Source organism: Cynocephalus volans, chromosome 7, assembly GCF_027409185.1.
Source record: "Cynocephalus volans isolate mCynVol1 chromosome 7, mCynVol1.pri, whole genome shotgun sequence".
Taxonomy (NCBI): domain Eukaryota; kingdom Metazoa; phylum Chordata; class Mammalia; order Dermoptera; family Cynocephalidae; genus Cynocephalus; species Cynocephalus volans.
In genome coordinates, this window is record NC_084466.1 from 125,605,889 (window position 1) to 125,677,977 (window position 72,089).

Sequence of the window (72,089 nt, forward strand, 5' to 3'; positions counted from 1 at the left end):
TGGATGTAGACAATATGTTTTGATTTCACAGGATCATAGATGAGACTGCAGTCTTGCACATTGGAGTTGGTGCTGGAACAAGTTACAGCTCTTGGGCTAAAGGATGGAATGATTATATTTGTATGTCAGAAGAATGTGATCATTGAGAGGCCAGAAACAGAATGATGTGAATTGAATGTGCCCCGAAGATCATCTTGGAACTTCACCCCCAAAATGATGTGGAAAGTCGGGCCATTAAGAGATGGTTGGATAATGAGGACTATGCCCTAAGGCAGGCAAGGGAAAAGGCCAGCCATGCAAGAAGACCCACACCCCAACCATGCAAAAGGCAGGACCCTGTGCCATGCTGCTACTGATGGGGGATCACTCAGACAGGTAAGAGAACAGACTAGTCACCTACCCACATCCTTGCCCAGCCTGCAAAGGGCAGGAACCCACACACTGTGCCACCTTGAGAAGGCTTCACAGACCTTCTGTGGAGGTCATCCACAAGAGCCACAACCACAGATAATACCATTGCAAGGATGGCTCACTGCCTTAGTAACATCCATGACCACCACACAGGTGGCCTACCACATATTTGACTTCATTGAGAAGGAGAGTCACTGGAGGAACCTGAGAAAAGAGGAAGAAGTCTTTCTCCTCAAGGTCCACTACTGAGTAATAGAAGAAGCAACTGATCTGTCAGATGACCAGAAATCAAAATACAGATACAAAAAATATGAAAAAATCAGAAAATATGACCTGGCCAAAGAAATTCAATAACTCTCAAGTACCAGACCCTGCACAACAGGAAACCCTTGAAATGACTGAAAAGGAATTGCAAGTAATTATCTTAAGGAAGCTCAATGAAATAAGAAAGGACTCTGTAAGACAACACAATGAAATGAGAAAAAATGTCCAGGATATGAGGGCTAAAATTTACAAAGAGAAAAAATACCTTAGTGAATGTAGCAGAACTTCTGGAATGGGAAAACACATTCGATGAAATAAAAAACAGAACCTAGAAATTAAGCAGCAGATTAGAATAAGCAGAGAAAAGAATTCCCAAACTCAAAGATGGTCTTTATGAAATAACCCAGGAAGATAGAAAAAAAAAAAAAAGGAAAAGGAATTTTAAAAATGAAGAATCACTCATTTGGTGGTTCTCTGCTAAGAGACCTAGCAGACAACCTTAATTGCACAAACTTCTGAATCATGGCTGTTCCAGAATGGGAGGAGAAGGAAAGGGTATTGAAAATCTGTTCAAGGAAATAAGAATAGAAAACTTCCCAGGCATAGGGAGAGACCAGACCTTCAGATCCAGGAAGATCAAAGATCCCCAAACTGTTTCAAACAAAAAGATTTTTTTAGAGACACATTATAGTCAAATTGGCAAATCTCAAAGACAAAGACAGAATACTAATAGCAGCAAGAGAAAAGAATCAAGTCACTCCACTGTAAGGGAGCCCTTATCAGACAAACAGCAGTCTTCTCAACTGAAACTCTACAGGCATGAAGAAAATGGGATGACATATTCAAAATATTAAAATAAAAAATCTTCCAGCCAAGAATACTGTACCCATCAAAGCTACCCTTCAGAAACCAGGGACAGATTGTATATTTCCCCGACAAATAAAACTTGTAAGAGTTCATCACACATGACCAGTCCTGAAAGAAATTGTCAAGGAGTCCTGCATCTAGAATCCAAAAAACAATAATCACTACCAAAAATACACAAGTAAGAACAAAACCCACTAATAAAACAGAAATGCAAATTAGAAAGATGAAAGAAACTAAATCTTAGCAGCTCAAAAGAATCCCACAAACATTGAAGACCAATGATCAAAGGAGAAGAAAGGAAAAAGTGATTCTCAAACACCTGAACAAAAAGCCATAAAATGCCTGGAATAAGACAGTACTTCTCAATGACAACCCTCAGTGAAAATGGATTAAAATCCCCACCAAAAGACACAGACTGATAGATTACATCAAAAAGCAAGATTAAGCATATGCTGTCTTCAAGAGACTCATCTCACCAGTAAAGGTGCACACAGAATAATATTGATACCATGGAAAAGATATACCACACAAATGGAAACCAATAATGAGTAGGAGTAGCTATTCTTACATTGAATAAAATAGACTTTAAAACAAAAACCATAAAATCAGACAAAGAAGGTCACTATATAATCATAAAAGGATGTATCCAACAAGAAGACATAACAATCATAAATATATACATACCCAACACTGGAGCACTCAGATATATAAAGCAAACAATATTAGACCTAAAGAAAGAGATAGACCCCAATAGGATAATAGTGGCTTACCTGAATACCCCCATATCATCATTAGATATATTATTCAGGCAGCAAATCAACAGAGAAATGCAAGAATTAAACCACACTTAAAACCAATTGGACCTGGCAGATATCTACAGAACATATCATCCCACAACTACAGAATATAAATTATTCCCATCACCACATGGAATATTCTCCAAGATAGAGGACATGCTGGGTCGCAAATCAAGCCTCAACAAATTTTAAGAAATTGAAATCATTTCAAGTACCTATCTTAAACCACAATGGATTAAAACTAGAAATCAGTAACAAGCAAAAAATCATGAAACTATAGAAACACATGGAAATTAAACAACATACTCCTGAATGACATATGGTTCCAAGAACAAATTAAACAGGGAATCAAAACATTTCCCCAAACTAATGAAAGTAATGAAATATCATCCCAAAGCACAGAGGATACTGCAAAAGCAATTCTATGAGGCAAAAATATTGCATTAAATGCTTACATGAAAAGAATAGAAAGCTTTCAAAGAATTAGAAAGAATTAGAAAAACAAGAACAATCCAATCCCAAGTGTAGTAGATGGAAAGGAATATTTAAGATCAGAGCAGAACTTAGAAATAGAAACCTCAAAAAAAAAAAAATACAAAAGACCAATCAAACAAAAAGTTAATTTTTGGGGATGATAAATAAAATCGATAAACCATTAGCTAGTTTAACTGAAAAAGGGAGAGAGAAGACCCAAATAACAAAAATTATGGATGAAAAAGGAGACATACCAAGCAATACCAAAGAAACACAAAGAATCAATACAGACTATAAAAAACAACTATATGTCAAGTCTCAATATCTGTTAAAAAATTAAAATCATCTCAAGTATCTTCTCAGACTACAAAGGATTATAACTATAAATTAATAACAAGTGAAACTCAGGACTCTGTAGAAATATATGTAAATTAAACAACATGCTCCTGAATGACCTATGGGTTCAAGAAAAATTTTAACAAGAAATCAAAACATTCCTAGAAAGCAATGAAAATAAAGACACATCAAATCAAAACATGTGGGATATTCCAAAGGAATACTGAAAGGTAACTTCATGCCAATAAACACATAAAAAAGAGAAAGATTTCAAATAAACAACCTAAATCTACACATAAAGAACGAGAAAACAAGAACAATCTAATCCCAAAGTGAGTAGACAAAAAGAAATAATTAAGATTAGAGCAGAACTAAGCAACATAGAGATCCAAAAAACAATACAAAAGATCAATAAAAAAAAAAAAAAGTTGTTTTTTGGAAACAAAAACAGAGTAGACAAACCGGTAGCTAGGTTAACAAAAAACAAGAAGAGAGAAGAATCAATTTACAAAAATGAGAAATGAATAAAGAAGATATTACAACTGATTCCACAGGAATACAAGAAATCATTATAGACCATTATAAACTATTATGAACCAATAAATTGAAAACCTGGAGAAAATGGATAAATTCCTGGACACATACAAGCAACCATGACTGAACCAAGAAGAAATAAAAAACAAGAACAAACCAATAACAAGGAAAGAGACTGAAGCTTCATCAGCAGTCTCCCAACGAAGAAAAGTTGCTGAATTCTGCCAAACCTATAAAGATGAATTAATACCAATTCTCTTCAAACCATTCCAAAAAATTTAAACAGAGGCCCGTCTCCCAAACTCACTCTATGTGGCCAGAATCACCTTCATACCAAAAGGAGACAAAGATACAATAAAAAAGAAAACTACAGGCCAATATCTCTGATTAACATAGATACAAAAATCCTCAATAAAACTCTATCAACCAAAATACAGCAAAACATCAAAAAATTATATGCCATTATCAAGCAGGATTCATCCTGGAAATGCAAGCATGGTTAAACATATGTGTCAATAAATGTGATATGCCACATCAAAAAAATTAAGAACAACATCCATATGGTTATCTCAAAAGACACATAAAAAGCAATCAACAAAATTCAACATTGCTTCATGACAAAGACTCTCAGTGAATTAAGTATGGAAGGAAAGTATCTCAACACAATAAAAGCCATCTATGACAAGCACACTGCCAATACCATCCTCAGTGGGGGAAAACTGAAGGATTTTCTCCTGAAAACAGGAACAAGACAAGAATGCCCACTTTCACCATTACTATTTAACATAGTCCTGGAGGTACTAGCCACAGCAATCAGGCAAGAGAAAATAATAAATGGCATCCAGATTGAAAAAAACAAATTCAAATTGTCCCAATTTGGAAATGACATGATCCTATACATAGGAAAAACTAAAGACTCTATCAAAAAATTGTCACAGCTGATTAATAATTTAACTAATGTTGCAAGACAAATATCAACACCCCCAAATCAGCTGTGTTTATATTCTCCAAGAATGAACTAACAGAAAGAGAAATCAAGAAAGGAAGCCCATTTACAATAGTCCCCTAAAAAATAAAATACCTTGGAATCAATTCATCCAAGGAGGTGAAAGATCTCTACAATGAGTACTACAAACCGCTATTGAAAGAAATTAAAGAAGTCACAAAAAAATGGAAAGCCACCCATGCTCTTGGATTGGAAGAATTAACATTGTGAAAATGTACATACTACCCAAACTGATGTACAGATTTAATGCAATCCCCATCAAAATACCAATGACTTTCCTCACAGAAATAGAAAAAACAATCCTAGCTTTCATATGGAACAACAAAAGACCCAGAATAGCCAAAGCAATCCTGAACAACAACAACAAAAGAATAACAAATCATAGCACTACCTGACTTCAAATTATACTACATAGCTATAATAAACAAAATAAGGTACTGACATAAAAATAGACAGTCAGGCCAGTGGAACAGAATTGAGAATCCAGAAATCAACCCACAGATTTACAACCAATAATATTTGATAAAGGCAACAAAAACCTGCATTGGGGAAAAGCCTTCCTCTTCAATAACTGTTGTTGGGAAAATTGGATATCAGCATGAAGAAGAAAGAAACTAGACTGGCACCTCTCACCATATATCAAAATCAACTCAAAATGGACTAAAGACTTAAGTATAAGACCTGAAAATGTAATGCTACTAAGGGAAAGTAAAGGGGAAACACTTCAGGAACTAGGACTGGGCAGTGACTTTATGAGCAAGAGCCCCAAATGAAAAGCAACAAAAGAAAAAATTAATAAATGGGATTATATCAAATGAAAAATCTCTGCACAGCAAAGGAAACAATCAAGAGAGTGGAAAGACAATCTACAGAGGGGGAGAAAATATTTGCCCACTATGCATCCCACAGGGGATTCATATCCAGATTGTATAAAGAACTCAAGCAACCACATATAAAAAAATCAAACAAAACAATTAAAAATGGTCAAATGAATAGACATTTTTCTTAGGAAGACATACAAGTAGCCAACAGGCATTTTCAAAAATGCCCAACATCACCAATCAGCAGGGAAATCCATATTAAAACCACATTGTGATATCACCTCTCCCCAGTTAGACTGGCTATAATCGAAAAGACAGAGAATAACAAATGCTGATGAGGATATGGAAAGAAGGGAACATTCCTACACTGCTGGAGGGATTGTAAATTAGTACAACTACTATGGGAAACAGTATGGACATTTCTCACCATATGATCCGTCAATCCCACTTCTAGGTAAATATACAAAGGAATGGAAATCATCATGTCAAAGGGATACTTGCACTCCGATGTTCATTGCATCTCTATTTACAATAGCCAAGATATGGAACCGACCTGAGTATGCATCAGTGAACCACTGGATAAGGAAAATGTGGTATACATACACCATGGAATACTACTCTGGCACAAAAAAGAATGAAATTCTGCCATTGGAAGCAACATGGATGAGCTTGGGCAAAATTATGTTGAGTAAAGTAAGGTAGGCACAGGGAAAAATACTACGTCTTCCCTCTTAATGGGTGCTAAGAGAGAAAGAAGAAAGGAAAGAAAGACCATAATAGTGCATTGGTTTTGCATAGGGAGAGAATATATTGAGGACTGCAGAGTGGGGTAGGGAATGGGGGCAGGGCGGGGAGGGTGGTTGGGGATTAGTTGGGTGGGAACGTGGGGAATAAAAGTGATTTTTTGTAATGGGCATTCTGATAGCTTTGATCTAGCCATCACATATTGGACACAAGTGGTGATATTCAGCTTTGTACCCCATGAATATGCAAAATCATTAAACAAAACAAAAGAAACTTCACACTGTGTGCATTAAATATGTGCAATTATTATGTATCAATTAAAATTTTTACAAATGGTAAAAATGGCAAATTGTACGTTATGTTTATTTTACTGCAATAAGTAATTGGGAAAAGAGAATTAATAGAAAACTAGACAGCAACCTCTTCAGCAAGATTGTGCAGTTCAACTCATGCCTCTGACACTTAAAAGCCATGTGACCTTGAACAGATATATAACAAAACATAACCTCAGTCATTTGGTGGCATATATGGCTATAATAATAGATTGGTAGACTGAATAATGACCTCATCCTCGGCTAGAGATGTCCACGTCCTAATCCTTGGAATAGTGAACCTATAAATATGTTACTTTACATGGTAAAAGAAATATTGCAAATGTGATTGTGCTAAGGATCATGACATGAGTCGAATATAGCGGATTTTCCAAGTGGGCTCAGTGTAATCACAATGATCCTTGTAAGAGGGAAAGAAGAGGACTAGAGTCAATAGAAGAAGATGTGATACCCCAAGCAAGAGATTGGAATGATGCAAAGAAGCCATGAGCCAAGGAATGTTGAGAGACTCTTGAAGCAGAAAAAGTCAGGGAAAGGATTCCCATCTAGAGCCTCCAGAAGGAACCAGACCTATCAACACCTTGATCTCAGTCCAATGGAACTGATATTAGACCTTTGATCTAAAACACTGTAAAAGAATCATATGTATTATTTTAAACCAATAAGTGTGTGATAATTTATTAAAATATCACTGGAAACTAATATAAAAGGATTTTGTATTAGTATCCTATCTACCTCATAGGTTTATGAGAAATGGTAAGTAATATAAAACATGCAAAATCTCAAAAACGGTATAAAATTCAGAAGTTGATTGATTGGGGAATGTGCTGTTGGACAGGAAATTACAAGTTTCAGTAAGATGTTCAGGATAGTCCTCATGGAGAGGTTGGCTTTATGTCAGTGTACAGAACAGCCTCTTTGCCCACATCTTTGCCAATACTTTCATTGATACATTTTCATTTTCCAATCAAGAAGGCTTATAAGGTACGTATACACTTTTAATTTCCACTTCTAGTTTTTAAGGTATTTTCATGTTTAATAACAATTTTTACATCCTCTTCTGTTTTGTCTGTTGGATCATTTGCCCATGTTCAAGTTATCTTGGGGTTTTCCTGGCATATTGTTTAGTGGAAAAACAGCAAGTTGCAGAAAATGAATGTAGTATAAGCCCAATCTTTAAAGAACTACATTTAATCCCATGTGTATGTCTATGTATATAATAAGCATATTTTCTGAATGTATACTGTATTAGTCAGCATTCTCCAGAGAGACAGAATCCATAGGATATGTTATAAATATATGAGGTGGGCTTACCGGGGGAATTAGCTCACACGATATGAGAAAATTCCCACGACAGGCCCTCTACCAACTGAATTCTGGTAGCATGGCTCAGTCCAACTCTGAAGGCCCCAACACCAGGGAAGCTGATGGCGTCCTTCGGTGTTAGTCCTGGGACCTGAAAGCTGAAGATTCTCAAGCTCTGATGTCCACAGACAGGAGAGAAGAGGGTATCCCAGCTCCAACAGATAGAGGGAGAGATTCACCTTTTTTTCTCAGTCTTTCATTCTCTCTGGGATCCCCAGCTGATTAGATGGTTCCTGCCCACATTGAGGGTGGGTCTTATCCACCCAATCCCCTCAGGCTGTCATATGAATTTCACTGGAAACACCCTCATGGACACACCTTAAAAAATAGCTTTACCAGGTTTCTTGGCATTCCTAAATTTAATCCAGTTCACACCTAGAATTGGTCTTCACATATACTTATGCACTCAGATAGGTACAGACACATAAATATATCTAAACACTTACATATTATCTTAAAATGCATGAGGAAGTGACTTCCTCTAGGAGATAAGCTCAGGCTAATGAGTGATGTCATTTCTCAAATCACACATTTAATTACTGAAGGAAGGAAAAAATATGACTAGAATTTGATGTGTGTTAGATGTTCAGCCATGTATATTTGGGAGATGAAATGAAGCCGTAGCATCAAAATACCATCCCATTAATGATATGTACAAAATAATGTGGTTTAAAATGGAAAAATAATAGAAACTGATAAGGCTTTCAGGAGTTTTTATTATTGTTTGGAAGAGAGGAAAAACACCCAGAACACATGACTAGCGATGTGAAAGCATATACTCACAATTGACTCTAAGTTGTAAAGAAGTACAGAGAATATTTGAAATTATTATTTAGTGTTCTTAGTAACACCAAAGCAGGGGCATGAATTCAAACACTTAATGTTCATTTCTCCCTATGACTAACTCTCTTAGTTTCCCTACAGGTTAGAGCTGCTCCTGGACATAGTTTCTCTCTTTTAAATCCAAACCTTGAGTACCTCTAAGTGATACTCAGCCAAGAGAACTTCTCTACATTTGTCCCCTTTGTCTCTCTCTGTGCTTATCATTATGAGGACCAGCATGGCTTCTTGAGACTCTATTTTCTTTCCTTTCTTACCAACATTATACACAAAAGAGGGAAAGGCTGAGAACTAACCCAGCAATTAATAATACTTCTTATTTAGAATACACAGAAGAGAAATGGCTTTGAAGTATGACATACAAATCATTTTACTTTGTTTTATGTGACACCATATTAATAACTTCACAGTAGGTATCAGCTTATTTGGTGGGAAATACAAGTATTAGCATGTATGAAATAGCAGGCATATGTGTGCAGTGAAACTCAGGAAATCTTCTCATTGGTGTTTGGATGTTCACTAGATCTCGAGGGAATGGGAGATGTGCAAAGTCAGAAAGGCATCCTTGAGATTGCGAAGGAGGTTCACAATGCCTCAGAGGAGAGGGAGCTGCAGAAAACAGCACAGCAGCAGCAGGCAGTCTGCCCTTCTTCACACAGGAATGAAGCAGATCCGGTATGAGGGTGGCAAAGAAAGTGATCTACTGTTAGGTGGGGTGGTATCAAGGTCCTTTGGGTCAACCACAGATTTCAGCTTAAAGTTCTGTAAAATGGTGGTCAGGAATAAAAACAGCTCCATGCGGGCCAGGCCCTCTCCCACACAGATCCGTTTGCCTGAAAAAAACAAGCACAGAGGGTAGTTACTTTCTGTGTGTAACTGTGATTGCAACAAATACTGTGTTTGTGGCAGGCACAAAAGGAATATGTAGTAAATGTTTGATGAATGATTGGATAGATGGATGGGTGGATGGATGCATACGTAGATAGACGGCAGAATGGCGGGAAGAATGGTTGAAGAGACAAATGGACAAAGGACGTACACAGTTATTATCCACTTCCTATCTGTTTTTATCAGGCACCCTTCATTCAACAAATATTTATTAAGAGCTCGATCCCAAGCACTTTATTATGTATACCCACTTTATAACTGATTTTTTGATACTTTGAATTTCCATCTATATATTTCTAGAAACACAACCACACTGTGTATTCTGTTCCCAGACTGAAATTCCCTGATCCTTCCTTCCACTCTTCACACCCTCTATTCTCAGCTGTAGCCGTGCACAGTATTAATCTCTAACATGCCATGCAGTTTCACCTTTTATATCATGCTGGTCCTTCTTGCCAAGACATTCTTTTCTTATACTATGTTCAGCTTCTGGATCAAATTTCATTTCCTCTTTACACTCTTCACGATCCCCTCAAGCTATAAATTCTTGCCCTTTCATGGTTATCTCAACATAAATTCATGCTTCTGTTGAAACATAAATAACCGGGAGTCATAATTCTCTATTTATTTTTATCTCTATTGTGCTAAAATGTAAATTCTTGAAGGGAGTGGAGGTCTCTGTCCTAATCAATGGGTATCCACAGTACTAGATATAAAGCAGACATCAAAGGTCACAGAATAAAGGAAGCAGATTTCACGGCCAGAGACTTAGCACACATATCGCAGGGGTGGAGACCCAATATCCAAGATATATGATCAAGACTGGAGGAACAGCAGGGTGCTCTGGAAGCTTTGCAGGGTATCCTGTGACATTCCCCGTGTTCCTCTGACCCCCTGGGTTATTTGGAAGAGGTTCTGATGTTTTTGATTTAGAGCAAATATTCTACTCTTGTCATTCATTATCTCCTTCAAAATATCCTGCCTTTTCTACTTCCCATTCCTTCTGCCCCCTTTGAGGCAACTCAAATGTCATTTCTGCTATTAGAATGTTGCTACTCCATGTTATGCCTCTCTGTGGGGTACGAAAGAGCAAACAGCAGGTCCCTTCTACCCTACCACTATCTGACCAGCAGCCGGTGCTTTCCTGTCTCGTAGCTTTAGTTCCAATGGATTAAATGATCTCTTTACTCATCTGCTTCCCTAATTTGTGTGAAGCCCTTTGGTACCTATTCCATGCCTGTGGATACTTGTATCCTCAAAGCTCAGCATGGGATGGGGGGGGTGGGCTACATCCCTCAGACAACACTCCAAGATGTAGAGTCAGGAACCTTTCTCATGGCAGGTGAGGAAAGTGTAAATGAGTTTCACCTTCTAAGAGGAGCTCTTGGGTAGCTCAGCGATGCATCTACATTCAGAATTCAATCAGCCTATACTCTAACTTTCTCAATTTGAAAGGATTCGGTCAACCCCCCATTAATATTGACCAAGGATGAGGATGTATCATGAGCAGGGAAAGAGTTTGGGTATTGGGAAAGGTGCTTCTGATCAAGTACAAAGAACAATTCTACCAGCCCAGAGGAGGCACCCTGTGAGTTCCAAGTCATCTCAAAAAGTGATCTTGTCTCCTGATGTACAAATGATAATGAATTTCTATTACCTGTGGAGAAAGGCATAAAGTAGTCACTTTTCTTAAAGTTGCCACTCTCATCCAGAAAGTGTCCAGGATCAAACATCTCTGGGTTGGGGAATTCTTTGTTATCATGTAGCACCGAGGTCAGTGATGGAAATATGGTTGTGCCCTGGAATGAACAGACACAATTAAACTGAGTTATTTTTTAAAAAGTCATGGATGTGAAAGGAATGATGGAAATTACTTGGTCCATTCTCTTTGGTCTACAGATGAGAAAACCCATGTCCAAAGAAGAGCAGTGACATTTCCAGACAGACAGACCACATCATAAACAGGGATGAGTTTAAGGCCAGTGGCAGTGATCTTGCTCATGTGGCCTCCAATAGCATTTGAAGTACTGAATACATGGGCATTTGGTGCCAAAACTTCTAAATCTGTTCTCCTTATCATCAAGCTGTGACATTGTTGTCTGTCCTTTGTAAGAACCCAAATGCCCCAAGGGATCACACCCTGATCACATAAGTCCTTCTCGGCCACACCCCATCATGGCGCTGATTGACCTTCTCTTCCATATTCTCCTTCCCGCCAGTGCGAACCGCAAACCAATCAGCTCACCCCAAGCCCCATGCGGTATGCTAAGTAGGGATTGTATTTTAAGCCAATCAGCCTTCCCTAAAAGCCCTATATATATGTGTGTGTGCCGCCTAATAAACGAGCTCTCTCCGGTGGATCGTCAACTGGTGTCAACTCGTCCTTTCATCCTTACTTGCTGCTCTATTTCATCACTTCACTTTTCACATACATCATATGTAGATTACGGTTTAAAATGGAAGTCTCTGTTGGCACTTGAAATATATCTGTTTATAGAGATTTGGTAAATAAACTTCTGATCTAGTTACAAATGTCTTGTTCCAGAATGATAATACCAAGTACAGAAACAAGTCAGAAACTATTGACTGTTTATCATTGTCACACAGTTTGTCTCAATTTAAAAACTCAGTACCAAGTCTGAAACTACTGAGTGTTTATCATTGTCATGCAGTTTGTTTGTCTTAATTTCAAAATAGTCTTCATTACTGACTAATCCTAACTTAGAAACACAGAACGGATGATAATGTTAGAACCATCATCAATTTGGGATAATTTAGTTTAGAATCATCAGTTCAGGAAAGGATCATCAGATAAAACCTGAACAGTTGTGAGGGTGGAGTTGTGGAGTCAGGAACCTTTCTCCTGGCAGGTGAGGAAAGTCTAAATGAGTTTCACCTTCTAAGAGGAGCTCTTGGATAGCTCTCGATATTCTCACCAGGATTTGTTATTCTCTGTCATTTTGATGATAGCCAGTATAACGGGGGCGAGGTGATACCCCAATGCGGTCTATCCAGCAAGAAGACACTGTGGTCTGAATAGATAATTGAAATGATTTTGAATTTTTTTAAAGTTATTGACACCAACTTTGTGACCTAACGTGGTCTATCTTGGAGAACGTTTCATGTGCTTATGAGAAGAATGTGTATTCTGTAGTTGTTGGATGAAATGTTCTGTAGATATCAGCCAGGTACAATAGGTGTGAAGTGTTGTTTAAATCCTGTGTTTCTCTGTTGATTTGTCACCTGGATAATCTGTGCATGATGAAAGGGATGTGTACAGGTACCCCACTATTATTGCATTGGGGTAGACCTCTTTCTGTAGATCTAATACTGTCTTCTTTATGTATCTGGGTGCTCCAGTGTTGGGTGAATGTATATTTATGATTGTTGTGTCTTCTTGTTGGATAGATCTTTTTATAATTACATAATGGCCTTCTTTGTCTTCTTATGGTTTTTGGTTTAAAGTCTATTCTATCTGATATACGAATAGCTACTTCTGCTCATTTTTGTTTTCTATGTGTGTGGTATATCTTTTCTCATCCCTTCACTATTAGTATGTGTGCATCTTTATTGATGAGATGAGTCGCTTGAAGACAGCATAAATTTGGGTCTTTGTCTTTGGAGTGTGGAGTTTAAACCATTTTCATTTAGGGTTGTTATTGGAGGTACTGTCTTATTTCTAGCATTTTATGGCATTTTGTGTAGATGTTTTAAAATTTGTTCCTTTCTTCTCCTTTGATTATTGGTCCACTGTTTGTGGATTTTTTGAGGTGATAAGATTTAGTTTCTTTCAACTTTCACATTTGCATTTCTGTTTTATTAGTGTGTTTTGTTCTTACTTGTGTATTTGTGGTAGTGATTATTGTTTTTTGGATTCCAGATGCAGGACTCCCTTGAGAATTTCTTGCAGGATTGGTCATGTGGTGATGCACTCTCACAGGTTTTGATTGTCTGGGAAACACACCATCTCTCCTGACTTCTAAATGATAGCCTTGCTGGGTATAGTATTCTTGGCTGACAGTTTTTTTTCTTTTAGTATTGTGAATATGTCATCCCATTTTCTTTTCACCTATAGAGTTCCAGTTGAGAAGTCTGCTATTTGCCTGATGCGGACTCTTGTTAGTAACTTGATGCTTTTCTCTTGCTGCTTTTAGGATTCTGTCCTTGTCTTTGAGATTTATCAGTTTGACTATAATGTGTCTCTAAGAGGATCTTTTTGGATTGAAACTGTTTGGAAATCTTTGAGCTTTCTGGATTTGAATGTCTGGTCTCTCCCTATATCTGGGATGTTTCCCATGATTATTTCATTGAATAGATCTTCAATGCCTTTTTCTTTCTCCTCCCCATCAGGATCACCCAAGATTCATGTATTTGTGCACTTAAGACTGTCTACTAGTTCTCTTAAAGGTTCTTCATTTTAAAATCTTTTTAATCATTCCTGTAGTTCTTGGTTAAATTTTTTTATTTCATTGAATGTGCCTTTCAGTTCCAGAAGTTCTGATAAGTTCTTTTTTAAGGTATTAATTTCTTTGTAATTTTCATCCTTCGTATCCTGGATATTTTTGTTTATTTCATTGTGTTGTCTTACAGAGTCCTCTCCTATCTCATTGAGTTTTCCTAAGATAGTTTCTCAGAATTCCTTTTCAGTCATTTCAAGGGTTCCCTGTAGTATATGGTCTGGTACTTGAGAGTTATTGAATTCCTTTGGCCATGTCATATTTTCTGATTTTTTCATATTTCTTGTATCTTTATGTTGATTTCTGGTCATCTGACAGATCAATTGCTTCTTCTAATACTCAGGAGTGGACTATGAGGGGAAGACTTCTTCTTATTTTCCCAGGTTCCTTCAGTGACTGTCCTTCTCAATGAAGTCAAATATGTGGTGAGCCACTTGCACGGTGGTCATGGATGTTACTAAGGATGTGGACTGAGACAGTGGCGCACTCGGGAGAGTGCGGTGCTGGGAGCGTGGCGACGCTCCTACTGTGGGTTCAGATCCTATATAGGAATGGCCGGTGCACTCACTGGCTGAGTGCCGGTCGTGAAAAAGACAAAAAAAAAAAAAGGCTGTGAGCCATCCTTGCAATCATAGTAGCTATGATAGTGGCTGTTCTGGATCACCTCCATGGAAACTGTGTGAAGTCTCATGGTAATGGTGTGATGCAAGATCCTGGGTTCTACATGGGTGGGGCAGGATTGTGGGTGGGTGGCTGGCCTGTTCTCCTGCCTTCCTGGGTGCCTCCCCCATTAAGTGTCACTGAGGCACATGCTGAGAAACATTTTAAATGACAAGTGACCTGGACTCTCCAGAAAGGTCAGCTTACTGATATAAAACAAGCAAACAAGGGAAATGTAAGTGTTTTTGATTTGAGAGAAAAATAGGAACAAGATAACCAAATTCGATGTTTATTCATTGACTGGATACTATTTTTTTTTTTTTTAAAAAAAGCTATAAAGAATGTTCTAGAAAAATGTTACAGACTATGAATTAGAAAATACTACTGTATGAATAATACTTCCTGAGTGTTCATGGAATTATTATTATGTAGGAGAAAAATCCTTGATCCTGGAACATACAGGATGGGTATTGAGGTAGATAGAAAGACAGATATTAAGTAAATATATACACACTTTTATATATACACCTATATGTGCATATCCATATGTTTTTTATTTTATTTAGATTTAAATGTTTATAAAATACAAATGTGGGGGAAAATTTCATCCTCTACTTTTCTCATGTTAAAGGCATAGAACTCTGTTTTAAAAATTATTCCTTTCAATTTTTTAAAACAAGCAATAATTATTTTATATCAGGAAGATGTCAAGTAGATGTTTAAAACTCCTAGTAAACATTTTCCAATTTTGGAGAAATCTCACAATTTTCATTCTAGAGGACACAATGTGAAAATCAACCTCACATCATTGTAGAAAGTTCTACTGGACAGGAATGCCTTATACCAGGCATCCACAAACCACATAGGCAAATCCAGCCTGCTGTCTGTTTCTGTATAGGCTATAGGCTAAGAATGTTCACGTTGAAAAATTGCAAAAGAAGAATAATATTTTTGACACATGAAAATTATATGAAATTTAAATTTCAGTTTTTATAAAAATCGAAACATAGACATCCTAAATTCTTTACACACTCTCTATGACTGCTTCCATGCTACAATGACAGAATTCAGTAGGGCAACAGAAACCCCATGGCCTGCAAAATCCAAAATATTTACAATGTGGCCCATAACTGAAAAAGTTTGCTAAGTCCTCTCTTAGACCATTATTTCTACCTAGATAATTGGCTCCAGCCACTGGTAGAAGAAATCATTTATCTTATTCCTAAGATGGTAGATTAAGCCATGTAGAGTTGCATATTTCTATACTGGGCTATCAGGTGCAGAATGCACAGGTCATTCCCTTGGGGTTCTAGGATTCTGGCTCAAAAGACACCAGACACTGTGGGAGCCTCTATGCAGAGGGTTAATGGGTGAGCTCAGCAGGTATAATGTTCCCCAAATCTGATGAGGTGGATGGGGGAGAAGCGCAATCTTTTCCTGATTCCTCAGCCTGATTCCCATTTAGTTAGTAATAGGAGGAGTAACAATCTTCATCAGCATTACCCTCAGACCCCAATACTATGGAAGAAAAGTCTTCTCCTGGTTTTGTCTTTTGGTGAAAACAGAGGGATCTGAAGTCCTAACCCTTGTACCAAATCTGTGATCATCAGGACAAGTCCCATTACCTCTTGGACAACTGATAATTCCATCTTCCCCACAGGATGACATTAGTAATTGCAACCTTACTAGATTCGCTGCCTTTTTTCCCCCATGAAAATACAATGTTTAGTTTATGTTTCATTTTAATAATTATATATCCTGGCTTCAAGTGGAATAGAGAAGCTTATAGCATAACAACTAGAACATCTGGATAAACACAGAAACCATGTGTTGGAAGGTAGTGTAAAGTTGCTAATACAAAAATTTGTCTCAAGATTCCAGAGATGGCAGACCCTCCAAAAGTTAACCTAACACCTACAGTCTATTTTTTTTCCCTTTTTTCCTACTGCGTTCATATCATGTCCAGTGCTAAATAAGGGCGGGAAGTGTTACATCATTATCACAGCATATGTGAAAGGGATGAATTCTCTTTGGAAGAAGATAAGTATCATCTGAAACTCTGCATTTTTTCATACTTAATATCTGTACTTAACCAAAAGTCATTATGCATTCAAAGATACAAGTAAGTGTCCACTAACAGAAGACTGGGGGAAGGTGAAGGTAATAAAAACAGGCCCTCGCTAGGGAACATTTCTCACCCAATTTTATGAGGATAGCATTATCTTGTTATCAAAAATCTGACAAGAAATTTTGAGGGAAAAAGTCATCGACCAAGTCTTTTATGAATATAAATATAGAAGTCCTGAATAACAAGTATGTAGCAAATCAAATCCTGCCATGTGTGTATACTTATAATATGTATACTTATTGAGAAAATTGAGCCCGATATATGCAACCATACCAATAGAGGCAGATAATCAATTTGATAAGGTTGTACACAATTTTATGACAAAAATTCACATAAATATAACAGAAGATGGCAAAATTCCTTATTCTGATAATCAATATCTACCAAAATCTACTTAAGATACCATTTTCAATAGTGAGATATTAGACCTCCAAACTTTCTGCAGATCAGAAAGAAAACAGAGATGCCCAATATTACTAGTTCTGTTCAAAGCTATCCTTGAAATCCTACCCAGTACAATAATGAAATAAGAAAATAAGGTCCATGAATTGGAAAAATAAGAAAAAGAACAAATTATACCTCAAACAGCAGGATAATATACATAGAAATTCCAAGTGAATCTACAGTGAAATCATTGCCAACGATTAGAAAATTTAGCAAAGTTGGTGGATATAAAGTCATCAGGATGATAAAATCAATTATATTTCCATATACCAGGTACAAAGAAATGAAAGGGGCATTCTTGGTACACATGCATCGAAATAGCACGATGAAACTCAGAAATATGTTTCAATTAAAGTAATAATAAAACAATTAAAAGTTATAAGGACAACAAAAGTAGTAATTACCTAGGAAAAATCTAACAAAGATTTGCAGACCTCTTTACTGAAAACACAAAATTACTGGGAAAATAAATGAAATGCAAATAAATTGGGAGCATAAACACAATCAGGACTTGGAAGATTCAATGTGTCAAGATGTCAAATCTTTTCAAATTGATTTGTAGATTTAATGTCACCCTGACAAAACCCCCAGCACCAAGTTTTATAAAATTGACTGTCACCTTTAACATTTATTTGGAAATGTAAACACATAAGAGTGGCCAAAACATCATTAAACAGTAAGAACAAATTTGAAAGACACATACTACCAGATACCAAGACCTGTTATGAAGCTTAAGAACTCCAAATTCTAAACAGCACAAAGTCCATTAAGCTACCACACATATGAGTTTTGCCCTTCACTTATCTCATGTTAGTAGAGAATTGGAATAATACTGTGAATCTGGGAACTTCAAGAGCATTGAGTTGTGGTGTAGGAGAAACAAACTTACCTTAGGGATGAGGTAGTTTCTGAATTTAATGTCACGGGTCACGGCATGTGGTGCACTGTTGGGGACGAGGTCAATGTATCTCTGGACCTCATGCACCACAGCATCTGTGTAGGGCATGAAGCTTCTGTCCTGCATGCAGGGGATCCGGTGTCTGCCAACCACACGGTCAATCTCTTCTTGGACTTTAGCTGATGGGACACAAGTAAGAACTAATGGAAAACGAGAAAAATGGCACATTTGCCATAGCAAATCACAGCTACATGAAGCATGATAAAGGTGTCCCAACAGCAATATAAACATGAGTTATATGCCCAGAAGTACATCTAGACATGTAAAGAGTTTCCATCATATAGATGCATATCACTGTCCTACCAAATAGGTATTATGATACATTGGTACGTACCTGTAAATTAGCATAAATGATAATTAATATAAAAAGAATAAAATGTTCCCCAAAATAAGGGGAAAATTATTAATTAAAAAATCTTGGTATTGCAGAAAGTAAAACAAGAGTCAAATATTAATATTAAATTAATGTCAAAATGATATATGGGGTTTAAAATTAAATTGTAATGATCTATAAAGGTATGTGTTTTTGTGCGTTTGCATCTGTCTGCATGTTTGTAAAATTTGCAATGGTACTCTTTTCATCTTCCTACCTCTCAAATGTAGACACTTTGAGCATTCTTCTGAAATTCATATTCATATTTCTAAATAACAACTCTGTATTATTCGCTTAACCATTTTAGACAAGATTTAACTGTTTACTGCTATGTGAGTTGAGAATTCAACTTCATCACCACCCCATATATTCACACCCACACCCACAGATATTCACACATACACAGACATACACACAGAGACACACACACTCATGTACTTCCCCTCACCCCATTTTCCAGAATATATGAAGACTACAAGTTTTGGTCAGAGTTTACACCATTCTGAGTATATAAATATTTTTCCCTCATAAGTCAAGTATGATTACATTTTATATATGGTATTTTTTTCAGCTTAATCTGTCTTTTTATTTCAATTCATAATTTTCTATTTCCCAAGTTAGAATTATTCCCAAGTGCTCAGGTAGATGTTTGAAACTCCTAATAACAATTTCCCCATTATTGGGAAACCTCATAAAATCCATCACTTCTCCTTTGTACTTGGTGTCTGTCCTCACACCTGCATTGTCAACCTGGTCCTTTCTGAGGTGGGTGTTTTCTAGGCCTGGTGACCAGCAGCCTCCCTGACATTCACATCCTCCTACATGAGGCCTCCTGATTCCTGCAGCCCATGACTTCCTCTGACTTGGTTTTAGATATTTGGATGGAGCACATCTTCCAGTAATTTTTAGAAAAAGTAAAAATAGGAGGTAAAGTTTTGGGTAAATGTGTAGGTCTGAAAATAAATTTATTCATAAAACACAAGACAATGGTTACTCTTGAGAATTCTGGTGCTGTCTGAATCCTAATCTTTTATGCATGACATGATTGATATATCTCTGCAAAAATTTTTAGGATTTTCTCTTTAATTCTGGTGTTCTGTAATTATATACACCTGCGTCTTGGGGAGCATAATTTTATTTCACTCACTGTGCTGCGAAGTTGGCAAGAATTTTCTATTTAGATGGCAAAATACCAAGATCTCTTCTCTATATCTATTCACTCTTGGAAGGATAAGTCTGGCTGCCGGATTTCCAGAAGGAAGATGGAGGGAAAAGTTAAGTCTCTGAATTCAAGCACAGGACTCTTACCAAACCTTCCTTTCCAGCCTCACACCTCACTGTTTCTCTCTCACTGCCCAGTGTCCCTGAGTATAGGGCTTCTCAGGCTCAGTTTCTCTAGAGAATGAGCCTCCCTTTTCCTGTAGGAAAAAATCAGGTACATGATAAAAGAAGTCAGAGATGAAACTTGGACAGGAAGAGCCTGATTCCCTGCCTTCTCAAACATTAGCTGCTTCCAAATATGGAGCCATATGGAAATGTAGGGAGACAGATTAGCTTTCCTTCCTTGATATATCTCCCTCTTCTGACAATTATGTAACAACTTCATCCTGTCTGATGAGTTAATTGTCACCCTTTGATCTGTTCTCTATGAAGACAGAAGCTGCTGGCACAGGCGTTCTAATTATGAAGCTTCTCTAAATGAAAGGATGGAGGAAAGTAACAGCATTTTCCCAACATCTTTCCTGAAGTTCACACAGCTCATCACCTGTCAACGTACCTCTGACTTCTGGGTGCTTCAGCAGGAGCAGGAGTCCATACCTCAGTGTGGTGCTTGTGGTCTCTGTGCCAGCAACAAATAAATCACGTACAGTGCTTATCAAGTTTTCAATAGTAAACTCAGATGGCTGAATGTGCTTTTCCTAGAAATGATTTGAGACATTATCTGACAAATTATTTATTAATGTATTTAATTACCGTGAATTCAAAATAACACTCTTTATTATAAAGTTAGCAAACACAGAACCTGGAGAGTGCAGTATCAGGAAAAAGCACTCTGGAGTATGGCAGAGACTGTAGATCAATTGACCCAAACTTTATTTCCTACCCCTTATTCTTTGCCTGCCAAAAGATTCCATTTATGAGACTCTTCCCCACCAGGTGTGCCATGCAGCATATTTCTTTCCAAAAAAACATAGGCAGAAGCCTATTTGTGCCCTGTCTTAGTCTGTTTGTGTCACTATAACAGAGTATCACAGACTGGATAACTTATTTTAATAAAATAAATATATTTCTCATTGTTCTCAAGGCTTGGAAATCCAAGAGCATGGTGCTAGCCTCTGGCCAATGCCTTTGTGCTGTGTCATCCATGGCGAAAGGTGGAAGGGCAAGAGAAGGTGAGAGCAAAAGAGGTCAACATGGGGCTGCACTCACTTTAACAACAAACCCAGTACCTCAAAAATGACATTAACCCATTTATGAGGACAAAGCTCTCATGAACTAATCACCACTTACTTCTTAGGCTCCACTTCCCAATGCTGTTCCTTTGGGGAATAAGTTTTCAAACATGAGCTATGGGGGACACATTTAAACTATAACATTTGATGCCTGGCCCCCTAAATGTATGCCCTTCTCACAATGAAAAATATATTTATTCTATCCCAACAGTCCAAAATTCATAGTCCCAAGTCCAGACTTGTCTATATCAGATGTGTGTGAGACTCAAGGCACAATTCATCTTGAGGCAAATTCCTCTCCAGCTTTAAATCAACAGAGTTAGCCAGTTATGTGCTTCTAAAAATATAATGGAGGGACAAACATGGGATAATCATTTCCATTCTAAAAGGGAGAAACAGCCAACAAGAAAGGGTCAGCTACTTACAAGGAAGCCCAAAACTCAATAGGGAAAATAGCACTAGGAATCTGGAGAAACTTATGTTGAGCGAAACAAGCAAAGCACCAAGGGATACATACCAAATGTCCTCACTCATATGTGGGAGCTAAGAGGGGAAGGAAGGAAGGAAAGAAAGACCACAGTAGTGCTGTGGTCTAACACAGGGTGGGAACATTCCTAGGGATACAAATTGGAGTGGTGGGGAGTGGGAAGGGGAAGAGAGATTGGGGGATAATTGGGTGGGGACAATGGTTACAATAGTAATTTCTGGTAATGGGTATGTCCCTAGAATGGATCTGGCCCTCATATCATGGGCAGGAGGATTGACAATTATTTTTATATCCCAAGAATATTGTTAATAAAGAAAGAAAGAAAGTAAGAAAGAAAGAAAGAAAGAAAGAAACAAACAAACAAACAAGCAAAGAAAGAAAGAAAGAAAGAAAGAAACAAAGAAAGAAAGAAAGAAAGAAAGAAAGAAAGAAAGAAAGAAAGAAAGAAAGAAAGAAAGAAAGAAAGAAAGAAAAAAGGAAAACAGCACTAGGTTTTAAAGCTAGGGAGTAATCTTCATTAACACCACATCTCACATCCTGGGCACAGTTGGGCAGGGGTAGGGCCCCCAAGGATTCAGGCAGCCCCACTCCTATTTCTTTGCTAGGCTCAGTGCCAGCAGTTCACACAGGCTGTAGTATCATAACTGCAGATTTCCAAGGCTAGAGTTGCATCTTGGTGTCCCTACAGTCCAAGAGTCTAAGGAGTGGCTCCGTTTGCATGGCTCCACTAGGCATTACTATCACAGGGGGTCTCTGCTGTGGCTCGACCCCTGCTACATGCCTCTACCTGGGTGCATGATCTGTCCATGACATCTTTTGAAATCTAGATGGAGGCTGCTGTGGCCCTAGAACTGGTGCATTCTGCATGTCTCCAGAGTCAGCATCATGTAAATGCTACTGAACTTTAAGGCACCAAGGTATAACACATAATCTGCACCTGGGCCCACTTTTGCCAAGGCTGTCTTGGTGCAGAAGCACTGTGCCACAATTTGGGGAGCATGATCTCAAGTTGCCACAGGAGAGCAAATATTGAGGTTCCATTGGCACCTCTCTGAAAACCTTGACCTCAAGGTTATAGCTTGCCTCAAAGATCTCTGAAATGTCTGCAGACACAACTCTGATTTATTGAAAACAATGTTTCCTGTTGCCCAGCTTGGGATGAGCATGTTGCACATCAACACAGCAGCACAGTACACTGTCCTCCAAACTGCATGTCATGGAGGTTGTATGCAAGGAAAGTTAGCCTCTCTGTGAGATGCCAAATTTACTTAAAATTACAAGACACTTTTTCATCAAGCACTCTCCGGGATGCTTGACCAGACTCCAGATTCACAAAATAGTTTCATCAGACAGATTATGCATGGTCAAGGATTGGTGATGGGCTAGCACAAAGGCTGGCCATTGCGTCAATCCCCGTGGGCTAAAGCAACTTCCACAGTGAGAATGGATGAGAGGATTTCAAGAGAAAAAATTTTTTTAGAAAGGCAATATGACTTTTTTTTTCTTTTTTTCTAAAAACTTAAGGATATCTTTCAGGTCACTGAATGATTGGAGACATAAAAGAAAAGAGATTCAATTGATCAAGTCTTTGCCAAATTAATTTGGAAAGTCACTAAATAAAGGGATGGCTGCAGACTATATCAAGTAACAATGGCAATTGCTAGAGAAGAAAATATTATTTCCAGAGTTAACACATTATAATATATTAAATCCAGTTCTCAATAAAAATTACACAGCACATAAATAAACAAGTACTGGGTCCCATTAACAGCTAAGAAAAAAAAGAATTTGACAGAAACCATTCCTGAGGAAGCTCAGCATTAGACTTACTAAGTAAAACCCCTAAGGCAAATGCAAATATTTTAAGACAGTTGGAAGAAACCGTATACAAGAACTAAAGGAAATCAGATGAGCAATGTATGAAAAAGTTGGGAATATCAATGATAAGTAAGAAATAATTAGTTAAAAAAATAGAAATTTTGGAGCAAAAAGACAATAGTTTAAAAAACAATTCACCAAAGTGATTTAACAAGAGGCTTGAGTAGGCAGACAAAATAAATAGCAAACATAAAGGCAGGACAACAGAAATTACCCAGATGGAGTGGTAGAACAATAGCTGAACAAAGAAAAATGAGCAAAGCCTAGGAGCCTATGAAATTCCATCTCACCTACCAATATACACACTATGGGAGCTCCTGAACGAGTAGAGAGAAAAGGGGCAGAAAAATATCTGAAGAAATAAAGGCTGAAAACTTTTCAAATATGATGAAAGACATGAATCTACAAACTAGGGAGCTCAATAAATTCCCAAAATGGTAAAATCAAAGAGATTCATAACAAGGCATGGTTTGATTAAAATGTCCAAAATCAAGGACAAAGAAAAAATGTTGAAAGCAGCAAGAAAGTGACTCCTAGCATACAAAGGATCCTCAATAAGAGTAAGAATTGATTTTTCTTAAAAAGCTGTGAAATCAAAAAATTGTTGGAATGAAATATTTAAAGTGCTGTCAGAAAAAACTGTCAACCAAGAACTCTATATCTGGCAAAACTATCCTTACATAATAAAGAAGACATTAAGACATTCTAATATAAAACTAAAGGAAAGAAAATCCCTCCCAAGTAGATCATACCTCCTTTAATATTATGAAATATTAAAGATACCTATATAATGGAAATATAAAAGCTTATATTGTTGTGTTTTTTGATGGGATCCTCTTTTTAGTTTTTCTATGATTTTCAAAAATGTATAAAACAATCATTATATAAATGTGTTACTGGGACACAATGTATAAAATGCAATTTGTGATAACAACAACATAAAAGGAGAATGGAGTTAGATGGAAGCAGAGTTAATGTACATAATTTAAAGATAATTTGCTATTAATTAAAACTAGATTGTTATAAATTCAGGATGTAAACAGTAATCCTTATGATAACTACTGAAAAAATTAAAATACATAAAGAAAGAAATCAAGAATGAGTCAAAATTTTACTAGAAAAAAATTGATCAAGAAAAAGTAAAGCAATATTGAAAAATTTAAAAGCAAAATTATATGAGGCACATAGAAAGAAACAACATTATAGCTCAAATAAGTTGTGCAATACAACTAATAAATTAAACTGTAAATTGCTTAAACTTTCCATTTAAAATGCACACCTTGAGAGAACAGATTTAAAAAATAAAACAACTATGTACTGTCTATACAAAACTATCTTAGTATGCAAAGATACAAAAAGTTAAAAGTGAAAAAAAATTTTTTTTTGCATGTGAATTATAGCTGAAGAGGGCTGAGATGGCTATACTAATATCAAACAGAGAGATGTTAATCAAAAATTTTAAAAGAAGCAAAGTCATTTTATATTAGAAAAGGAGTGAATTCATCCAGAAGATATAACATTATAAGTGTATATGCATCAATCAAGAGAGCCCCTAATATATATAAAGCAAATAATGGACAGTATTTAGGGGACAAGTAGAGAGTTATAGAAAAACAGTGGGAGACTTGAATACTCAACTTTTAATAATGGATAGATGATCTAGACAAAACATCAATAAAGAAATATAAGATTGGAACAATACCAGATATCGACTGTACCTCTAAGCAACAGCTTAACTTTACAACCAAGGAACTAGCAAAAAAACAGCAATCTAGACTCAAAGCCACCAGAAGAAAGAGGATATTTTTATAAAATGAGAAAAGCATTAGAAAAATGAATGACACCAAACACTGGTCCTTTGAAAAGTTTGACAACATTGACAAACAGCTAAACTGACTAAATAAAAAAGAGGAGACAACAATAAATAAATCAAAAATGAAAACAGGGACATTACTACTGATTTTAAGAACTAAAAGATACTATAATTTCTAATATAATAATAATAAAATCCTTATAAAAGAATACTATAAACATTGGTATATCAACAAATTAGACAATCCAGATAAATGGAAAGCTTCATATGAACAAAAAATTACCCAACCCTATGTAAGTTAGGTATAGAGGGAAGCATTTCAACATAATTAAAGAAATATATGACAAACCCACTGCCAATATCATCCTGAATGGGGAAAAGCTGAAAGCTTTTCCTTCAAGAACAGGAACTAGACAAGGATGCCCACCCTCACCACTCCTATTCAACATAGTGTTGGAAGTACTAGCCAGAGCAATTAGAGAAAAGAAGGAAATAAAGGGCATCCAGATTGGAAAAGATGAAGTCAAACTGTCCCTGTTTGCAGATGACATGATCCTGTATATTGAACAGCCTGAAACCTCTACAAAAAACCTCTTGGAATTGATAAATAATTTCAGCAAAGTAGCAGGATACAAAAGCAACACAGAAAAATCAGTAGCATTTCTTTTCTCCAATAGTGAATATGCAAAATGAGAAATCAAGAAAGCCTGCCCATTTACAATAGCCACCAATAAAGTAAAATACTTAGGAATTGAGTTAACCAAGGATGTGAAAAATCTCTATAATGAGAACTACAAGCCACTGCTGAGAGAAATTAGAGAGGATACAAAAAGATGGAAAGCTATCCCATGCTCTTGGATTGGAAGAATCAACATAGTGAAAATGCCCATACTACGCAAAGTGATATACAAATTCAATGCAATCCCCATCAAAATTCCAAAGACATTTTTCTCAGAAATGGAAAGAACTATCCAGACATTTATGTGGAACAATAAAAGACCACGCATAGCCAAAGAACTGCTGAGCAAAAAAAAAAAAAATAAAGCTGGAAGCATAACACTACCCAACTTTAAGCTATACTACAAAACTATAATAACCAAAACAGTATGGTACTGGCATAAAAAGAGACACACTGATCAATGGAATAGAATAGAGAATCCAGAAATCAACCCACACACTTACTGCCATCTGATTTTTGACAAAGGCACCAAGCCTATTCACTGGGGAAGGGACTGCCTCTTCAGCACATGGTGCTGGGATAACTGGATATCCATATGCAGGAGAATAAAACTAGACCCATACCTCTCACCATATACTAAAATCAACTCAAAATGGAGTAAGTATTTAAATATATACCCTGAAACAATAAAAATTCTTAAAGAAAACATAGGAGAAACACTTCAGGAAATAGGACTGGACACAGAGTTCATGAAAACGACCCCAAAAGCATGGGCAACCAAAGGAAAAATAAACAAATGGGATTACATCAAACTAAAAAGCTTCTGCATAGCAAAAGAAAGAATTAACAGAGTTAAAAGACAACCAACAGAGTGGGAGAAAATATTTGCAAAATATACATCTGACAAAGGATTAATATTCAGAATATATAAGGAACTTAAATAACTTTACAAAAAAAAAAAAACCCACAAAAAAACACAAAAAAAACCCAAGCAACCCAATTAAAAAATGGGCAAAAGAGCTAAGTATGCATTTCTCTAAGGAAGGTATACAAATGGCCAACAGACATATGAAAAAATGCTCAACATCACTCAGCATCTGGGAAATGCATATCAAAACCACACTGAGATACCATCTAACCCCAGTTAGGATGGATAAAATCCAAAAGACTCTGAACGATAAATGCTGGTGAGGTTGCGGAGAAAAAGGAACTCACATACATTGTTGGTGGGACTGCAAAATGGTGCAGCCTCTGTGGAAAATGGTATGGAGGTTCCTCAAACAATTGCAGATAGATCTGCCATATGACCCAGCTATCCTACTGTTGGGAATATACCCAGAGGAATGGAAATCATCAAGTCGAACGTAGACCTGTTCCTCAATGTTCATTGCAGTACTCTTTACAATAGCCAAGAGTTGGAACCAGCCCAAATGTCCATCATCGGATGAGTGGATACAGAAAATGTAGTACATCTACACAATAGAATACTACTCAGCAATAAAAACGAATGAAATACTGCCATTTGCAACAACATGGATGGACCTTGAGAGAATTATATTAAGTGAAATGAGTCAGGCACAGAAAGAGAAATACCACATGTTCTCACTTATTGGTGGGAGCTAAAAATTAATATATAAATTCACACACAGAAAAAGAAAATAAAAACCGGGTGGGTGGGAAGAAGATATAACAACCACAATTACTTGAAGTTGTTACGGCAAGCAAACAGAAAGGACATTGTTGGGGGGGAGGGAGGAGAGGGAGGAGGGAGGGAGGTTTTGGTAAGGGGCAACAATAACAACCACAATGTGTATCGACAAAATAAAATTTTTTAAAAAAATTACCCAAATTGATTCTAGGTAAAATGGAAAATGTGAACACACCTATAGCAAGTAACAAATTAGTAAACAAAAACTCAAAAAAAAAAAAAAGAAAAAGAAAAAGAAAAGGAAAGGTCCACGACCAGATGACTTCACTGTTGAATTTCACCAAAATTTTAAAAGGAATTAAAACCAATCCTTACTCATTTTTTTCCAAAATATAGAAGAGGAAAAAAAACACTTGTACATCTTCATATTATGACAGGATATTTTGTATTTTCTAATTTCTTTGTAATTGCTTCCATCCACCTGTGATGTGCATTCCGTTACTCCTCCAGTAGATTATTTTTATCTAAAGAACATGGTCATTATATTCTAATTATTTAACAATTTAATTATATCTTTTCTGCAATGTTTAGTGCAGTTTTATGTACACTATACGTACTTAAAATGCTTGTGAAGCATTACTGGCCCGACAATTGATACATTCCTAGTAAATACAGAACTATTCAATAAACTACCAAATCGTGCAAGAAATCAAAGGACTGAGCTGCTACTAACATTTTACCTGCTCCATTTTGATGAGGAAACAATCAATAAAGTCTCGAGGATTGTTTATGTCCAAAGATTCTTGGTGTTCTTTTATTTTCTCCATAATATAACTTTTTAAACTAGCAACATTTTTAAATAATTTGTTATGAATTCCTGGGAAATAATCAAGGAGAGAAGGAAAAGTATTGCAGATCTAAAAGAGAGAACAATAATTTATTAAATGAGAAATATATAATGAAGATATATACCATATACCAAGCCCTACTTAGAAATTATAGCTATAAAGATGAAAGTAATGTATGTGGTGTCCATCTTGAGAGGGAAGTTTACATTGTATATACATGAGTAATTCTCTTTGCCTATAGAATAATTGCAGAGAGAAAATTCTGGGATAAGACCAAAGACAGAACCATTTTCTAGACTCAGACATCAATTATTTAGTATTAAACCATCTTTATATCAATTTCCTCACTTTTTGCATCAATTCTGCCCTACAGCCTGAAAATATAAAATGATGGGAACAATTATGATTAATATTTTGTAGATGACATAGAGGATAAGGGAGTTTGCCTAACCTGCTTTAGAGCATAAAGCTAGTCCTTGCTGTTTTAATTTCTGTCAAGCAGCTTCAGAAATAAAATCAGCATTTTAGAAGTGGGAGGGGCTCAAAGATATCTTGAAATCAAACTATGTATTCATCAAAGCAGTAATGTGACTTCTCTAAGAACACACAATTATTATTTAGGCTGAGTGAAACCCATGCCAATTCAGCACAGAGAATATTGTGATGTTTGTTTATGGTTCATACAGTAAAACCAATTATTTTGTCATTCCCAATGCAGTTACCTTGTCAGCTGGGATCCCAGCTGAAGCGTAAAACAACCCCACCATACTCGGAGTTTCCTGGCAGCTTCTATGGTTCCTAGTATTCCCCCTCCTTGAAGGAGATAGTCTCTTCCTAAATCAGAATATTTCTGCCAAATGGTATGACAAAGAAGTCTCTATGTGTTCACTGAACTGCAAGCCTTGTGAGCAATGGAGGCCTTCAAAAAGTGCCTGGATGTCCATTGAGTGATATGGGCATCCTTGCGAAAGTTGACAAAGTACTTTATAGAAATGGCTTTGGTGTTTAGTGGAAAAACCGCAAGCCAGGGATCTAATGGCCTTGAAAGACAGCCCTATATTTGTGCACTTCTTTTCCTGTGGGTCAAAGTGTGGCTTGGACAGCTTTCCCAGATGTGCACTCCATGAGGCTCAGGCAGGACTGTGGTGTGCAAACACTCACTCCACAGCATGGTGTCCAGAGAATTTTGGACTAGTCATAGAAAAGAGCACTAGTGGTTTCTCAGAAAGAAAGTGTCTTGGCCTCACCAGGATCCATAGGGAGCCTTGAATCCTGATGTTCTCATTGAATTTGTCCATCAAGTTAAGAAAATTCTGATCTTTATAATCAAAACGATTCTGGAAAATAATGGAGCAGATCACATTGCAGGGAGCACAGCCCAGGATAAAAGTGGGATCACACGGTGAAGCTAAAAAATTGAAAACAATTTAAACATGTACATGTAAAACAATTTGACTATATTAAAAGTAAGGAAATTTAGAAATATTCTTTCCTATAAATTCCTTGAAGAGCAAAAAAGAATTCAGCATGCATAAAATGAACACATCACCTTTACCTTAAACCTCAGTTGACCATTACAATCTCACTAGTTAATTAATGATAATTCAAATGCTTAATTCACATCTCCTGCTTTTATTTATATCCTTTTAACCCAAGGTGTCTGTTATTTTGGAAGAAAATAAAAAAAGTTTTTAAAAACCTAGTAATTCAAGTTTTCAAAGCAGAATTGCATCTGTCTGCAATGTCTGTAGACCATAAAGTTTCGAGATAAAAAAGAGAGAGAGGATACTTGAGGACCTGGAAACTGTTTACATACACTAAGTAGCTGAAAGAATCATGTGTTGACCCAAGAGAGAGGAACCAAAGAGAGAGAGACTGTGTCTGAAACTATGTATTTGAAAGAAGAAGTATGAAAAGCAGAATGCATCTATGTTATATAAAAAGAGAAACTCATATAAATGAACAGTATGTATAAGATGGATTTGTTTGTCTAAAAAAAAGAAATGTGAAATTTCAATTTAAAATACAAATTCCAGGTAAGGAAAATTTAAAATGTAAAGTGATAAATGGTGTCTTCTTATTTATCATTTCAATGTTAAAAAAGAAAATGAATTCCTTTCTTCAGGAAGCAAATTTCCATCATCTCCAATTATTCTCCAAATTTAATTTATTTGGCAAAGCGACAATTTTGTGGATTATGGGATACTGTTCTGCATAGCCATCAAAGGAATGCTACGTTTTAGCAAATTTTTGTCCATTAGTTAGGCCAAATCTATCATTTTGCAGATTAAGAAATTAAGTTATAGGAAACTGGGGTTTTTTTTTGTTTGTTTGTTTTGCTTTTTATGGTGAGTCTACAAAATTATTGAAAACAGAGCCAAGCTACAATTAGGGAAGACAGAGTAAAGAGTAACTGATAATTGTAGAAATCTAGTTAAATAAATATTTTTAAATTTCCATTTCCAAACATTAGAAATTATGTTCTAGCACATATTTGCTCAAAATAAATAAATCAGTACAGTAATTAGTGGGTAACAAGAAATAATTTATGCTGGCTGCTTTTAAATAGTGTGGTCTTTACAGAGAAATAATAACTGATGAGAATTGTGGTGAGACATGCCTAAGCAATTAAAACCCTAAACGGCATCGTTAGGGGACAGAACAACAGACACCGCCCTGAAAGAAACCCCCAGATATGTCAGTGATGCTGGTGGTACAAATATAGCCCAATTGAATGAAATAATATATGACTTTATTCCACCTACATAAGGGTGTGATGGGGTCATTCGCACTATGTCTGGTCTCCAAGTATTTTCTGGTGAAATGTTCAGGAATAGATAACCCATGTGCGTGCTGAGAGAAAACAGTTCTCATTAATTCTTTCAGAAATTAAATCAATCCTATTTTATGATTTGTGATTTGAAGTCAAAGAAACAAAGTTCGGAAGAAAATAGGATTAAACCACACTCTACACACAATTGTACCTGCACACACAATACAAATACACAAAAGCTCCCTTAGTCTCTGCTTCAAAGCAGCCCTCCTCCACGTGAGGGCTGACCACCACTGCCTGTAATGAAAGATCTAGCTGCTCCTGAGATGTTTCCAAGGATGTCACTGCAGGAGAGAGCAGTCTGTTAAAGTCAGCACTACAGAGCAATGAGGCACCCACCGTTGGTTTTTCTCAGCTCCTCCACAAGGCAGCGGGCTTCCTCTTGAACACGGTCCTCGATGCTTCTCTTCCCCATCCCAAAATTACGTAGGGTCATGAGCGAAAAGCGCCGGGTCTCTTTCCATCTCTTTCCATTGCTGAAAATGATTCCTAACAGACAGGGAGCAGAAACTAGGAGGGAGATCCCAGGCAAGGAGGAGCAAATGGACACTTGTCGGCCACATGTCTGGGCCAAGGTCTGCCTGAGGAGATGTTTAAGTCTTTGTTTTAAGTCCTCCCACCCCATTACCAATACTGACACTGGCACGTGCACACTTACCATGTCCTTTATTAGTTCTTTCAACCACTGGGAAACTGCCTCTTCCAGAAAATTCCTCTCCCATATCAATCAGGGCTTCCTTCACTGCTTCATATCCATACAACACCACGACGGGCTTCATGCCAAAATGCACAGTGAACACGGGGCCATAGACTTTTGAGAACTAGAAAAGGAGAAGCAGATAATGGCAAAACAAGACGCCATTTGGTCCAAATATTATGCCTGATTCAGACTGATATTATCATTGTAATTTTTCTATTTTTATTTGCCACATACAGCTTCAAATATTTCTCAAATTCATTCATAAATAGAAAGGTGATTGTTGTAGCTGCCACTTATGGGTGGCCTATGATGTGCCATGCACTGACCAGGCAATTGGTACACAGACTACAATTAATCTTCATACCAATACATTCATCAGGTTTACATGCCTTGTTTTACCAGCAGAGAAACTGAGGTCAGAAAAGTCCAAATCCATTTTAGGTGCCACACAGGTTTTATGCAGAAAACTCAAATTTGAACCTCTGCTTATTCCACCTGTGATGCTTGAGCAATTTATCAGCCCCACACATTTTGTTGAGACCAATGCACAGTTGATGACTTCAGAACCCCATTTAAACCTCTTCCCATATGGATCCTGACTCAGTATCCCTGTAATGAACACTAGAAATCTATACTTTTAAAGTCATTCCAGGTGATTCTAATTCCCAGCCCACTCTGGGACCTGCTGGTATTACTAGCACAGAAAGAGTGAGCACCACACAGGCAGCACCAGGACGTGCAGCATCTCCTGGAAGAACAATTTCTAACACCCTCCAGCATTTTTGGCCACTGACAGCAGCTTTGTGCAAAACCAAAAAGAATCCTGATACCACCAATTCATTCACTTAAGCTGGTTCTGAGCCCAGAGCTATTTCCTTGACATCACATATAAGTCGGTGTTTCAGAGCAGTTCAATTTTCATGGCTCTACTGAATAAAACACATAACTAATATAATAGATGACTTTTTGAATGAAATCTCTTCTCACACACTTCCCTTACCATTTACCTTCAGAAAAAAAAAAAAAATCATAGCAAGTGGAAATAAAACAAAGAAGAAGAAAAGCAGCACTTCCAAAGTTTGCCACTTTGTTATTTTAATTCTACCATACAAAGACCTAAATGCCTCTCTGCTCACAGAATGTATTATGCCACTCTGCTATTTCTGACAATAACAGATTGGTAACAGAAACAGCAGTGTTTATAGGGAGTAATTTGCTTTAAAATGATATATTATAATAGTGTGCATCCATAAATATATTTTGCTTAAAAATATGGGTAAATGTACTTACCCTTGGCAAGACACTGCAGAATCATAAAGTGTACTTACATTCCTGTAGCATTGTTTGATGTTCTTAACACCTAACTGCAGGGTATTTCCAATAAGTGGGAGAGGAGTAGGGCCAGGTGGGAGCTTCCTTCTCCCAGAGCTCTGTCTCCAGAGTGAAAGCAGAAGCAAACAGGAGAGACAGAGCACCAGGACCACAACCGTATCCATTGACGCCTTCTTTTCTTACTACAACACTGGGTGCTTGTGAACCAAATACTTTATAACACTCCCTTCTAACTCAGTGTGTGCCTCTTTGGCAAATAAAGTGATCAATAAGCTAGATCCACTTGCACACTGCAGAGTGGACCTTGATTCAATGGCCTTGTTGTCCTTATCAGTGCTCACCCGGAACATTCCGGTTTAATTCTCCTGAGTTGGAACCAACATATCAGTAATTGATAAAACAAACAAAAATGCCCCCAAACCCAGGTGGTTCCAATGTGCAGACATGATTGAGAAGCACTATTGTAAATTACTTTATGCAAGAAAGTGACACAGAATTCTGGATTCTCAGATGAATGACCAGTTGTGGATTTATGACTTGAAGGGTAATCAGTGTTTTCTGTGCCTTGTATACAAAAAAAAGTGCATTGTAATGCTATATCAAACAGTAGGAGATGTTTTCCTCGATAATGGAAGTCTTTCAAACATTTATTATATTCTGCTAACATTACAGTTGCCTACACATAAAATAAATAACATAACTCATACATCTTAAGTAACCAGATATATATGAAGATATTGGGTAATAAATTTACACAACTTTCACCATTAAATCTATAATTAAAGCACCGGAAGGCAGATATTAGTTTTTATTTTTCAAATGGGGGAAGGGAGACTGGGAGAAGAGGAGACCTGTCAGTGTCACACAGCTCACAGGTGGCAGAAATGGGATCTGAACTGAGATCATTTGATGCACCTGTTGGTGCACTGTGGCTTACACCACAGCCACCTCAAGAAGAATTTTAGCAAAACCAAACCCCCAAAACATTAGTTACTCTGAATGTGCATCTCACTGACTCACGTCATAAAGCAACAGGCTTCACATTAAATAGAACCCCTTATTTCATTCCAAGGATAACAGGTCAGAAGTGCTCAAGAAAGGAAATAAAAGATATAATTCTCCCCTTTCCATCATTGCAGAGATGAAACTTACCCAGTGTAACTAAGGAAAGAGGCAATCCCAGAGAATTTCAGTGAGAGGGCTTGAGAAATGATGGTGTCTCCTAGTTGCCTCCAAACACAGCTACTCACAGCAATTGTTCTTGGTCTGCCATTGTGAGAAATAATAGAAGGTGATAATGCACATCAAGAAATGGAACTTATAGACAGAACAACAGTTGTGGATTCAACAGAGGAGGGGAGGTAGGGGAATCATTTAATGAACCCACAGCACAGAACCACCATAATGTGCAGACCTGAACTGTAGATGACACTTAGTGTTCATGAGGATCTAAATACAGCTGGAATATATACTTTAGGAGATCATTAATGACAATACTTGTGCAAAAGCATGTTGTGTAAAAAAAAAAGAAGTGTGTATTGTATTCTACATTAATAACTTTACAAAACTAGTACAATTATTTCTAGGCCATTTTAGTATAAAAATTTAGACCTGGTTACACCAAGTTTTATTGATCATGATTATATGGATTCTGACAATTTTCAGATACTCAGAGAATTTTCACATCCACCATATTGTATTTGATTCTCTGACTTCCCTTTGCTGACGGTAAAATTATTCCCATTTTATGGATGAGGAATCTTGGTCTCAGATACTCATTGCCTTGGTCAAGGGCACATAGACTGCACGCAGGTGATACAGCTGAGATAGGAACCCATGTCTCCTGCCTCTTGCATCCTCCCCTCCAAGAAAAGCATTCAGTTCAGTCAGGTTCACCAAAGTTTACTGATTGCGTGTTGCACTTCAGTATTTCAGGATTAAGCCTTATCAGCATCTTTCAAAATAAACTTTAACTTAGTTAATAATTACAGCACCACTTGACTAAAATGCAGGTCAGAAATGTTTGATTTTTATAACCCTTAGGACTTGAGTGAGTCCAAGTCTTGGTGAACCTTCATCCAGGGCAAAGAGCAACAGTAATTGCTGACTGACTCACATAGCTCTAAAATTTAAAGGAAACACTCCACCTTAATTTAGATAAAATATGCTCAGTTGTTCTCTCCAAAGCAATGATTTCATTCCTTGAGATATAGGTGTTTCTGTTCTACTTCTCCTCCCTTCTGTTGGGCTGAGATTCCTGCCTGGATGTTTCTTTTTATATAATGAAATAATCATAAATAATTTAAAGATAGAAAGGATTGCTGATATCAACTAGTCTAAACTTTGCTATGTTTTTTAGGAATGAGCAGTTGGACACTGGGCGACTTAAAGTCTCACCAAAGCTTCACTACAAGACTTCATCTTAAAATCCTGCTTTTCTGCTCCCAGTTCACTGACATCTCACATCCATCCCATAAAATCCCTATCTCAGTCCAAATGACCATGATAGCAACAACATTAAGCCCTATATAGTCACACACTAATGCAAACATCAGTCTAGATAGAGTTATAAATTAGACCAAGTTTTTTTCCCCCATGAATAGATACTCTTTATGTAGTTTTAGGTTCACAGCAAAAATCAGTGGCAAGTGCACAGTTCCCCCAGAACCCCTCCACACAACAACTCATAGCCTCTCCAACAATCAACAACCCTCACCAGTGTGGTTCATTGGTTACAACTGATGAAGCAACATTGACACATTATCATAAACCAATGTTTATACCTTACATACTATGGGTGTGGACTAACGTATAATGACATGCAACCACCATTGTAGTAGTATTCAGAATAGTTTCACTGCCCGCAAAACCCTCTGTGCTCTGATTATTCATCCCTCCCTTTCCCCTAAGTCATGGGCAACAAATGATATTTTAGTGAATGTGTATGTCCAGTTCCAGCAACACTTGTTGAAAAATCCACCCTTTCCCCATTTGCTTCATTTCCAAACATTTGTTAACTATTTTTGCGTGGATGTATTTCAGGCTCTATTCTCTTCCATTAATTTATCTGTCTATTTTTCACTGACATCACACGATCTTGATTACTGTAGCATTATAATAAGTCTTGAGATTGAGTCAGGTTGGTTCAGGTATCTGACTTTGTTTATGTTCTTCAATATAAACTATTCCAGGTTTTTGGACTCTGCACATAAATTTTATGATTAGATTATCAATATCTAAAAAAGAAATATCCTTGATTTTAACTGGGATTTCATTCAATCTATAGACCAAATAAATTTTTTTACTCTGAAGATGGATTTGTGTGAAAGTAATGTAGCTCTCCAGCTTTCTTTAGTCAGTGTTAGCATGGTATAAGTTTCTAAATTCTTTTACTTTTAATGTTTTTGAACTTACATTTCAACTGGGTTTCTTGTAAAAAAACATACATATAGCTCGGTCTCATTTTCTAAACTACTCTGACAGTGTCTATCTTTTAATTGGTATATTCAGTGAGGTATAAAGTGATTTTGATATACTTGGTTTAATATCTATCATGTATTTGTTGCTGTTTTCTGCCCTTTGTTCTCATTCTTTGTTCCTATTTTCATCTTCAACTCTTTTCCTGCCTTCTATGATTTGAACTGAGCAAGTTATATGATTCCATTTTCTCATCTTCCTTAACCTATTCCTTACATATTTTTTGCTATTTCCCTAGCATTTGCAAAATATATCTACAATGAATTCAAGCTCACTTCAAATAACACCATACTGCTTCACTGGTAGTGCACCTATCTCTACCACAGTACTGCTAGTTCCTGCTCCAATTTCTTATACCATTACTGTCATTCATTTTTACTCATCCATATGCTAGAATCATCAATTACGCATAAAGAAAAGTTTACGAAGTCACTGGAGAGTCATATCATGAGGCAGATTCCTGGAGGGGATTGCTGTGAAAAGAAACTATAAGTAGTGAAGTCTCTGAGTGCACAGCTTTTCAGCCAGCACATGCCCTGTGAGTGGTTTCAGTTGTGTTCACCTGCAGCTTGGTAGTATTATAGCTTTCAGGAAAGCTTTATTAAATAAGTGTTATTTAATTTATTCTCATTCTATTGAACTATCTAGATAATATAAACAGTCATTTTTTGGAATGTGACTAGTATTTATTAATTGTCGTAAGATTTATCTAACATAAAATTTATTATTTGAACCGTTATTCATGTATAGTAAAGTGGAATGAAGTACTTTCACCTTATTATGCAACCACTGCCAGAACTACTTGCATTTTGCAAAATAGTCTCCAGAACTCTTTTCATGTTGAAAAACTGAACTTTGTATGATTAAATAATAACTCCCCATTCTCAACTTCCGCCTGTCCCTGAGAAGTACCAAACAATAACCGATAGCCTTTCACTTTGAGTGTCTCTACTCTAGGTTTCCTATATAAGTATAACCATACATTATTTTTGTGGGTGTGTGACTGGCTTATTTCCCTTCGCATAATGTCTTCAAGTTTCATCCGTGTTTTATCATGTGTCACAATTTCTTTCTTTTTAATCCCGGATAACTTTCCGTTGTATGTATATGTTGCACTTTGTTTACTCATTCCTTCTTCAATGAACATTTAGAATGCTTCCCCCTTTTTGTTGTGAATAATGCTGCCATGAACATGAGTGTATGAATGGCTCTTTATTACCCTGCTTTCATGTCTTTTGATTATGTGCCCAGAAGTGGAATTGCAGGGTTGTACAAAGAATTTAATTTTTTGAGGAAGCATCACACTACTTTTTATACTGACCGCATCATATTACATTTTCAACAGCAGTGCACAAGTCTTCCAATTTCTCCACATTCTCATCAACCCTTATGATTTTCTGGGTTTTGTTTGGTTTTATTCTGCAAGAGCCACCCTAATGAGTGGAAAGTTGTATCTTATTGTGGTTTCTATTTGAATTGTTTTAATGATTAGCGATGTTGTGCATCTCTTCGTGGGCTTATTGACCACACTATATCTTCTTTGGGAAAAGTTTATTGAAGCCTTTTGCCAATTTTTTAATAATTAATCATTTATATGATTTGCAAATATCTTCTGCCATTCCATGGGTTGCCATTTCTCTTTGCTGCACTTTTGTTTCACTTTGATGCACAAAGTCAATTTTGGTGAAGAGCAATGTATCTATTTTTTCTTTTGTATCCTGTGTTTTTGTCGTCATATGCAAGAAATCATTCCTAAATACAATGTCATGAAGTTTTTCTATAAGTACTAAATTTTATTGCAACACGTCAGTCCACTCTTCCCTAGATACAATACTTTCTATGAGTCATCTAGCCAGCAGAACCATTTGAAATATCAAAACACTCTTCCCCCTTTTAATGTTCTTTGTACCACTGTGGTAAGTAAAAGCAGAAGATACTTCTGGGAGCTAATAAATGTCATCAAGTTTAAAGAGTACATTCATGCTGGGTGGTGAGTGGTGGAGAGATTTCTGGAGTAAAGGCAGCCCTTAAAGGAAAATTCACAGCATTGAATACATGGATTAGAGAAGAAGAAATATATAAAATCAGTAATGTAAAGATTTCCCATAGCAAACAGGAAAATGAAGAGCTAATTAAGTCCAAAGTAAGCAGAAGAAAAGAAATAATAAAAACTGGACCAGAAATCAATGAAATAGATAACAGGATATGAGAAAAATGTACAAGACTGCAAATTTGCCTAAAGCTCTGCTACATATCAAACATTTTTTATTTGCCACTCAAGAAGGTTTAAAGAAATACAATATAATTTCAATTTATACTTCTTATTTTTAAGCTATTTGTATGTGTTTAATAGCCATCTCGATTTCCTCTTCTGCAGTCTGTGCAATCAAATCAAATCGTTTGTCCATCTTACTATACTACCTTAGAAGTTTTCCAGGCATATATATTTTTTTAATGTTGCAATTTATATTTATTTATTTGTTAAGATAATTTATTATACACATATGTGGGATTCAAAGTTGACTTTCAGTAGTTGTGCACAATGTATGATGGTCAGATCAGAATAGTTAGCCTACTCATCATTACAATACATAATCATTCTTTGTGTCCATTAACCAATTTTTCGTTAACCCTCACTTTTCCTTTCCCTCACCATTTCCACCTCTAGTAACCACAGTTCTTTTCTCTCCTTCTAAAAGTTAAATACGTTATTGTGATTGCTGTCCTCACTCTCTCTCTGTTGTTAATTTCTTAACTTATGGATTCAGCTCCCACTCATGAGGATGAGATGTGGTACATTTTTTCTGCACCTGGATTGTTTCATTAAGCATAATTTTCTACAGGTTCACCCATTTTGCTGCAAATGGTAGAAATTCATTTTTTTTTATGACTGAATAGTATTCCATTGTGTATATATACCACATTTTCCTTATTTAATCATCCATTGATAGACATTAAGGTTGTCTCCTTTGCTTGGCTATTGCAAATATAGCTGTGATAAACATAAGAGGGCAGGTACCCCTTTAACATGGTGATTTCTAATCATGTGGATGTATACCCAGTTGTGGGATAGATGGATCATATATTAGTTTTAACGAACTCATGTAGATATAAACAAAAAAGAATTTTAAAGAATGAAGAAAATTGAGAGCAGATAATAGACAATCATCTGAATGATGGGTATTCCTGAAAGGGAGGTGACAGGAAAAGGCATTGAGAACATATTCATTGAAATAATAGCAGAAAACATTCCAAGTATACAGACAGAGAAGGACCTTCAGATTCAAGAGACTCAAAGATCCCTAAGTGGATTGCATCCAAAAAGGTCCTCTCTGAGACATATTGTAGTCAAACTCTGAAAAGGCAAAGGCAAAGAGAGAATCCTAAAATCAGAAACAGAAAAGAACCAAGTCACCTATACAGGAGTACCCATCAGACTAACAGCAGACTTCTCCACAGAAACTCTACAAGCCTGGAGGAAATGGGATGATACATTCAAAACACAAAAATAAAAAAACTGCCAGACATGAATACTACATCCAGCAAAGCTATCATTCAGAAATGAAGGAGAAATAGTTTATTTCCCAGACCAAGAAAAACTAAAAGAGTTCACCAGCACACAGCCATCCCTACAAGAAATCCTCAAGGGTGTCCTGCATCTGGAATCCAAAAAATGATAATCACTACCTAGAGTAAATGAGAATGAACAAAACCCACTGGTAGAACAAAATGTGAATGAGAAATAAATTGTACATTATTACCTCCAAAAACCAAAAACACGGAAGACAAACAACAAAAGGTGAAGAAAGAAACAAAAGATATTTTAAACTTCCAAATGAAAATCAATAAAATGCCAGGAGTGAGACAATATCTTTCAGCACAAACCTAAATGACCTGAACACCCACCTCCTCAACATTAGACAGATCATTTAGATACAAATCAACAGAGAAACACAGAATTTAAACCACATTTTAGACCAGTTGGACTTGACAGATGTATACAGAACATTTCATCCAACAACTACAGAATATATGTTCGTCTAACCAGCTCATGGGACTTTCTCCAAAATAGACCACATGCTAGGTCACAAATCAAGCCTCAGCAAATTTGAAAAATTGAAATCATTTCAAGTTTCTTTTCAGACAACCATAGATTAAAACTAGAAATCAATAACAAGCAAAACTCTGGAAACTATACAAGCACATGGAAATTAAACAACATTATCCTGAATGACATTTGTCCAAGAAAATATTAAGCAGGAAATCAAAAAATTTCTCAAGACTAATGAAAATAATGAAACATCATACCAAAACCTGTGTGATGCTGCAAAAGCAGTTCTGAGAGGAAAGCTTATTGCAATAAATGCTTACATCAAAAGAATAGAAAGTTTTCAAATTAACAACCTAACATTACACTTCAAAGAATGAGAAAAACAAGAACAATCCAATCCAAATTCAGTAGATGAAAAGAAATAATAAAGATCAGAGCAGAACGAAATGAAATAGAAATGCAAAGAACAATACAAGAAAAATCAATGAAACAGAAAGTTGGTTTTCCACGAAGATAAATCAAATAGACAAACCATTAGCTAGACTAACTAAAAAGTAAGAGAGAAGGCCCAAATAACAAAAATTAGAAATGAAAAAGAGACATAAGAGTCAATACCACAGAAATACAAAGAATCATTAGAGACTACCATGAACAACTATATGCCAATAATTTTGAAAACCTGGGGTAAATTGATAAACTTCTGGACACATAAAAACTACCAAGACTGAACAAAGAAGAAATACAAAACCTCAACAATAACAAGCAAAGTGATTGAAGCAGTAATCAGCAGTCTCTCAGCAAAGAAAAGCACAGGACCAGATGGCTTTACTGATGAATTCTACCAAGCATTTTAAGAGGAATTAGTACTAATTCTCTTAAAACTATTCCAAAAATTGGAAACACAAGGCATTCTCCCAGACTAATTCTATGAGGCCAGTGTCACCCTGATAACAAAACCAGACACAGATACAAGAACAAAAAAGAAAACTACAGGCCAATATCCATTATGAATATAGATGCAAAAATCCTCAGCAAAATACTAGCAAACACAATACAGCAACACGCTAAAAAATTATATACCATGATCAAGTGGGATTCACACCAGGGATGCAAGAATGTTTCAGTATATGCAAATCAATAAATGTGATACACCATATCAACAAAATCAAGGACAAAACCATCTGATTATCTCAACAGACACAGAAAAAGCATTTGACAAAATTCAGCATTGCTTTATGATAAAGACTCTCGGCATGTTAGATATAGAAGTAAAAATCTCAATATGACAAAATTCATATGTGACCAAATGTCTGCTAATATCATCCTGAATGGGATAGCTGAAAGCTCATCCCTTTAGAATGGGAACAAGACAAGGATGCCCACTCTCACCACTCCTGTTTGACATAGTACTGTGGGTGGGGCCCAGCAATCTATGGTTTAACAAGCTTTCCAGGTGATCTTGATGCACAATTAAGTTTGAGAACAGCTACTTTAGTCTAAAGACATAGGTTTCACCAGAGGTGTAGAATAGAATCTTCTGCACCTGGAGATGGGGCCCTACACATGGAGATGCTCAGTCAGCTAGTTTTGGATAGAGCATGTTCTGTGAATTTTATGAAACTTTTCTTTGTGAATGGGATGCTTCTGGGTGCCTGTTCAGAACCACCAGGGTTCTCTAACTTCTTGGGCCTAAACATGCTGGACCATGTAAGGCCCATCATGCATTTGCTATGGCATTTCATTGATTTCCACATACTTATTAAGCCTGTTATTTGCTAAGCCCCATGCGAGGCTCTGTGGGGTATTGAAAAGTGTATACAACAAGATTCCTATACTCAAGTAATTTGCAGCCGAGGAAGAGAGACATGTATAAATTGCTGATGGACATAACAATGCTTCTAAGCAACATCATAGTTAAAAAAAAAAAAAAAACTGATGTGGAAGCATGGTCAGCCAAATAAATAGTAATAATAGTAACATTAACAGCTTAGCACTACTAACAGCTACCATGATACAGGGCTCTGTAAAATAAGACATTCTGCATCCAGTAACTAAGGGCCTGCTTTAATTGTATATGCACCAAGCTGACTGCAGAAAGGCTCCTTAGTCTGCTCTGTGGTAGATGATTGCCATCCAGCTGCAGTCGCATGCTGTACTGTAATTTTTTGTCCATAGAATATTTTGGTAAAATGTGCATTACATAAAATTTGCCATTTTAACCATTTTAAGCATACATTCAGGGGCATAAAGCACATTAACATTGCTGCACAGCTACCACCTCTTCCATATTGAGAATATTTTGTCATCTTCCAAAACTTCCCATTAAGCAATAACTCCTCATTTCCCCTCCTCCCAGCCCCTGGCAAACACGGTTCTACTTCCATAAAATAAACGTTGGGGACATACATATCCAACCGATTGATGTATTGTGTTGGCCTCTTTTAACATGGTTGTGATTTAAATTTTTTACTATAATTACTTTTTATATTTTTACTGTTTTGTTAGCTACCTCAAACATTTTTTTAAATTTTGATAAAACCTATACAACCTAAAGATTACCATTTTAAGCATTTTAAAACATGAAATTGTGTGGAATTAATTATGTTCACAATGCTGTGTGACCACTGCTTCTACCTATTTCCAAAACGTTTTTGTCATCCTAAACATAAACTCTTATATTGTAACGATTTTGTTCTTTTTGTGATATGGGTTTCCTTTCTGCATATAAATACACTGTCTTTTGATTCTCAGATAATGTTTTTATTTAGTTATTTATTATATCCGTGTAAGACATTAAAGTTATCTTATCAGTGTTTGCATGTATTTCATCAGAATATGATGTAATTTGTGTTCTGTGAGTTGACCGTGTGCTAGATACTGTAGGATGGCTGGGTGGGTGTTTGTATTTATCTTTCTCTGCAGCAGTTAAGGGAAAAATTATCTCCTGTTTCCTAGAAAAGGAAACGAGCAATCAGAGAAGTTAAGTAACCTGTTCAGGATCACAGAGCAGAGTCAGATCTGTTTGATTCAGGTGCCCAGGACCTTGCCTGGACATATATATATATATATATATATATTTATATACACACACACACACACACACACACACACACACACATACATACACACAGACACACACACACACACACACAGACACACACACATATGTGGCTCTGAACAACTAAATGATACTAATGCAATTCTGCTATTAATGGCCAATGAGAGTACTTTCCTCATTTCAGGGGAACCCAACAGGCCCTCAGGATTCAAAAGTGTTAAAGCTCCTCGCACCAAGGTGGCTGCATCGATTGGACATGCTCAGAAGTTGCACTTGTGTGACAAATGGGGCTCGGGCATTGTGTGAGTATCTGCCCCACAGTCCTTGGTGGTGCTGCAGATTTAGTACACCCTGAAAGTGCGGAAAGTGATGGATATCGCACATTTTGGGTGTTAAGGAGACAAATCCTGCCTGGGAAACTGGAGAGGGCATTGGAGAATAGAAATGCTACTGATTTTTGTGTGTTGATTTTGTAAACTGCTACTTTGCTGAAATCATTTATCAACTCCAAGAGTTTTTTTGTAGAGGTTTAAAAATTTAATTTGCATGTGTGTATAAGATTTTTATGCTAAGCACTTTTTCAATATGCCCATTGGCAATATTCATTCTTCACTTATGAAGAAAATATTCACAGGTGTTAAGAAATTGTTAGTATATGCAAATAATTGTTTTACTTTTCTCATATGAAAATAAATTGCTCACCTAATATCAAAGACCATTAATGTTTTAGTTTTTACTTCCTTTGAAAAGGGTGATTTTCACCAGTTAGACCGGCTATAATAAAAAAGATGGTGAATAACATATGCTGGCAAGGATGTGGAGAGACGGGAACAATCCTACACTGTTGTGGGACCGTAAATTAGTACAACTATTATGGAAAGCAGTTTGGAGGTTTCACAAACAACTACAGACAGATCTTCCATATGATCCAGCAATCCCTCTTCTGGGTGTATACCCAGAGAAGTGGAAATCATCATGTCTCCCATGTTCCTCACAGCTCAGTTTACAATAGCCAAGATATAGAACCAACATACATGTCCATCAATGGATGACTGTATAAAGAAAGTGTGGTATATATATACCGAGAAATACTACTCTGCCATAAAAAAGAATGAAATACTCCCATTTGCAACAACTTGGATGAACCTGGAGAAACTTAAGTTGAGTGAAATAAGCAATAGCAGGGGGTATAAAAATTGCGTGTGCTCACTCACATGTGAGAGCTAACAGAAGAAGGAAGGAAGGAAAGAAAGACCACAGTAGTGTGGTGGTCTTACAGAGGTAGAGAACATTCCTAGGGCTGCGAAGCAGGTGGGGGAGAGGGGGATGGGGAGGGTGGTTGGAGGAGACAATTGGGTGGAAACACGGGGTATAAAAGCAATTTCTGGTAATTTGTATCTCATGAACATTCATAATAATAAGTAATACATTAATAAATAAAAATAAGAAGGGTAATTTTCTTATATATGTAGTTCGGTAACTAAGAGATCAAAATCAGAAATTAATTTTGGAAGTACGACTGGACACAGACTTCATGAATATGACCCCAAAAGCATGGGCAACCAACGGAAAAAATAAACAAATGGGATTATAACAAACTCAAAAGCTTTTGCAGGGCCGACCCCATGGCTCACTTAGGAGAGTGCGGCACTGGGAGTGCAGCGGCGCTCCAGCCGCGGGTTCGGATCCTATATAGGGATGGCCAGTGCGCTCACTGGCTGGGCACGGTGTGGCCGACACCAAGCCAAGGGTTATGATCTCCTTACCGGTCACAAAAAGAAAAATAAATAAATAAACAAAAAATAAATAAAAAGATTTTGCACAGCACAGCCAAAAAAAAAAAAAAAAAAACAATTAACAGGTTTAAAAGACCACCAACAGAGTGGGAGAAAATATCTGCAAAATATACATCTGACAAAGGATTAATATCCAGAATATACAAGGAACTGAAACAACTTTACAAGAAAAAAACAAGCAACCCAATTTTAAAAAGGGGAAAAGGTCTAAATAGGCATTTCTCAAAGGAAGACATGTGAATGGATAACGGACATATGAAAAAATGCTCAACATCACTCAGCATTCGGGAAATGCAAATCAAAACCACACTGAGATACCATCTCACCCCAGTTAGGATGGCTAATATCCAAAAGACTGTGAATGATAAATGCTGGCGATGTTGCCGAGAAAAAGGAACTCTCTTACATTGCTGGTGGAACTGCCAAATGGTGCAGCCTCTATGGAAAGTGGTATGTAGGTTCCTCAAACAATTGTAGATGGATCTACCATATGACCCAGCTATCCCACTGCTAGGAATATACCCAGAGGAATGGAAATCATCAACTTGAAGGTATACCTGTTCCCCAATGTTCATCGCAGCACTCTTTACAATAGCTAAGAGTTGGAACCAGCCCAAATGTCCATCATCAGATGAGTGGATACAGAAAATGTGGTATATCTACACCATGGAATACTACTATGCTATAAAAAAGAATGAAATACTGCCATTTGGAACGACATGGATGGACCTAGAGAGAATTATATCAAGTGAAACAAGTCAGGCACAGAAAGAGAAATATCACATGTTCTCACTTATTTGTGGGAGCTAAATATACATAAATAAATACACAAAAAAACAGGGGGGAGGGGAGGGAAGAAGACAGAACAATTATAATTCCTTGAAGTTGATATGACTAGCAAATTGAAAGGACATTATTGGGAGGGAGGGGGGAGAAGAAGGGGGGAGTGGGAGGGGCGAGGGATGTTTTGGTAATTGTCCACAATAATCAACCACATTGTATATGGACAAAATAAAATAAAATTTGGAAGAAAAAATAAATAAATAAACATATTAATTAATTAATTAATGTTGAAATAATAGGACCCTCTAATCCTTATTTACATTGCTATTTCACCAATAAGTCCCAAAATATCCTTTATACTTAATTTGGAATTCAGTTCAGAAACTGGAATTACATGTTGCAACTATATATTTTGTCTCTTCAGTCAACATCAATCTGCGATAATTCTTCAGTCATTACTTGACTTTCGTGACATTTCAACTCCTTAAGAGTATATGTATGCCAAATATTTATAAAATGTCTCTCAATTTGAACTTGTCAGGTGTTTTCTAAGAATTAAATTTAACTTATGCATCTTTGACAAGAATATCACAGAATAACACTTTTTACTTTTTATTTGTGGGATACTCTTTTAATCTGTTCAATTACAGATAATGTTATTTGATTATTAGATTCAAGTAGTGTATAGCAGTCTTCTCCACTCTAAACATATTCTCCTCAACTTTGTAATATAGAAATATTTTGTGGGTAGATTCTTTGAAGTTCGGTAACTTCTTATTACTCATAAGTTCCTTTTGTTGTTGTTTGAATTTTTGATCATTTGTAAAATATCATATTTTATTATTAAATCATAATTGATTGTACTTATCTGTGGAACAAAGAGTTGAATATCAATACCTGTGTGTGATATGTGATACTCAAATCAGGAAAATTAGTATATTCAGTATTATGCAGTTTAATCATGTTTTGTGGCACTTGGCCAATTTCTTCCTAACATCTCCACCTGATCTCCATTACCCTCCTCTGGTAGTCTCAGTTCTGTTCTCTCCTTTTGAAAGTTTAATTACTTTTTTTTTAAAAAAAAAAAAAAGAAAAGAAAAGACAGATGAAACAATCACAATAATTCTTTGAGCCTTATCAGCTCTTCATGTTACTCATTTACGTATCAATATTCGTAAAGAATCATGGATTCAATTGTTTTCAATGGTTTATAATCCACTACTACTATTAATTATTTTGCTGCTTGAATTGCCTCCTAATGGCTGGGTTCTGTGCTCTTTTCCACAGTCCAATCATTCCTTGAGCAATTCCTTATCTTGTTGGCACAGCAATATATTCGAGCTTCATTTTGTACTTTCCCTGCCCGAGCTCACCAATCAGCCATTTCTCTGAGGACCCCTGGTTCTTCTGAATTTGAAAACGTGGTTTAGCGACAAGATCTGTGTATTAGGTGTGCTGTTTGCTCTGAGAGTATCACAGGTTCCAGGCTAAAGAACAGAGATTAAAAAATACATACCTTTTAAATATAATATGCATTTTGAGGAGAGAGTCAACAAAGTAGCCTGGTCTTTATCAAGAGAATGAAATGGAATTTCTTGGGTTATTACCTGTTGAGGCAATCATACCTTGCAGCAACAGGTGAGAAGTTCTGAAGCAAATAACCCCTTGACCTACAAACATGAAGAGCTGGAGACTTACAGAAAGGGAATCAGGGGGTTCCGCTCAAGATGGCAGAATAGATGGTCCCCAGCATCACTCTCTCCCCAAAATCAACGAATTTACAGCTATAAAAATGTAACATCAGCCAAGGTGGGGCCGCTGGAGCTCAGGTGAATAGGAGGAGAGACCTATGGAACTCATGAAGGTGGGAGAAGCCACGATGAGAGAAAGAAAAAACTGTTTTCAGTGTTTAGGGCTGCAGCCACTTTAATGGTGGAGCACATGGAGCAGGAGCTAGCAGAAGCTGCAGTTGTACCCTTTAGATGGAGTTACTTGGAGGCAGAAGGGGAGAAGAGGGCCTTGGCGGCCCCCAGAACAGCAAGATGATTAATAGGGTTCCCATGGACCCATGCAGTAGTGAGGAGCCAGAACAGCTTAAAAAGGGGAGCTATCCAGAGACTGGTGAGTTAATGCAAAGTACCGGTGCAGGGCCCATCCAATGGGAAGTGTTTGGAGCACAGGCAGTGGGGGAGAGAGGCCCACTGGGGGAACACTGGGACACAGCAAGGACAGCCAGCCTGCCCCCCAATTAGCACAGGACCACTCAGAGGAGACTGGTCAGAATTGCAGAATTGCATGGGTGCAGTTTGATGAAAAGACTGAAGCCTAGATCAGAGTTTCTACACAGCCCAGGTGCACAGAGTATCTGGAGAGCAGGAAGTATGCTCAACCATTAAACCCTGAGCTGCACAAAAAGCCTTCCCTAGGGAAACAGCAGCAAAGCAGCAATTTACTCAACCACACAGCTGAAGTACTGGTTCCCACAGAAAGTTCCCCCATGTTAGAAGTAAGCAAAGGACAAAAATTAGTTTTGGCCTCGGCACACCAACAATGCCTTTGGACCCACCACAGGACATGAGGCTTGGAGCCAGGGGCAGAACCCCCACCAACAACCACTCACACAACCAGCACCTTGGGGCCCTGCCCAGGAAATTGAGGATTGGAGCTGGGACCGGACCCCACTCCCATATCCAGTCACACCACCAATGCCTCCGGGCCTCCCCAGTGACCCAGGGCTAGCAGATGGGAACCGGACCCCCTTCCCACACATAGGCACACCATGAAAGATCCTCAGGACTCCAACCAGGGTCCTATGACATAGAGAAGGGGATTGGACTCCCCTCCCACAGCCAGGCTCACCATGCCAGCACCTCGGGGCCTGTCCAGGACCTGGGACATGGAGAATGGGACTGGACCCTCCTCCCACAACCAAGATCACTAAGCCAGTACCTCAGGGCACGCTGGGGTCTGCAACATGAAGAAGGGGATTAGACCCCCTCCCACAACCAGGCACACCATGTCAGCACCTTGGGGCCCACTCGGGTCCTGGGGTAGGTAGCAAGGGACTGGACGACCCCTCCCACAACCAGGCACACAATGCCAGTGCCTTTGGGCCTGCCCAGGGTTCCAGGGCATGACTTTGGGGACCGGATCCCCCCTTCCACAGCCAGGAACACCACACCACTGCCTTGGGGCATGCCTGGGGACCAGGAGCATGAAGAAGGGGACTGAACTTCCCTCCCACAACCAGGCACACCTCGCCAGCACCTCAGGGCCCACCTGGGGTACCGGGGCATGGAGAAAGGGATCGGACACTCTCCACAACCGGAAGACCGCTAGCAACAAGGAGCATGCCAAAATCATCTCCTCCAGGTGGGTCATCCACCACAGCCACCACAATAACCATAACTGCCACGAAGGCGGCTAGACACCACAACCACAACACAGATGGTCTGCCAGCCACTGGAGTGCATTGACACAAGAAGAGTCACCAACAGAGATAAAGAAAGGAGGAGGATGTCTCTCTCCACAAGGCTCATTTCAAATGTCAACATTGAACCCCCAAAATATGTATAATCAATTTGATTCAATAAAAATTAAAATAAAGAAATAAAGAAATAAACAAAAAATAAATAAATAAATAAAAGAACTTCAAGAACATCAAAAAAAAAAGGGGGGGGGGAAGGGAATCAAATATATATACATCCAACAGCCTAGGCTGAATTACGGCAGCAATGTCATGATGTAAATGCAGAATTTATAATTAAAAGAAAAGCAGAGGATAAAAAGTTGGAAAACTCTCAGCCTGGCCATATAAGTAGTAAAAAGGTGTCTTTAGGAGAAAAACCAAGGATGTACAAGAGTGACATCCTTGTCACTTGCCACAATTTGCTGAGGAAGTCAGGACACAGAGAAGGAATCATCAAGGGAACTGAAGAAAGACCCTGAAGGCATTTCAGGGATCTTCAAGGCTGCCCTTCCCATCAGAGGCCCAGACACCTAGGAAAATTTCAGGGTACTGATTGGGGAGCCTCTATAGACTTGCATCTCATTACCACCTAAAGATGCTGCTCCCCACACCCCAGCTACTCCATCTTGCCTAAAGTGGTCACAGGTGCTGCTATTACTCGCTGCTTTGGAAGATACAAGCCAGAAGCCTTCCCTGTGGTGTTAAGTCTGCAGGCTCCCAGAATGACAGAGCTTTGGAGGCATGACAGCCTCTACCCCAATTTCAGATGATATATGGAGAAGCCCAATGGCCCAGGAGGAGATATGTCACAGGCATAGGGTCACAGGAGAGCTTTTAACTACAACAATGCTGAGCATAAATGTGAGGTCAGATTTGCAGCAGGGAATTCCCTCCAGGGCCATGCTTAGAGGAGCTGTGAGAGGGGCACTGCCACTGAAACCCCAAGATTGTACAGCTATCAGTGTGCAGTGTCAGCCTGGGAGAGCTGAAGCAGGGGCTGACACCAGGACTTGGAAGGTACTCTGTAGGAGCCACTGTAGGGGTAGGCTGCCTGAGGACTTGACTGACCTACCTCCCACCAGTGTACAGAGGATGATGGGCATGGAGTAAAGGTAGATTATTCTGCAATACCAATATTTAATTCCTGCCCTGCTGGGCTTTGGACTTGTTTTGGACCTGTTACCGCCCTTTTTTTTTTTTTTTTTGGCTGATTTATCCATTTTGGAATGAGAAATTTTGTGTTATACCTACTCCACCATTGTATCTGGGAAGTGGATGGATAACTTGCTTCAATTTCATAGATGGGATTTTGGACCTTTTTGAGGTGGTGCCACAGTTAGTTAAAACTCTGGAGCTATGAGGAAGAAATGAGTGTATTTGTACGTGAGAAGGAAAGGAGATTTGGAGGGCCAGGGGTAGAATACTGTGATTTGAATGTTCCCCAAGATTACATTGGAACTTCACCCCCAATATGGTGGTGGAATTTGGGAACTTTAAGAGGTGATTGGATCTCAAGAACTGGGCCCCTGTAAGTACATTTATTAGTTCATGGAGTAATGGGTTGGGTTAAGGGATTGTCATGGGCATGATTGTACTTCTAAAGGAGTGTGAGTGAGGTTAGCTCTCCTGCTCATGCAATTCTTACTGTGTGATACCATTGCTGCAGAGGGTCACCACCAGAAGAAAAGCTTCACCAGAAGTGACCCAAGACTGTGGACATCCAAGCCTCTAAACCACAAAAAATAAATTTCATTTCTTTGTAAATTACCCAGTTTCAGCTAATCTATTATAAGCAATAGAAATAGAACAATGCAGTATAATAACATAAATACAAAATTTGCTAGAGGAATTTAAAGGCAGATTTGAACAGGCAAAGAAAGAATCAGAGCAACTTCTGGCCAAGACAGTTGAATAGATGGTACCCAGCATCACCCTCTCCCAAAATAATCCAGTTTCCAATTATTAAAAAACAACGCCTGCCAAGCTGGGGCCATTACAGCTCAGGGGAAGGAGAGACATACAGAGTTCATGAACATGGGTGAAGCCAAGAGAGAAAGAAAGGACCTCTTCATGTTTTGAACCCCAACAATTTCAACCCTGGCACTAGTGAGTGCACAGACCAAGAGGTAACAAAAGCTGCAACTTTGCCCTTTGTATGAAATTGCTTGGCAGCTGCAGGAGGAACGGGGGCCTTGGTGGCCCCAAGGCCAGTAAGACCACTAACAGGGTTCTCGTGGACCCAAGTAGGGGCAAAGGGCCACAGACAACTGAAAAAAGGAGACATGCAGAGGCCTGTAATTCTTTAGCAAGGGATCAGCACACATCCTTCCCCATGGGAAGTGTTTAAAGTGTGGGGAGTAGGGGAGATGGGCCCACCAGGGGAACAATGAAGCACAGCATGGACAGCTGATCTGCCCTGTAATCAGCACAGGCCTACTCAGTGAAGACTGGTCAAGAATATAGAACTGCAGGGGTTGCAGTTTGCTGAAAAGACTCAGGTCCAGACCAGAGAATCCACACAACGCAGATGTGCCAGACCTCACAAGACCGAGAAGTACTTATAAGGTCATCAATTAAAATCTGAGCTGCACAAAAAGGCTTCCCCAGAAAATCAGCAGCAAAGCAGCAATTTAGCTCAAACACAGGGCTCAAGTGCAGGTTCCCACAGGAAGTTCCCCCAATTTAAAATAAGCAAAGGGCACCAAATTAGTTCCAGTGCAGAGTTTAAGTGGAGGGGGTAGCTAACAATCTAACACAGAACTGAAAGAAAACACAAAAAAACCCATAGATCAGAGACAAAGTTCTGACATTAACCAGTAAATGTCTAATACAACCAAAGAACACCTATAAAACCTAGAAGGACCAATAGCTCCCCAGGCTCTCAAGCTGGGGTAGGGGAAGAGTTTACGGACTAGCTGTGCCCCCTGACATCCACATCCAGCCTAGTCATGACCACCAGCCCACCATTGGAACTTCCCCAGGCTCCCAAGCTGGGATGGGGGGAGCTGACTTCTCAGCCCCATTCCCTGATGTCCACATCCAGTCAAGCAACAACAACTGAGCTGCCCCTGGAGGCACCCAAGGCTCCTGAGATGAGTCAATGGGGGACCAAGGGCCTCAACCCCATCCCCCCAACATCAGCATCCAGCTCAGCAATGACCAACAAGCAGCCACTGGAAGTTCCCTGGGGTCCCAAACCAGGGCAGTTGTGGGCCACGGGCCTCCGCTAAACCCCCACCCCTGAGGTCCACATCTATCCCAGCCACAATCGAGCTGCCACCAGAAGTCCCCTAGGCTCTACTGCCAGAATGAGGGGTGTGACATGGGCCTTGACCATGAACACCCGCCGTATTTCACTCCCTTTTCCCTCACCCCCTCCCACCCAACTGCTCCACAACATCATCTTAGAATGGAAAATAATAATAATAAAAATAATAATAATAATAATAAATATGCATATTTTTTTTAAAAAAGAAAGAATCACAGCTGATAAAGATAGGAAAATGGAAATTATCAAGTCTAAGGAACAGAAAGAATCTGAAAAATAAAGAGAGTCTATGGAACACCATCCAGTGGATAAATATATGTATTTTGGGAGTCCCAGAAGGAGAAGAGAGCAAGAGAGAGAGAGAATATTTAAAGAAATAGTGGCTGAACATTCCGAAAATTTGATGAAAGACATGAATATAAATATACTAGATCCTTTGCCAATTTTTTTAATTGGGTAATTTGTTTTTTTACTGTATGACTGCTTGAGTTTCTTGGATATATGGATATTAATCCCTTGCCAGATGCATAGTTAGCAAAAATTTTCTCCCACTCTGCAAGTTGTTGTTTCACTCTCTTGATTGTTTCCTTTCCTGTGCAGAAGCTTTTTAGTTTGATATAGTTCTATTTGTTTATTTTTTCTTTTGTTGCTTGTACTTTCAGACTCATGTTCATAAAGTCTGTGCCGGACCTAGTTCCTGTAGTGTTTCACCTATATTTTCCCATAGCAATTTTGCAGTTTCGGGTCTTATACTTAAGTCTATAATCTATTTTGAGTTGATTTTACTATGTGGTGAGAGTTGCATGTCATTTCATTCTTCGACATATGGATATCCAAGTTTCCCAGCACCATTTATTGAAGAGGCAGTCTTTTCCCCAATGTATGTTTTAGTTCCCTTTGTCAAATATCAGACGGCTGTAAGCCTGAGGGGTGATTTCTGGGTTCTCTGTTTTGCTCCACTGGTCCGGGTATCTATTTTTAATGCCACTAGCATGATATTTTGGTTACTATAGCTTTGTAGTATAACTTGAAGTCAGGTAGTGTTATGCCTCTGGATTTATGTTGGTATAGGAAAAAATGCTCAACATCACTATTAACCAGGGAAATACAAAGTAAAACTACATTGAGACATTATCTCAGCCCAGTTGGACTGGCTATAATGAAAAAGAATGAGAATAGCAAATGCTGGTAAGGATACGGAGAGAAGGGAATGCTTCTATAGTGATGGTGGGACTGTACATTAATACAACCACTGTGGAAAATAGTGTAGAGGTTTCTCAAACAACTACAGATAGATCCTCCATATGATACAGCAATCCCACATCTGGGTTTATACCCAAAGGAATGCAAATCATCATGTCCAAGGGATACCTGCACTCCCATGGTCATTGCAGTTTTTTTCCCAATAGCTAAGATATGAAACCAACCTAAATGTCCATCGATGGATGATTGGATAACTAAAATGTGGTTTGTATACACCATGGAATACTACTCTGCCATAAAAAAGCATGAAATTCTTGAATTTGCACCAACACAGATGAGCTTGAAGAAACTTATGCTGAGTGAAATAAACAAAGCATAGAAGGATAAATACTGTACATACTCTCTCATAAGTGGGAGCTAAGAAATAAAGAAGAGAGGAAAGGAAGACCACAGTGGTGTGTTGGACTTGCAGAGGGAAAGATCATATCTAGGGATACAAAGTCGAGTGGGAAACGGGGGATGGGGAGGGAGGGAGGGGATAATTTAGGTGATAATTATGTGGAGGACACAGGGTATTATCACAATTTGTAGTGATGGGCATGCTGCCAGTATGGATCTGGGCATCACATCTTAGGCACACGTGGTGACAATTTGCTTTGTACCCCACGAATATTCATAACCAAAAAAACCAAAACAAAACATTTTTAAAAACATACCAGAAGTTCAACAAACTCCTGGTAAAATGACCTCAAAGACACTCACACCTAGAAACACTATAATCAAAGTTTCTAAAGACAAAAGCAAAGAGGGAATCCTGAAATCCAGAAAGATCTATTCACAGAACTTTATTATTAGACTTCCTCCAAAGCACTGGAATAGAAGGTTATTCTTTTTATTTTTCAAGCAAGGAAAGGGAGAATTATCAGTTTCACAGCTCTTAGGTGGCACTGAAGTGGAATTTCACCTGAGATATTCTTATGCCTGTTGTGATGCACTACAGCTTTCAGATCAGCTAACTGAAGAAAAAGTTTAGAAAAACAAAAACAAACCCCAGAAACACTAATTATTATGAATTTACACCCCACAACACTCACTGTTCACATATGTGAACACACACACACACATGCACACACACACACATTAAATAGAAGCTCCTTATTTCACTCCAAGGGTGACAGAATCATAGGTGCTCCAGAGAAGGGAAAAAAGATAGGGCTTCTACCCACCTCCATTACTGCAAAGGTGAAACTTGTTCAGTCTAACTGAGGGCAGAGCCAATCACAAAGATGGACTTGAGAAGCTATGGCATCTCCTGTCTCCCAGTCACCTCCAGACACTGCTGTTTCTGTTGCTTTTTTGGCCTGTTATTGTCCGAAATAATAGAATAAAGTAATGCACAGCAAGGAAGGGAGATTATATACAGAAAAACAAGGATGTGCTCAGTGGATGATGGGAGATATGGACTTCATTAAATAACCTATAACACAAAAGGACCACAATATGCAGACAGGAATATGAGTCAACACTTACTGTTCATGAGGATCCTTAAATCACTGGAATACATTACTATATTACATTACTCTAACACTAATATCGATGTTTGTACAATGGAGTTTTGTGTAAATCTATCATCACGTGTGTTATAAATTGATTAGTACAGTTATATTTTTCTATTTATATATTTATATATAACATAAGGGTTGTCTTTCAAGCATTTTTAAACATACACTTGTGTGGAATGAACTACATTGACAATTCTCCATAGCCCCTTCCTTCATCTATTTCCAAAACATTTTCATCATCCTAAACATAAACTCTGTACCCATGAGGAATAACTTCTCATTATCACCATCCTAGTTTCTGGTAACCTCCAATCTACTTCTACTTCTGAATTTTTTGTTTTTTTTTTTCGTTTTAATTTATTCTCATTGTGATTTGACTTCTATTTCCCTGATGATTAGTGATTTTGTACATCTTTTCACAAGCCTGTCAGACATTTGTATGGTTTCTTTTGAAGAATGTCTATTCAGTTCATTAGTCCATATTTTAACCAGATCATTTTTGATCTGGTATTGATCTATTTATGGTTGGGTTGTTTGATTCTTCATATATTCTTTGAATATATTCTATATTCTCTAATCTCTTGTGGGATGTAAAGTCTGCCAATATTTTCTCCCATTCTGCAGGTTGTCTCTTCACACTGTTGATCGTTTTCCTTGCTGTGCAGAAGCTTTTTAGTTTGATATAATCTCATTTGCTAAATTTTGCGTTTGTCACCTCTGATTTAGAAGGCTTTTTCATAAAATCTTTGCCTAGTCTTATGTGCTGAAGAGGTTTCACTATGTTGTCTTCTAGAAGTTTTATAATTTCAGGTCTTACATCTAAGTCTTCTATCCATTTTGTGTTGATTTTGGAATATGGTAAGGGATAGGGGTCCAGTTCCATTCTTCTGCATATGGGTCTCCAGTTTTCTCAGTCCCATTTACTGAAGAGACTTTCCTTTCCACAGTGTATGTTCTTAGCTCCTTTGTGGAAAATCAACTGGCTGTAGGTACCAGGATTTATTTCTGAATTCCCTATTTTGTTCTCTTGGTGTATGTGTGTATTTTTATGGCAGTACCATGCTCGTATGATTACTATAGTTTGTGGTATATATTGAAGTCTGGCAGTGGCATGCCTCCAGATTTGTTCTATTTAGTTCAGTATAGCTTTGGCTATTCGTGGTCTTTTGTGGACTCATATAAATTTCAGGATTCCTTTTTCTGTTTCTGTGAAGTAAGTCATGGGTAGTTTAATGGGGATTGCATTGAATCTGTAGATCACATTGAGTAGTATGGTCATTTTGAAAACACTGATTCTTCCAATCCATGAACATAGGATGTTCTTCCATTTTGTGTGTCATCTTTAATTTCTTTAGCATATGTTTCACAGTTCTCCTTTAGAGATCTTTCATCTTCCTGGTTAAATTTATACCTAGGTATTTTGTTTTTGGTAGCTATTGTAAATAAAATTCTTTCTTGATTTCTTTTTCTGCTAGTTTGTTGGTGGTGTATAGAAACACTACTGATATTTGTATGGTGATTTTTGTATTCTGCCACTTTACTATATTTGTTCATGAAGTCTAGGAGTTTTCTGGTAGAGTCTTTAGGTTTCTCCCTCTATAAAATTATGTCATCTCCAAACAGGGAAAATTTGACTTCCTCCTTTCCAATTTGGATGCCCTTTATTACTTTCTCTAATCTAATTGCACTGGCTAAGACTTCCAGTACCATGATGAATAAAAGTTGTGGGAGTAGGCAGCCTTGTCTTGTTCCAGTTGTTGGGGAAAATGCTTTCAGCTCTTTCTCTCCAAGCTGTGCTTATAAAACATAGCCTTTACTGCATGAAGATATTTTCCTTCTATACCTAATTTGTTAAGAGTTTTTACTATGAAGAGATATTAAATTTTATCAAATCCTATTTTTGTGTCTGTCAAAATGATCATATAGTTTTATTTAATTCATTTTATTGATGTGATGTATTACATTTATTTATTTGCATATGTTGATACATCCTTGCCAACCAGGGATAAATCCCATTTGATCATGTTGTATAAACTTTTTGATGCACTGTTAGATTCAGTTCGCTAATATTTTAGCAAGAATTTTTGCTTCTATACTTATTAGGTATACTGGGTTATAGTTTTCTTTTCTTGTTGTGTTCTTTGCTGCTTTTGGTATCACAGCGAAGTGGTCTTCATCACTTCAATTTTTTGAAATAGTTGATAAAGTATTGATATTAGTTCTTCTTTAAATGCTTTATTGAATTCATCAGTAAAGCCACTGATCCTGGGCTTTTCTTTCCTGAAAGTCTTTTTATTATTGATTAAATCTGATTACTTGTTATTGATCTATTCAGGTTTTTTATTTCTTCTTGCACTAGTCTTAGTGTGTCATATTCATTTAGGAATGTGTTCCTTTTTTGTTGGTATTTAATTTATTGCCTCATGGTTGCTCATCATAGTCCCTAATGACCCTTTCTGTCTTGGTGGTACTAGTCGTAGTGTCTTCTTTTTCGCTTCTGCTTTTTAAAATAATTATTTGGGGCTTTTCTCTTTTTTTCTTGCTTGGTCTAGCTGATGGATGTTGATTTTGTTTATGCTTTTAAAAAAACAACTTTTTGTTTGATTATTGTTTTGTATTGTATTGTAGTCTCTATTTCATTTATTTCTGCTCTGATTTTTATTATCTTTTTTCTTGTACTTGTTTTGGGTTTGGTTTCTTTTTGGTTTTCTAGTTTCTTGAAGTGCATTGTTAGGTTGTTTATTTGAAATCTTTTTCTTTGATGTAGTTTTTTATTGCTATGAACTTTCCTCTTAATACTGCCTTGGCTGTGTCCCATATATTTTGATATGCTGTGCTTCTGAACGAAACAAATGTGTTCCATATATGTAAAATTTTTTTTTAAATTTCCTTCTTAATCTTCTCTTTGATCCATTGGTTCTTCAGGAGCATGGTGTGTATTTTCTATGTGTTTGCTTTGTTTCAAATGTTCCTCTTTTTATTGATTTCTAGTTTTAAAAAAATACTTGATATGATTTCAATTATTTTTAACTTGTTGTGACTAGTTTTGTGTCCTAGCATATGGTCAAGCCTAGGGAATTTTCATGAGCTGATGAGAAGAATGTATATTCTGCAGCTGTTGGAGGAATGATTATCAGGTCTATGGAGCCATTTAAATCAGGTATTTCATTGTTGATTTTTCTGTCTTCATAATCAGTACAATGTTGAGAGAAGTAGGTATTGTAAATAAAATTGTTTCTTGTTGGTAAAGTTCCCAACTACTATTGTTTTGGTATCTTTCTTTCCCTGTAGATCTGATGTTTGCTTTATATATTTGGGTGCTTTGATGTTGGGTGCATATACATATTTATATTTGTTATATTCTCTTGTTATATTGATTTCTTTATCCTTATATAGTACCTTTCCTCATCTCTCTCTCTTCTTTATGTTGCCATCATGAATTTTCCTTCTCTTCAGGGATCTTACCAGGCTCCTGCTGCATTCCCATGTTCTCCTATAATTGCTGCAATCGTTATTTATCTATTGGTTATTCTGGTTCTTTTTGTCAGTAGAGTTATTTTTTGTCTTATTTTATTAAGGGAAAATTTAGTCAAGACCACAGTTACAAAACGTTAATGCTTCCTGTTTACTGGGATACTGATAGCTTGTACAATATTTTAACATCCATCGTATTTCTTTTGATGATCTTTGATTTTACCTTTACCTAAGGTAAAATTATTCTCCCTTTAGAGATACAGCCACTGTGCTTCAAACATAAGTGCTTGGCCAAAGACACGCCAACTTTGTTAGAGCTGAGGCAGCAACTCATACTGCCTGACTGTTGTGCACCTTTCTTCTAAATAAAACGTTTTGTTTCCTGGCATCAACATTTTCTGAGTATACAATGGTTCAGTACTTTGAGATTTACTCTAATCAGTACTTTAAAAGTAAACATTGATTTAATCATTGCAGCATTTGTTATTTAAAATTAGGTTTGTAAAAGAGAGGTTTAGTAACTTTAGGACTTCAGTGAATTGATTTCTTGGTAAATCTTTTATCCAGTAGAAAAGGAAACATTAACTTATTGCTTAATTTGCATAGCACTAGAATCTGAAAGAATCATGCTAGCTTGTATTAGCTAAAATGAACTCAGCTGCACTCTTTAGAGCAATCAATTTATTCTCGAAATGATGGGTCTGTCTATCCTGCTCCTCCTTTTTTTCTGGGAGGGCCTGGTCCTTTCTCTTTTTATAGAATGAAAGCATCATATATATTTTAGAAGTAGGAGAGATCTCAGAGATGCACTAGTCCAATCCTTTACTTTATTTTGAGGAATAAAGAATTGGTCATCTGGTGAGGTGAGGGGTTGCAATTGCATCAGTAGAAGACCGTGTCTTAGAATCTTGGTTTCCCAACCTTCAGTTCAGTGAATTCTCAGGTCTAAGAGATTTCCCATTACTGTCCATGGATGGTGGGTGGCGGGGGGGGGATCAGTGTGAAGTCTCCACAGTCACAGGGTAATGTAAACCTCAGCTAGGGTAGAATTGTGAAATAGAACTGTTTCTGTTTATATAACCTATTTCATTCAGAAGTAATATACAGAAAGTTGCACATGTCCTAAGTGGACAGCTCAATGAATTATCACAGTGTGAACATATCCTGTGTAACCAAATCAAAGGTCAAGACAAAGAATTTTCCAGGAAGTCCCTTTATGTTCCCCCTCTTCACTACTTTCCCCCTTTTTAAATGTGTCCAGTGCCACACCACAGGTTTGTTTTGCATTACATATGTTGTAGTATCTAGTTTTTTTCCATTAATACTATTTTTGTGAAATTCTTTCATGTTGTGGCAGGTAGAAGTAGTTTTAGTTATAATTTCTGAAGAGTGTTTTATTTTATAATAGTTCCACAATTTATTTTTTGAAATGTATTATTATGAACACTTGGTTGCCTACATTTGTGGATAAAACAATCTTTGTAGAAAAAACAAGCTTTCAAGAGAGGACAAATCTGTGGTTACTAGAGGTATTGGGGGATAGGAGAGGGGAGGTGTGAAGAGACTGGGTATGGAGCATAAAGAATATTTATGATATGTAATAATGAATATGCTAATAATACTTATTTAATCAACATGTATACAAGTGATGTTTGTCAACACTGTGCCACCAAAATATGTATAATCAATTATGCTTCACTAAAAATATAAAAAATAATTGGTATTAGTTCTTTAATAGTTAGCTAGAATTCAGCATTCAATTCATTTGGTCTTAGGCTTTTATTTGTAGGGATTCTTTTTATTACTGATTTCATTTTATTATTGTTGTCGGTCTGTTCAAGTTTTTTATTTCTTTTTGGCTTAATCTTGGTAGGTTATATGTGTCCAATAATTTATCCATTTCCTCTAGGTTTTCCAATTTCTTAGCACACAGTTGTTCATAATAATCTCTAATGATCCTTTATATTTCTGTGGTGTCAGTTGTAGTGCCTCCTTTTCCATTTCTGATTTTAGTCATTTGGGTCTTTTTTCCCCCTTGGTTAGTCTAGCTAATGGTTTATCAATTTTGCTTATTTTTTCACAGAAACAACTTTTCATTTTATTGATATTTTATATGGTTTTATAGTCTCAATTTTGTCTATTCTGCTTTGATTTTTATTTTATATTTTCTTCTACTTATTTTTAGTATGGTTTGTTTTTGTTTTTCTTGTTCTTTGAACTGCAGTGTTAGGTTGTTAGTATAGCTTTGGAGAGTATTTTGAAATCAGGTAGTGTGGTGTCTCCAGCTTTATCCTTTTTCCTCAAGATTGCTTGACAATTTGGGGTATTTTGTGGTTCCATTTAAATTTTAGGATGTTGGGCCGAGCCCGTGGCGCACTCGGGAGAGTGCAGGGCTGGGAGCGCAGGAACGCTCCTGCAGCGGGTTCGGATCCCGCCGCGGGTTCGGATCCTATATAGGAATGGCCGGTGCGCTCACTGGCTGAGTGCCGGTCACGAAAAAGACAAAAAATAAATAAATAAATAAATAAATTTTAGGATGTTTCAGCACAATAATAAAAAAACTGCATTGAAGAGAGTAGAAAGAGCAGAATACAATTGTCCTTTACCCCTCCCCAACCCAAGCAGCATGAACAGAGACAAAACCTACTTAGAGCAGAGATAGGGAAGGAAGTGCAGGACCCTGAAGGGGCCCCAGTGCTGGCCCCCACACCACTCAGTCATCAGCTACTGACCCCTGGCCTTGCTTATAGGGAGCATTTGGACTTCCTCTGGCAGGGATGGGGATCTGCAACTCTGATGTGATGAACTAGATTCCTGACCACATTGCCAATAGCCAACTACAGTGGCCTCACGCTATGAATAAATTCCAATGATAGGCAGGCCGTAGCAGTTAGAACTTGGGGAAAGGAGAGGAAAATAGCTGCTTGACTTTTCCTTGGGATCAAAATGATGATTTCCATATCTTTGGGTATATACCCAGAAGTGGGATTGCTGGATCATGTGGTAGTTCTATCTGCAGTTGTTTCAGAAACCTCCACACTGTTTTCCATAATGGCTTTACTATTTTTCAATTCCACCAATAGTGGAGGAGGGTTTCCCTTTCTCCACATCTTCACCAGCATTTGTTGTTCTCAGTCTTTTCGATACTGGCCAAAGTAAGAGGGGTGAGATGCTATCTCAACATGACTTTAATTTGTATTTCCTTAATGGTTAATGATGTTGAAGATTTTTCCATATACTTGCTTACCCTTTGTATGTCTTGTATTCAGAAATATCTGAACAGCTCATTTGCCCATTTTTTATTGAGTTATTTCTTTTTTTATTATTGAGTTGTTTGAGTTCCTTGTATATTCAGGATATTTCCCCTTGTAGTCTGCAAATATTTTAATCCCTTCTGTATGTATTTATGTGTGTGTGTGTGTTTTAAGTAATGTATAATATATTTATGTATTTTTTATATATAGGTAAACCAAAATATATGGCCTTATCAAAAGAGACAGAGAACCTATTTTATCAACTTGTACACACATTCACACACACACAGAAATAATAAAAAATGAGAAGGAAGGGCAAACTTCCATAAACTTACAAAAAATATTGATAAATCATCATTCTCAATGTTGAGATGGTTTAACTCCACATCCCTCCTAAAAACATAAATGATACAAGGATGTCCACTATCATCATTTGTATTCAACACTTTCCTGGAAATCCTAACCACTGAAATAATGCAATAAAGACAAATTGAAATCATAGAATTATAAAATAAGAGAAGAAACAAATAATAAACCAGATCACAGAATTGTGTACATAGAAATTACAAATAAGATTACAAACAAATTATTACCAGTGATGAGTGAATATAGCAAGGTTGCTTGATATAAGGCCATAAAAAGGTTGATTATATTCCCCTATACAAGAAGCAAACAGAGAAGCCATTCTTAAAATATACTATTTATGTACCAGCCAGCCACAATAAAAAGTATACAATTTATAATAACATCAAAAATATAATTTATATGAGAAAAAAACTAATAGATGTGCAAACCACTGCACTGAAAGCAAAACTTTACTGGGAAAATAAAAGAAAGCCTAAATAAATTGGAAGCCTAACAATATTTACGATTTGAAAGATTTAACATGCCAAAACATCAACTCTTTTCAAATCGATCCATAGATTTAATGTCCCCCTGATAAAAATACCACCAGTGTTTTGGTAAATTGACAAACTGATACTTTCAACATTTATTTGAAAATATAAAACCCTGAGTAGCCAAAAATTATAAAGGAAGTAGAAGAAATTTGAGACTTACACTGCCAGATAATCAAGACCTGTCATGAAGCTTCAAACCCCAAACTGGAAACAGCACAAATTCCACCAAGCTGCAACATGTGTGACTTTTGCTCTTCTCTCATCTCATGTCAGTAGAGGATTGGAACCACACTGTGCATTTGAGGATGTCAAGAGCACTGAGGTGCAGTGTGGGAGACATAAGCTTGCCTTACGGATGAGGTCATTTTTGAATTTATGTCACAGGTCACCACAATGGGCAGGTTGATGGGGATGAGGTCTGTGTATCTCTGGACCTCATGCACCGTGGCATCCATGTAGGGAATGCGTCTCCTGTCCTGTATGCAGTGTCTCCAGTGTCTGCCAACCACATGGCCATTCTCTTCCTGGACTTTAGCATATAACACAGAAGATGGAAAAGGAGAAAATTGGCACATTTCAGCATTACGTGACACAATATAAAGTTGTATTAACATCTTTATAAATACAAATTACATGGCCAGAAGTACATCTAGACTTGGAAATTTGCTGTGTTATAAATACATATAATTCTACTACAAGCTAAGCATTAAGATAAATCTGTACACACTTACATATTAGCACATAAGTTAATCAGTACAAACATAAGCGAGGAAATATTTCAAAATATAAATATTTAGTACATTATTAACTCAAGAAATGACTGTACTTGCAGTAAGAAAAGAAGAAATCAAGAATTAATTCTATATCAAAATAGTATATGGTTGATTAAAAACTGAATTCTACTGAGACCTATATGTATGTTGACGTTTGTGTGTTGTATGTGTCTGTTTATTTGCAACTTACAATGATATCTCTCTTATCCTCAAACTTCCCAAAGGAGTCCACGTTGAAACATTGTAGAAGTTTCTCCTTAACATTATGTTCACATTTCTAAATAATGCCTTTATTTCTTCATTTTATCTATTTTTAGACAATTTCTAAAACTTTCAGGTAAGAGAGATGAAAACTAACATCTCCCCCAGCACCTCATACAAAACATACAAAGACACATCCCCCCCACACACACACACTTACCTTCACTCTTTTCCCCAATGTATTTGTTTTACAATTTTTACAATCTCATTATTGATTTTTTAGATTGTTATGACTTTATATATATTGTTCACAGCTAAGGCAACTATGATTATGTTTCACCTGCTGTACATTCTTGACTTAAAATTGTCTGTTTTAATTCCTAATTTTAGAGGCCAATTTAGAATCATTGAAAATGCTCAGGTGTGTTTCAAACACCTAGCAATAATTTTTAATTACTGAAGACCTTCAAATAATCCATGATATCTCTTTCATTCTTGGTGTCTTCACTCTTACCTGCATTGTCCACCTGGTCCATTCTGAAGTGCATGCTTTCTGGGCCTGGTGCCCAGTATCATTCCTGATATTCTCATCCCCCTACATGAGGCCTTCCGATTCCTTGGAGCCCATGACTTCCTCTGACTTGGTTACAGATATTTCGATGGATCATATCACCTAGTATCATTCAGAGAAATTAGAAGTGGATAAATTTTTTTAACGAATTTCCATGTCTGAAAATATCCTTTATCTATGAATGCATAATATGACAGCTGCTCTTGAGAATGTCATTCTGATTTTTAATCATTTATGTGTGATCTGATTTATCTATGAAAGCTTTTATGATTTTTCCTTTAATCCAGTATTCTTAAATTCTATAACCCCCATGACTTGGGATGGACATTTCCATTTCATTCACTTTGATGGACATTGGGTGAGAATTTTCTATGAAGATGGCAAAAAAATCGAGGTCTTTCCACCAGTACTAATTCTCTGGAGCTGAAATCTGCCTGCTGAATGTTAGGAACAAGATGGAGAAAGGAGCTACTCGGGATTAAAGTGGATTCTGACTTCATCCTTCTTTTCAGACCTGTACCTCACTCTTTCTCTGTCTCTGGCTGGTCTCCCTGATTGGAATTCAGGGCCTCTTAGGTTCACTTCCTGTAGAGAGTCAGGCTCCCTTTCCTGTGAGGGAAAATGGTTACCTGATAAAATGGAGCTGTGGAGGGAACTATGGCAGAGAGAGTCTCCTGTTTTCTGCTTCATTCTCCCTCTAACTTCATTGACACGAGGTTCTTCTAAATACTGAATCTTATGGAACTGCAGTGGTATAAAATATTCTGTCCATCCATTAATCTTATGGGGTTAGTCGGGATATAAATTAATCTGATAAATCATCCTCTTAAGACTTTAAGTTAAAACTTCAATCTATTTGTCAAATTAAATATCATCCCTCCATCTGCTTTCTGTGTTTCAGAAGTTTGCAAAACACCTGATGTCTATTTCTTGTACTCCTCTTCTCCATCTTAAACAGGAGAATTTCTCATTTATAATTAGTTTATCATTATTTTGATAGGATCCTGATCTAGAAAAACGTTATGTGTGGCTATCAGCTATGCAGAAACAAAATCTGTTTAAAGGTAAACAAATATTTAAAACATTAAATGTTGTTTATAAACATGAAATGATTGACCCTAAAAATTTCTTATCTTCACAACTACTATATTTTGACTCAGATTTCAGGAATAATAACATTTCTTAGGCACATCTTCTGTCTAAACAACATATACTTTTCTTATTAATTTAACACTTTATTTTTTTTATTTTTATTTATTTATTTTTTTTTTCACAGTACTTCAAAGGTTTATTTCAGGATCAAGTTAGATTTAAAAATACCATTTTCGAAATTAACATTTATTTATTTATTTTTTTATGTTTTATATGTTTATTCAATTATTATGATTTTTTTAAAAATTTTATTTTGTCGATATACATTGTAGCTGATTAATGCTCCCCATCACCAAAACCTCCCTCCCTTCTCCCTCCCCCCCCCCAACAATGTCCTTTCTGTTTGTTTGTTGTATCAACTTCAAATAATTGTGGTTGTTATATCTTCTTCCCCCCCCGCCCCCCCGGTTTGTGTGTGTGTGTGTGTATGTGTGTGTGTGAATTTATATATTAATTTTTAGCTCCCTCCAATAAGTGAGAACATGTGGTATTTCTCTTTCTGTGCCTGACTTGTTTCACTTAATATAATTCTCTCAAGGTCCATCCATGTTGTTGCAAATGGCAGGATTTCATTCGTTTTTATAGCTGAGTAGTATTCCATTGTGTAGATGTACCACATTTTCCGTATCCACTCATCTGATGATGGGCATTTGGGCTGGTTCCAAATCTTGGCTATTGTAAAGAGTGCTGCGATGAACATTGGGGAACAGGTATACCTTCGACTTGATGATTTCCATTCCTCTGGGTATATTCCCAACAGTGGGATGGCTGGGTCGTATGGTAGATCTATTTGCAATTGTTTAAGGAACCTCCATACCATTTTCCATAGAGGCTGCTCCATTTTGCAGTCCCACCAACAATGTATGAGAGTTCCTTTTTCTCCGCAGCCTCGCCAGCATTTATCGTTCATAGTCTTTTGGATTTTAGCCATCCTAACTGGGGTTAGATGGTATCTCAATGTGGTTTTGATTTGCATTTCCCGGATGCTGAGTGATGTTGAGCATTTTTTCATATGTCTGTTGGCCATTTGGATATCTTCCTTAGAGAAATGCCTACTTAGCTCTTTTGCCCATTTTTTAATTGGGTTGCTTGTTTTCTTCTTGTAAAGTTGTTTGAGTTCCTTATATATTCTGGATATTAATCCTTTGTCAGATGTATATTTTGCAAATATTTTCTCCCACTCTGTTGGTTGTCTTTTAACTCTTTTAATTGTTTCTTTTGCTGTGCAGAAGCTTTTTAGTTTGATATAATCCCATTTGTTTATTTTTCCTTTGGTTGCCCGTGCTTTTGGGGTCGTATTCATGAAGTCTGTGCCCAGTCCTATTTCCTGAAGTGTTTCCCCTATGTTTTCTTTAAGAAGTTTTATTGTCTCAGGGTGTATATTTAAATCCTTAATCCATTTTGAGTTGATTTTAGTATACGGTGAGAGGTATGGATCTAGTTTCATTCTCCTGCATATCGATATCCAGTTATCCCAGCACCACTTGCTGAAGAGGCAATCCCTTCCCCAGTGAATAGGCTTGGTGCCTTTGTCAAAGATCAGATGGCAGTAAGCGTGTGGGTTGATTTCTGGATGCTCTATTCTATTCCATTGGTCAGTGTGTCTGTTTTTATGCCAGTACCATACTGTTTTGGTTATTATAGCTTTGTAGTATAGCTTAAAGTCAGGTAGTGTTATGCCTCCAGCTTTATTTTTTTTGCTGAGCATTGCTTTGGCTATTCGTGGTCTTTTATTGTTCCATATAAATGTCTGAATAGTTTTTTCCATTTCTGAGAAAAATGTCTTTGGAATTTTGATAGGGATTGCATTGAATTTGTATATCACTTTGGGTAGTATGGACATTTTCACTATGTTGATTCTTCCAATCCAAGAGCATGGAATATCTTTCCATCTTCTTCTATCCTCTCTAATTTCTCTCAGCAGTGGTTTGTAGTTCTCATTATAGAGATTTTTCACCTCCTTGGTTAACTCAGTTCCTAAGTATTTTATTTTTTTGGTGGCTATTGTAAATGGGCAGGCTTTCTTGATTTCTCCTTCTGCATGTTCACTATTGGAGAAAAGAAATGCTACTGATTTTTGTGTGTTGATTTTGTATCCTGCTACTGTACTGAAATCATTTATCAATTCCAACAGTTTTTTTGTAGAGGTTTTAGGCTGTTCGTTATATAGGATCATGTCATCTGCAAACAGGGACAGTTTGACTTCATCTTTTCCAATCTGGATGCCCTTTATTTCCATCCCTTCTCTGATTGCTCTGGCTAGTACTTCCAACACTATGTTGAATAGGAGTGGTGAGAGTGGGCATCCTTGTCTAGTGCCTGTTCTTAAAGGAAAAGCTTTCAGCTTTTCCCCATTCAGGATGATATTGGCAGTGGGTTTGTCATATATGGCTTTAATTATGTTGAGATACTTTCCCTCTATACCTAACTTATAGAGGGTCTTTGTCATGAATGAGTGCTGAACTTTATCAAATGCTTTTTCAGCATCTATAGAGATGATCATATGGTCCTTGTGTTTGAGTTTATTAATATGGTGTATCACATTTATTGATTTGCGTATGTTGAACCAACCTTGCATCCCTGGGATGAATCACTTGATCGTGATGAATAATTTTTCGTATGTGTTGCTGTATTCTGTTTGCTAGTATTTTAGTGAGGATTTTTGCATCTATATTCATCAAGGATATCGGCCTGTAGTTTTCTTTTTTGGTTATATCTTTACCTGGTTTTGGTATCAGGATGATGTTTGCTTCATAGAATGAGTTTGGGAGATTTGCGTCCGTTTCAATCTTTTGGAATAGTTTGTAAAGAATCGGTGTCAATTCCTCTTTGAATGTTTGGTAAAATTCTGCTGTGAATCCATCTGGTCCTGGGCTTTTCTTTGTTGGGAGCCTTCTGATAACAGTTTCAATCTCCTTTTTTGTTATTGGTCTGTTCAAATTTTCTACGTCTTCACGGTTCAGTTTTGGGAGCTTGTGTGTGTCCAGAAATTTAACCATTTCCTCCAGATTTTCAAATTTGTTGGCGTATAGTTGTTTTTAGTAGTCTCGAATGATTCCTTGTATTTCAGATGAATCAGTTGTAATATCGCCTTTTTCATTTCTAATTTTTGTTATTTGAGTCTTCTCTCTTCTTTTTTTTGTTAGCCATGCTAATGGTTTGTCAATTTTATTTATCTTTTCAAAAAACCAACTTTTTGAATCGTTGATCTTTTGAATTGTTTTTTGGTTTTCAATTTCATTCAGTTCTGCTCTGATCTTAATGATTTCTTTCCATCTGCTAACTTTAGGATTGGATTGTTCTTGTTTTTGTAGTTCTTTAAGGTGAAGTGTTAGGTTGTTCACTTGCCATCTTTCCATTCTTCTGAAGTGAGCATTTAATGCAATAAATTTTCCCCTCAATAATGCTTTTGCAGTATCCCACAGGTTTTGGTATGATGTATCATTGTTTTCATTAGTTTCAATAAACTTTTTGATTTCCTGCTTGATTTCTTCTTGGACCCATATGTCATTAAGTAGAATGCTGTTTAATTTCCATGTGTTTGTATAGTTTCCAGAGTTTCGTTTGTTATTAATTTCTAGTTTTAATCCATTGTGGTCTGAGAAGATACATGGGATAATTCCAGTTTTTTTGAATTTATTGAGACTTGCTTTGTGACCTAATATGTGATCTACCCTGGAGAATGATCCATGTGCTGATGAGAAGAATGAATATTCTGAGGTTGTTGGGTGGAATGTTCTGTAGATATCTGCCAATTCCAATTGGTCTAGAGTCTTGTTTAGATCTTGTGTTTCTCTACTGATTCTTTGCCTAGATGATATCTCTAATATTGACAGTGGAGTGTTCAGGTCCCCTGCTATTATGGTATTAGTGTCTATTTCCTTCTTTAGGTCTATTAGAGTTTGTTTTATAAATCTGGCTGCTCCAACATTGGGTGCGTACATATTTATGATTGTTATGTCTTCTTGATGGATCAGTCCTTTTATCATTAAGTAGTGTCCCTCATTGTCTCTTTTTATGGTTTTTAGTTTAAAGTCTATTTTGTCAGATATAAGAATAGCCACTCCAGCTCGTTTTTCTTTTCTGTTTGCATGGTAAATCTTTTTCCATCCTTTCACTCTTAGTCTGTGTGAATCTTTATGGGTGAGGTGGGTCTCTTGTAGGCAGCATATGGTTGGGTCCTGCTTTTTGATCCAGTCAGCCAGTCTGTGTCTTTTAATTGGGGAATTTAAGCCTTTAACATTAAGAGTTGTTATTGAAAGGTGTTGATTTATTCCTAGCATTTTATTGGTTGTTTGGTTGTCTTAGGTGTCTTTTGTTCCTTGCTTTCTGATTTACTGTTTGGTTTCTGTGTTTGTTGGTTCCTTAGGTTGTAGATAGTGTTTTTGTTAGCTTGTTTTCTCTTCATGAATGCCATTTTTATTGTACTAGCGGGTTTAGATTTTTCTTAGGTTTTTATGGCAGTGGTAGTTATTTTTCAGGAACCAAACCCAGTACTCCCTTGAGGATTTCTTGTAAGGATGGTCTTGTGGTAGTGAACTCCCGCAGTTTTTGTTTGTCTGAGAAATATACTATTTGCCCCTCATTTCAGAAGGATAGCCTTGCAGGGTAGAGTATACTTGGCTGGCAATCTCTGTCTTTTAGTATTTTGAAAATATCATCCCATTCCTTTCTAGCTTTTAGGGTTTGTGATGAAAAGTCTGATGTTAACCTGATTGGGGCTCCCTTATAGGTGATTTGATGCTTCTCTCTTGCAGCTTTTAAGATTCTCTCTTTGTCTCTGAGTTTTGCCAATTTGACTATGACATGTCTTGGAGAAGGCCTTTTTGGGGTGAATACGTTTGGAGATCGTTGAGCTTCCTGGATCTGAAGATCTGTGATTTTTCCTATACCTGGGAAGTTTTCTGCCACTATTTTGTTGAATATGTTTTCAATGGAATCTCCATTTTCCTCCCCTTCTGGAATACCCATGACTCGGATATTTGAGCGCTTGAGGTTGTCTGATATCTCTCTCAGATTTTCTTCCATGTCCTTGATTCTTTTTTCTTTCTTTTTGTCTGCTGGTGTTATTTCAAACAGCCCATCTTCAAGTTCAGAGGTTCTCTCTTCAACTTCGACAAGCCTGCTGGTTAAACTCTCCGTTGTGTTTTTTATTTCGCTGAATAACTTCTTCAGTTCAGCAAGTTCTGCTACATTTTTTTTCAGGATATTGATTTCCTTGTATATTTCCTCTTTCAGATCCTGTATACTTTTCCTCATTTCATCATGATGTCTAGCTGAGTTTTCTTGTATCTCATTCAGTTTCCTTAGAATTATCACTCGAAATTCCTTGTCAGTTATTTCAAGGGCTTCTTGTTCTATAGGATCTAGAGTATGAGATTGATTAACTTTTGGTGGTGTAATTTCTTGATTTTTTGTATTTCTGGTGTCTTTTTTTTGGTGTTTATTCATTGTGGCAGGGGGTTTCACAGTCCACCAGTTTGAGACTAATGACTAACTAGGATGTTGCTGTGGTTGCCAATTTGGTATGGCTCCCACCGTGACTGCTCAGTTGGCCTCTAGTGTCTTGTGTGTGTGGTTGCCTCGGGTCTTGGGCTTCTCCGGGGATCCACCTTTCTGGTCAGCTTGTACTCTGCTGTGCTGGTGGATCACGTACCACAGGGTGTGTGATCTCTGTTGAGCTTTCACTTTCTGTACAGGACTTCTCCCTGTTCCGTGTGCTCTGGCC

The 72,089-nt window shown here is 37.2% G+C and overlaps 1 protein-coding gene across 3 annotated transcripts; it reads right to left on the reverse strand.

Moving 5' to 3' along the window:
• Positions 1–9,442: 9,442 nt before the first annotated feature.
• Positions 9,443–33,534, reverse strand: LOC134382526 (cytochrome P450 2C9-like). 3 transcript variants are annotated; one of them, XM_063103135.1, is made up of 9 exons: positions 33,367–33,534; positions 31,997–32,159; positions 31,678–31,827; positions 29,753–29,913; positions 28,398–28,574; positions 20,477–20,618; positions 18,258–18,445; positions 11,337–11,478; positions 9,443–9,624 (listed from the first exon to the last, which is right to left on the reverse strand). In XM_063103135.1, exons 1-9 carry the CDS (start codon positions 33,532–33,534, stop codon positions 9,443–9,445), a joined length of 1,473 nt encoding a protein of 490 aa, XP_062959205.1. The 3 variants fall into 3 exon arrangements, with proteins under 3 accessions (XP_062959205.1, XP_062959206.1, XP_062959207.1); XM_063103136.1 differs by lacking the exon at positions 28,398–28,574; XM_063103137.1 differs by lacking the exons at positions 31,997–32,159; positions 33,367–33,534 and adding an exon at positions 33,329–33,353.
• Positions 33,535–72,089: the final 38,555 nt, after the last annotated feature.

Excerpts from the sequence above, each read along its gene's own strand:
- LOC134382526 (XM_063103135.1), bottom strand. The coding sequence starts at position 33,534 with ATGGATACGGTTGTGGTCCTGGTGCTCTGTCTCTCCTGTTTGCTTCTG. Across the intron at positions 31,828-31,996 it reads AAGAACTAATAAAGGACATG|GAATCATTTTCAGCAATGGA; the intron begins GTAAGTGTGCAC and ends CCTGTCTGTTAG. Across the intron at positions 9,625-11,336 it reads CTTTATGCCTTTCTCCACAG|GCAAACGGATCTGTGTGGGA; the intron begins GTAATAGAAATT and ends TGTTTTTTTCAG.